The following is a 72,089-nucleotide window of genomic DNA, read 5'->3' as shown; positions in this document are numbered from 1 at the left end:
AATGTGGTAAAGTGTTTGTTCTTTACAGCAGGGTCATATGGTTGTATGGCCACAAAGCAGATTCTCCATTCAACGGGTTTTTTGTGCATATGGGACTTCACATGCACCTTACTGAATAACGGATGTTTGGAATGTGATAAATCTTCTTGGTTAGGTATCTCCTTCATTTGCTTTATATTTTTAAAAATCGTATTCCAGTGGTCACTAAAATAATCAATGTGCTTCACAAATTGTGGTACATGTTTCTTCCCTCTCAGCAGGGAGATTCCGTTTGATGACTGCTATGTTTGTTCTACCATGGAGTGTGATTTTGTTGGATGGGAACCACCACTCCCAGCATTCTGACTATTGTAGTTATTAGCAAAGACTTCTTTCTTTTGCTAGGTGCTTCTCTTGATTGATACCGTTATCACTTATATTCATCAATTTCACAGTGGAGTAATGTATTTGAATCGTGAAATGTGGTAAAGTGTTTGTTCTTTACAGCAGGGTCATCTGGTTGTATGGCCACAAAGCAGATTCTCCATTCAACGGGTTTTTTGTGCATATGGGACTTCACATGCACCTTACTGAATAACGGATGTTTGGAATCTGATAAATCTTCTTGTTTAGCTATCTCCTTCATTTGCTTTATATTTTTAAAAATCGTATTCTAGTGGTCACTAAAATAATCAATGTGCTTCACAAATTGTGGTACATGTTTCTTCCCTCTCAGCAGGGAGATTCCGTTTGATGACTGCTATGTTTGTTCTACCATGGAGTGTGATTTTGTTGGATGGGAACCACCACTCCCAGCATTCTGACTATTGTAGTTATTAGCAAAGACTTCTTTCTTTTGCTAGGTGCTTCTCTTGATTGATACCGTTATCACTTATATTCATCAATTTCACAGTGGAGTAATGTATTTGAATCGTGAAATGTGGTAAAGTGTTTGTTCTTTACAGCAGGGTCATCTGGTTGTATGGCCACAAAGCAGATTCTCCATTCAACAGGTTTTTTGTGCATATGGGACTTCACATGCACCTTACTGAATAACGGATGTTTGGAATGTGATAAATCTTCTTGGTTAGGTATCTCCTTCATTTGCTTTATATTTTTAAAAATCGTATTCCAGTGGTCACTAAAATAATCAATGTGCTTCACAAATTGTGGTACATGTTTCTTCCCTCTCAGCAGGGAGATTCCGTTTGATGACTGCTATGTTTGTTCTACCATGGAGTGTGATTTTGTTGGATTGGAACCACCGCTCCCAGCATTCTGACTATTGTAGTTATTAGCAAAGACTTCTTTCTTTTGCTAGGTGCTTCTCTTGATTGATACCGTTATCACTTATATTCATAAATTTCACAGTGGAGTAATGTATTTGAATCGTGAAATGTGGTAAAGTGTTTGTTCTTTACAGCAGGGTCATCTGGTTGTATGGCCACAAAGCAGATTCTCCATTCAACGGGTTTTTTGTGCATATGGGACTTCACATGCACCTTACTGAATAACGGATGTTTGGAATGTGATAAATCTTCTTGGTTAGGTATCTCCTTCATTTGTTTTATATTTTTAAAAATCGTATTCCAGTGGTCACTAAAATTATCAATGTGCTTCACAAATTGTGGTACATGTTTCTTCCCTCTCAGCAGGGAGATTCCATTTGATGACTGCTATGTTTGTTCTACCATGGAGTGTGATTTTGTTGGATGGGAACCACCACTCCCAGCATTCTGACTATTGTAGTTATTAGCAAAGACTTCTTTCTTTTGCTAGGTGCTTCTCTTGATTGATACCGTTATCACTTATATTCATCAATTTCACAGTGGAGTAATGTATTTGAATCGTGAAATGTGGTAAAGTGTTTGTTCTTTACAGCAGGGTCATCTGGTTGTATGGCCACAAAGCAGATTCTCCATTCAACGGGTTTTTTGTGCATATGGGACTTCACATGCACCTTACTGAATAACGGATGTTTGGAATGTGATAAATCTTCTTGGTTAGGTATCTCCTTCATTTGCTTTATATATTTAAAAATCGTATTCCAGTGGTCACTAAAATAATCAATGTGCTTCACAAATTGTGGTACATGTTTCTTCCCTCTCAGCAGGGAGATTCCGTTTGATGACTGCTATGTTTGTTCTACCATGGAGTGTGATTTTGTTGGATGGGAACCACCACTCCCAGCATTCTGACTCTTGTAGTTATTAGCAAAGACTTCTTTCTTTTGCTAGGTGCTTCTCTTGATTGATACCGTTATCACTTATATTCATCAATTTCACAGTGGAGTAATGTATTTGAATCGTGAAATGTGGTAAAGTGTTTGTTCTTTACAGCAGGGTCATCTGGTTGTATGGCCACAAAGCAGATTCTCCATTCAACGGGTTTTTTGTGCATATGGGACTTCACATGCACCTTACTGAGTAACGGATGTTTGGAATGTGATAAATCTTCTTGTTTAGCTATCTCCTTCATTTGCTTTATATTTTTAAAAATCGTATTCCAGTGGTCACTAAAATAAACAATGTGCTTCACAAATTGTGGTACATGTTTCTTCCCTCTCAGCAGGGAGATTCCGTTTGATGACTGCTATGTTTGTTCTACCATGGAGTGTGATTTTGTTGGATGGGAACCACCACTCCCAGCATTCTGACTATTGTAGTTATTAGCAAAGACTTCTTTCTTTTGCTAGGTGCTTCTCTTGATTGATACCGTTATCACTTATATTCATCAATTTCACAGTGGAGTAATGTATTTGAATCGTGAAATGTTGTAAAGTGTTTGTTCTTTACAGCAGGGTCATCTGGTTGTATGGCCACAAAGCAGATTCTCCATTCAACGGGTTTTTTGTGCATATGGGACTTCACATGCACCTTACTGAATAACGGATGTTTGGAATGTGATAAATCTTCTTGGTTAGGTATCTCCTTCATTTGCTTTATATTTTTAAAAATCGTATTCCAGTGGTCACTAAAATAATCAATGTGCTTCACAAATTGTGGTACATGTTTCTTCCCTCTCAGCAGGGAGATTCCGTTTGATGACTGCTATGTTTGTTCTACCATGGAGTGTGATTTTGTTGGATGGGAACCACCACTCCCAGCATTCTGACTATTGTAGTTATTAGCAAAGACTTCTTTCTTTTGCTAGGTGCTTCTCTTGATTGATACCGTTAACACTTATATTCATCAATTTCACAGTGGAGTAATGTATTTGAATCGTGAAATGTTGTAAAGTGTTTGTTCTTTACAGCAGGGTCATCTGGTTGTATGGCCACAAAGCAGATTCTCCATTCAACGGGTTTTTTGTGCATATGGGACTTCACATGCACCTTACTGAATAACGGATGTTTGGAATGTGATAAATCTTCTTGTTTAGCTATCTCCTTCATTTGCTTTATATTTTTAAAAATCGTATACCAGTGGTCACTAAAATAATCAATGTGCTTCACAAATTGTGGTACATGTTTCTTCCCTCTCAGCAGGGAGATTCCGTTTGATGACTGCTATGTTTGTTCTACCATGGAGTGTGATTTTGTTGGATGGGAACCACCACTCCCAGCATTCTGACTATTGTAGTTATTAGCAAAGACTTCTTTCTTTTGCTAGGTGCTTCTCTTGATTGATACCGTTATCACTTATATTCATCAATTTCACAGTGGAGTAATGTATTTGAATCGTGAAATGTGGTAAAGTGTTTGTTCTTTACAGCAGGGTCATCTGGTTGTATGGCCACAAAGCAGATTCTCCATTCAACGGGTTTTTTGTGCATATGGGACTTCACATGCACCTTACTGAATAACGGATGTTTGGAATGTGATAAATCTTCTTGGTTAGGTATCTCCTTCATTTGCTTTATATTTTATAAATCGTATTCCAGTGGTCACTAAAATAATCAATGTGCTTCACAAATTGTGGTACATGTTTCTTCCCTCTCAGCAGGGAGATTCCGTTTGGTGACTGCTATGTTTGTTCTACCATGGAGTGTGATTTTGTTGGATGGGAACCACCACTCCCAGCATTCTGACTATTGTAGTTATTAGCAAAGACTTCTTTCTTTTGCTAGGTGCTTCTCTTGATTGATACCGTTATCACTTATATTCATCAATTTCACAGTGGAGTAATGTAATTGAATCGTGAAATGTGGTAAAGTGTTTGTTCTTTACAGCAGGGTCATCTGGTTGTATGGCCACAAAGCAGATTCTCCATTCAACGGGTTTTTTGTGCATATGGGACTTCACATGCACCTTACTGAATAACGGATGTTTGGAATGTGATAAATCTTCTTGGTTACGTATCTCCTTCATTTGCTTTATATTTTTAAAAATCGTATTCCAGTGGTCACTAAAATAATCAATGTGCTTCACAAATTGTGGTACATGTTTCTTCCCTCTCAGCAGGGAGATTCCGTTTGATGACTGCTATGTTTGTTCTACCATGGAGTGTGATTTTGTTGGATGGGAACCACCACTCCCAGCATTCTGACTATTGTAGTTATTAGCAAAGACTTCTTTCTTTTGCTAGGTGCTTCTCTTGATTGATACCGTTATCACTTATATTCATCAATTTCACAGTGGAGTAATGTATTTGAATCGTGAAATGTAGTAAAGTGTTTGTTCTTTACAGCAGGGTCATCTGGTTGTATGGCCACAAAGCAGATTCTCCATTCAACGGGTTTTTTGTGCATATGGGACTTCACATGCACCTTACTGAATAACGGATGTTTGGAATGTGATAAATCTTCTTGGTTAGGTATCTCCTTCATTTGCTTTATATTTTTAAAAATCGTATTCCAGGGGTCACTAAAATAATCAATGTGCTTCACAAATTGTGGTACATGTTTCGTCCCTCTCAGCAGGGAGATTCCGTTTGATGACTGCTATGTTTGTTCTACCATGGAGTGTGATTTTGTTGGATGGGAACCACCACTCCCAGCATTCTGACTATTGTAGTTATTAGCAAAGACTTCTTTCTTTTGCTAGGTGCTTCTCTTGATTGATACCGTTATCACTTATATTCATCAATTTCACAGTGGAGTAATGTATTTGAATCGTGAAATGTGGTAAAGTGTTTGTTCTTTACAGCAGGGTCATCTGGTTGTATGGCCACAAAGCAGATTCTCCATTCAACGGGTTTTTTGTGCATATGGGACTTCACATGCACCTTACTGAATAACGGATGTTTGGAATGTGATAAATCTTCTTGGTTAGGTATCTCCTTCATTTGCTTTATATTTTTAAAAATCGTATTCCAGTGGTCACTAAAATAATCAATGTGCTTCACAAATTGTGGTACATGTTTCTTCCCTCTCAGCAGGGAGATTCCGTTTGATGACTGCTATGTTTGTTCTACCATGGAGTGTGATTTTGTTGGATGGGAACCACCACTCCCAGCATTCTGACTATTGTAGTTATTAGCAAAGACTTCTTTCTTTTGCTAGGTGCTTCTCTTGATTGATACCGTTATCACTTATATTCATCAATTTCACAGTGGAGTAATGTATTTGAATCGTGAAATGTGGTAAAGTGTTTGTTCTTTACAGCAGGGTCATCTGGTTGTATGGCCACAAAGCAGATTCTCCATTCAACGGGTTTTTTGTGCATATGGGACTTCACATGCACCTTACTGAATAACGGATGTTTGGAATGTGATAAATCTTCTTGGTTAGGTATCTCCTTCATTTGCTTTATATTTTTAAAAATCGTATTCCAGTGGTCACTAAAATAATCAATGTGCTTCACAAATTGTGGTACATGTTTCTTCCCTCTCAGCAGGGAGATTCCGTTTGATGACTGCTATGTTTGTTCTACCATGGAGTGTGATTTTGTTGGATGGGAACCACCACTCCCAGCATTCTGACTCTTGTAGTTATTAGCAAAGACTTCTTTCTTTTGCTAGGTGCTTCTCTTGATTGATACTGTTATCACTTATATTCATCAATTTCACAGTGGAGTAATGTATTTGAATCGTGAAATGTGGTAAAGTGTTTGTTCTTTACAGCAGGGTCATCTGGTTGTATGGCCACAAAGCAGATTCTCCATTCAACGGGTTTTTTGCGCTTATGGGACTTCACATGCACCTTACTGAATAACGGATGTTTGGAATGTGATAAATCTTCTTGTTTAGCTATCTCCTTCATTTGCTTTATATTTTTAAAAATCGTATACCAGTGGTCACTAAAATAATCAATGTGCTTCACAAATTGTGGTACATGTTTCTTCCCTCTCAGCAGGGAGATTCCGTTTGATGACTGCTATGTTTGTTCTACCATGGAGTGTGATTTTGTTGGATGGGAACCACCACTCCCAGCATTCTGACTATTGTAGTTATTAGCAAAGACTTCTTTCTTTTGCTAGGTGCTTCTCTTGATTGATACCGTTATCACTTATAGTCATCAATTTCACAGTGGAGTAATGTATTTGAATCGTGAAATGTGGTAAAGTGTTTGTTCTTTACAGCAGGGTCATCTGGTTGTATGGCCACAAAGCAGATTCTCCATTCAACGGGTTTTTTGTGCATATGGGACTTCACATGCACCTTACTGAGTAACGGAAGTTTGGAATGTGATAAATCTTCTTGTTTAGCTATCTCCTTCATTTGCTTTATATTTTTAAAAATCGTATTCCAGTGGTCACTAAAATAATCAATGTGCTTCACAAATTGTGGTACATGTTTCTTCCCTCTCAGCAGGGAGATTCCGTTTGATGACTGCTATGTTTGTTCTACCATGGAGTGTGATTTTGTTGGATGGGAACCACCACTCCCAGCATTCTGACTATTGTAGTTATTAGCAAAGACTTCTTTCTTTTGCTAGGTGCTTCTCTTGATTGATACCGTTATCACTTATATTCATCAATTTCACAGTGGAGTAATGTATTTGAATCGTGAAATGTGGTAAAGTGTTTGTTCTTTACAGCAGGGTCATCTGGTTGTATGGCCACAAAGCAGATTCTCCATTCAACGGGTTTTTTGTGCATATGGGACTTCACATGCACCTTACTGAATAACGGATGTTTGGAATGTGATAAATCTTCTTGTTTAGCTATCTCCTTCATTTGCTTTATATTTTTAAAAATCGTATTCCAGTGGTCACTAAAATAATCAATGTGCTTCACAAATTGTGGTACATGTTTCTTCCCTCTCAGCAGGGAGATTCCGTTTGATGATTGCTATGTTTGTTCTACCATGGAGTGTGATTTTGTTGGATGGGAACCACCACTCCCAGCATTCTGACTATTGTAGTTATTAGCAAAGACTTCTTTCTTTTGCTAGGTGCTTCTCTTGATTGATACCGTTATCACTTATATTCATCAATTTCACAGTGGAGTAATGTATTTGAATCGTGAAATGTGGTAAAGTGTTTGTTCTTTACAGCAGGGTCATCTGGTTGTATGGCCACAAAGCAGATTCTCCATTCAACGGGTTTTTTGTGCATAAGGGACTTCACATGCACCTTACTGAGTAACGGATGTTTGGAATGTGATAAATCTTCTTGTTTAGCTATCTCCTTCATTTGCTTTATATTTTTAAAAATCGTATTCCAGTGGTCACTAAAATAATCAATGTGCTTCACAAATTGTGGTACATGTTTCTTCCCTCTCAGCAGGGAGATTCCGTTTGATGACTGCTATGTTTGTTCTACCATGGAGTGTGATTTTGTTGGATGGGAACCACCACTCCCAGCATTCTGACTATTGTAGTTATTAGCAAAGACTTCTTTCTTTTGCTAGGTGCTTCTCTTGATTGATACCGTTATCACTTATATTCATCAATTTCACAGTGGAGTAATGTATTTGAATCGTGAAATGTGGTAAAGTGTTTGTTCTTTACAGCAGGGTCATCTGGTTGTATGGCCACAAAGCAGATTCTCCATTCAACGGGTTTTTTGTGCATATGGGACTTCACATGCACCTTACTGAATAACGGATGTTTGGAATGTGATAAATCTTCTTGGTTAGGTATCTCCTTCATTTGCTTTATATTTTTAAAAATCGTATTCCAGTGGTCACTAAAATAATCAATGTGCTTCACAAATTGTGGTACATGTTTCTTCCCTCTCAGCAGGGAGATTCCGTTTGATGACTGCTATGTTTGTTCTACCATGGAGTGTGATTTTGTTGGATGGGAACCACCACTCCCAGCATTCTGACTATTGTAGTTATTAGCAAAGACTTCTTTCTTTTGCTAGGTGCTTCTCTTGATTGATACCGTTATTACTTATATTCATCAATTTCACAGTGGAGTAATGTATTTGAATCGTGATATGTGGTTCAGTGTTTGTTCGTTACAGCAGGGTCATCTGGTTGTATGGCCACAAAGCAGATTCTCCATTCAACGGGTTTTTTGTGCATATGGGACTTCACATGCACCTTACTGAATAACGGATGTTTGGAATGTGATAAATCTTCTTGTTTAGCTATCTCCTTCATTTGCTTTATATTTTTAAAAATCTTATTCCAGTGGTCACTAAAATAATCAATGTGCTTCACAAATTGTGGTACATGTTTCTTCCCTCTCAGCAGGGAGATTCCGTTTGATGACTGCTATGTTTGTTCTACCATGGAGTGTGATTTTGTTGGATGGGAACCACCACTCCCAGCATTCTGACTATTGTAGTTATTAGCAAAGACTTCTTTCTTTTGCTAGGTGCTTCTCTTGATTGATACCGTTATCACTTATATTCATCAATTTCACAGTGGAGTAATGTATTTGAATCGTGAAATGTGGTAAAGTGTTTGTTCTTTACAGCAGGGTCATCTGGTTGTATGGCCACAAAGCAGATTCTCCATTCAAAGGGTTTTTTGTGCATATGGGACTTCACATGCACCTTACTGAGTAACGGATGTTTGGAATGTGATAAATCTTCTTGTTTAGCTATCTCCTTCATTTGCTTTATATTTTTAAAAATCGTATACCAGTGGTCACTAAAATAATCAATGTGCTTCACAAATTGTGGTACATGTTTCTTCCCTCTCAGCAGGGAGATTCCGTTTGATGACTGCTATGTTTGTTCTACCATGGAGTGTGATTTTGTTGGATGGGAACCACCACTCCCAGCATTCTGACTATTGTAGTTATTAGCAAAGACTTCTTTCTTTTGCTAGGTGCTTCTCTTGATTGATACCGTTATCACTTATATTCATCAATTTCACAGTGGATTAATGTATTTGAATCGTGAAATGTGGTAAAGTGTTTGTTCTTTACAGCAGGGTCATCTGGTTGTATGGCCGCAAAGCAGATTCTCCATTCAACGGGTTTTTTGTGCATATGGGACTTCACATGCACCTTACTGAATAACGGATGTTTGGAATGTGATAAATCTTCTTGTTTAGCTATCTCCTTCATTTGCTTTATATTTTTAAAAATCGTATTCCAGTGGTCACTAAAATAATCAATGTGCTTCACAAATTGTGGTACATGTTTCTTCCCTCTCAGCAGGGAGATTCCGTTTGATGACTGCTATGTTTGTTCTACCATGGAGTGTGATTTTGTTGGATGGGAACCACCATTCCCAGCATTCTGACTATTGTAGTTATTAGCAAAGACTTCTTTCTTTTGCTAGGTACTTCTCTTGATTGATACCGTTATCACTTATATTCATCAATTTCACAGTGGAGTAATGTATTTGAATCGTGAAATGTGGTAAAGTGTTTGTTCTTTACAGCAGGGTCATCTGGTTGTATGGCCACAAAGCAGATTCTCCATTCAACGGGTTTTTTGTGCATATGGGACTTCACATGCACCTTACTGAATAACGGATGTTTGGAATGTGATAAATCTTCTTGTTTAGCTATCTCCTTCATTTGCTTTATATTTTTAAAAATCGTATTCCAGTGGTCACTAAAATAATCAATGTGCTTCACAAATTGTGGTACATGTTTCTTCCCTCTCAGCAGGGAGATTCCGTTTGATGACTGCTATGTTTGTTCTACCATGGAGTGTGATTTTGTTGGATGGGAACCACCACTCCCAGCATTCTGACTATTGTAGTTATTAGCAAAGACTTCTTTCTTTTGCTAGGTGCTTCTCTTGATTGATACCGTTATCACTTATATTCATCAATTTCACAGTGGAGTAATGTATTTGAATCGTGAAATGTGGTAAAGTGTTTGTTCTTTACAGCAGGGTCATCTGGTTGTATGGCCACAAAGCAGATTCTCCATTCAACGGGTTTTTTGTGCATATGGGACTTCACATGCACCTTACTGAATAACGGATGTTTGGAATGTGATAAATCTTCTTGTTTAGCTATCTCCTTCATTTGCTTTATATTATTAAAAATCGTATTCCAGTGGTCACTAAAATAATCAATGTGCTTCACAAATTGTGGTACATGTTTCTTCCCTCTCAGCAGGGAGATTCCGTTTGATGACTGCTATGTTTGTTCTACCATGGAGTGTGATTTTGTTGGATGGGAACCACCACTCCCAGCATTCTGACTATTGTAGTTATTAGCAAAGACTTCTTTCTTTTGCTAGGTGCTTCTCTTGATTGATACCGTTATCACTTATATTCATCAATTTCACAGTGGAGTAATGTATTTGAATCGTGAAATGTGGTAAAGTGTTTGTTCTTTACAGCAGGGTCATCTGGTTGTATGGCCACAAAGCAGATTCTCCATTCAATGGGTTTTTTGTGCATATGGGACTTCACATGCACCTTACTGAATAACGGATGTTTGGAATGTGATAAATCTTCTTGTTTAGCTATCTCCTTCATTTGCTTTATATTTTTAAAAATCGTATTCCAGTGGTCACTAAAATAATCAATGTGCTTCACAAATTGTGGTACATGTTTCTTCCCTCTCAGCAGGGAGATTCCGTTTGATGACTGCTATGTTTGTTCTACCATGGAGTGTGATTTTGTTGGATGGGAACCACCACTCCCAGCATTCTGACTATTGTAGTTATTAGCAAAGACTTCTATCTTTTGCTACGTGCTTCTCTTGATTGATACCGTTATCACTTATATTCATCAATTTCACAGTGGAGTAATGTATTTGAATCGTGAAATGTGGTAAAGTGTTTGTTCTTTACAGCAGGGTCATCTGGTTGTATGGCCACAAAGCAGATTCTCCATTCAACGGGTTTTTTGTGCATATGGGACTTCACATGCACCTTACTGAATAACGGATGTTTGGAATGTGATAAATCTTCTTGTTTAGCTATCTCCTTCATTTGCTTTATATTTTTAAAAATCGTATTCCAGTGGTCACTAAAATAATCAATGTGCTTCACAAATTGTGGTACATGTTTCTTCCGTCCCAGCAGGGAGATTCCGTTTGATGACTGCTATGTTTGTTCTACCATGGAGTGTGATTTTGTTGGATGGGAACCACCACTCCCAGCATTCTGACTATTGTAGTTATTAGCAAAGACTTCTTTCTTTTGCTAGGTGCTTCTCTTGATTGATACCGTTATCACTTATATTCATCAATTTCACAGTGGAGTAATGTATTTGAATCGTGAAATGTGGTAAAGTGTTTGTTCTTTACAGCAGGGTCATCTGGTTGTATGGCCACAAAGCAGATTCTCCATTCAACGGGTTTTTTGTGCATATGGGGCTTCACATGCACCTTACTGAATAACGGATGTTTGGAATGTGATAAATCTTCTTGTTTAGCTATCTCCTTCATTTGCTTTATATTTTTAAAAATCGTATTCCAGTGGTCACTAAAATAATCAATGTGCTTCACAAATTGTGGTACATGTTTCTTCCCTCTCAGCAGGGAGATTCCGTTTGATGACTGCTATGTTTGTTCTACCATGGAGTGTGATTTTGTTGGATGGGAACCACCACTCCCAGCATTCTGACTCTTGTAGTTATTAGCAAAGACTTCTTTCTTTTGCTAGGTGCTTCTCTTGATTGATACCGTTATCACTTATATTCATCAATTTCACAGTGGAGTAATGTATTTGAATCGTGAAATGTGGTAAAGTGTTTGTTCTTTACAGCAGGGTCATCTGGTTGTATGGCCACAAAGCAGATTCTCCATTCAACGGGTTTTTTGTGCATATGGGACTTCACATGCACCTTACTGAATAACGGATGTTTGGAATGTGATAAATCTTCTTGTTTAGGTATCTCCTTCATTTGCTTTATATTTTTAAAAATCGTATTCCAGTGGTCACTAAAATAATCAATGTGCTTCACAAATTGTGGTACATGTTTCTTCCCTCTCAGCAGGGAGATTCCGTTTGATGACTGCTATGTTTGTTCTACCATGGAGTGTGATTTTGTTGGATGGGAACCACCACTCCCAGCATTCTGACTATTGTAGTTATTAGCAAAGACTTCTTTCTTTTGCTAGGTGCTTCTCTTGATTGATACCGTTATCACTTATATTCATCAATTTCACAGTGGAGTAATGTATTTGAATCGTGAAATGTGGTAAAGTGTTTGTTCTTTACAGGAGGGTCATGTGGTTGTATGGCCACAAAGCAGATTCTCCATTCAACGGGTTTTTTGTGCATATGGGGCTTCACATGCACCTTACTGAATAACGGATGTTTGGAATGTGATAAATCTTCTTGTTTAGCTATCTCCTTCATTTGCTTTATATTTTTAAAAATCGTATTCCAGTGGTCACTAAAATAATCAATGTGCTTCACAAATTGTGGTACATGTTTCTTCCCTCTCAGCAGGGAGATTCCGTTTGATGACTGCTATGTTTGTTCTACCATGGAGTGTGATTTTGTTGGATGGGAACCACCACTCCCAGCATTCTGACTATTGTAGTTATTAGCAAAGACTTCTTTCTTTTGCTAGGTGCTTCTCTTGATTGATACCGTTATCACTTATATTCATCAATTTCACAGTGGAGTAATGTATTTGAATCGTGAAATGTGGTAAAGTGTTTGTTCTTTACAGCAGGGTCATCTGGTTGTATGGCCACAAAGCAGATTCTCCATTCAACGGGTTTTTTGTGCATATGGGACTTCACATGCACCTTACTGAATAACGGATGTTTGGAATGTGATAAATCTTCTTGTTTAGGTATCTCCTTCATTTGCTTTATATTTTTAAAAATCGTATTCCAGTGGTCACTAAAATAATCAATGTGCTTCACAAATTGTGGTACATGTTTCTTCCCTCTCAGCAGGGAGATTCCGTTTGATGACTGCTATGTTTGTTCTACCATGGAGTGTGATTTTGTTGGATGGGAACCACCACTCCCAGCATTCTGACTATTGTAGTTATTAGCAAAGACTTCTTTCTTTTGCTAGGTGCTTCTCTTGATTGATACCGTTAACACTTATATTCATCAATTTCACAGTGGAGTAATGTATTTGAATCGTGAAATGTTGTAAAGTGTTTGTTCTTTACAGCAGGGTCATCTGGTTGTATGGCCACAAAGCAGATTCTCCATTCAACGGGTTTTTTGTGCATATGGGACTTCACATGCACCTTACTGAATAACGGATGTTTGGAATGTGATAAATCTTCTTGTTTAGCTATCTCCTTCATTTGCTTTATATTTTTAAAAATCGTATTCCAGTGGTCACTAAAATAATCAATGTGCTTCACAAATTGTGGTACATGTTTCTTCCGTCCCAGCAGGGAGATTCCGTTTGATGACTGCTATGTTTGTTCTACCATGGAGTGTGATTTTGTTGGATGGGAACCACCACTCCCAGCATTCTGACTATTGTAGTTATTAGCAAAGACTTCTTTCTTTTGCTAGGTGCTTCTCTTGATTGATACCGTTATCACTTATATTCATCAATTTCACAGTGGAGTAATGTATTTGAATCGTGAAATGTGGTAAAGTGTTTGTTCTTTACAGCAGGGTCATCTGGTTGTATGGCCACAAAGCAGATTCTCCATTCAACGGGTTTTTTGTGCATATGGGGCTTCACATGCACCTTACTGAATAACGGATGTTTGGAATGTGATAAATCTTCTTGTTTAGCTATCTCCTTCATTTGCTTTATATTTTTAAAAATCGTATTCCAGTGGTCACTAAAATAATCAATGTGCTTCACAAATTGTGGTACATGTTTCTTCCCTCTCAGCAGGGAGATTCCGTTTGATGACTGCTATGTTTGTTCTACCATGGAGTGTGATTTTGTTGGATGGGAACCACCACTCCCAGCATTCTGACTCTTGTAGTTATTAGCAAAGACTTCTTTCTTTTGCTAGGTGCTTCTCTTGATTGATACCGTTATCACTTATATTCATCAATTTCACAGTGGAGTAATGTATTTGAATCGTGAAATGTGGTAAAGTGTTTGTTCTTTACAGCAGGGTCATCTGGTTGTATGGCCACAAAGCAGATTCTCCATTCAACGGGGTTTGTGCGCATATGGGACTTCACATGCACCTTACTGAATAACGGATGTTTGGAATGTGATAAATCTTCTTGTTTAGGTATCTCCTTCATTTGCTTTATATTTTTAAAAATCGTATTCCAGTGGTCACTAAAATAATCAATGTGCTTCACAAATTGTGGTACATGTTTCTTCCCTCTCAGCAGGGAGATTCCGTTTGATGACTGCTATGTTTGTTCTACCATGGAGTGTGATTTTGTTGGATGGGAACCACCACTCCCAGCATTCTGACTATTGTAGTTATTAGCAAAGACTTCTTTCTTTTGCTAGGTGCTTCTCTTGATTGATACCGTTATCACTTATATTCATCAATTTCACAGTGGAGTAATGTATTTGAATCGTGAAATGTGGTAAAGTGTTTGTTCTTTACAGGAGGGTCATGTGGTTGTATGGCCACAAAGCAGATTCTCCATTCAACGGGTTTTTTGTGCATATGGGGCTTCACATGCACCTTACTGAATAACGGATGTTTGGAATGTGATAAATCTTCTTGTTTAGCTATCTCCTTCATTTGCTTTATATTTTTAAAAATCGTATTCCAGTGGTCACTAAAATAATCAATGTGCTTCACAAATTGTGGTACATGTTTCTTCCCTCTCAGCAGGGAGATTCCGTTTGATGACTGCTATGTTTGTTCTACCATGGAGTGTGATTTTGTTGGATGGGAACCACCACTCCCAGCATTCTGACTATTGTAGTTATTAGCAAAGACTTCTTTCTTTTGCTAGGTGCTTCTCTTGATTGATACCGTTATCACTTATATTCATCAATTTCACAGTGGAGTAATGTATTTGAATCGTGAAATGTGGTAAAGTGTTTGTTCTTTACAGCAGGGTCATCTGGTTGTATGGCCACAAAGCAGATTCTCCATTCAACGGGTTTTTTGTGCATATGGGACTTCACATGCACCTTACTGAATAACGGATGTTTGGAATGTGATAAATCTTCTTGGTTAGGTATCTCCTTCATTTGCTTTATATTTTATAAATCGTATTCCAGTGGTCACTAAAATAATCAATGTGCTTCACAAATTGTGGTACATGTTTCTTCCCTCTCAGCAGGGAGATTCCGTTTGATGACTGCTATGTTTGTTCTACCATGGAGTGTGATTTTGTTGGAAGGGAACCACCACTCCCAGCATTCTGACTATTGTAGTTATTAGCAAAGACTTCTTTCTTTTGCTAGGTGCTTCTCTTGATTGATACCGTGATCACTTATATTCATCAATTTCACAGTGGAGTAATGTATTTGAATCGTGAAATGTGGTAAAGTGTTTGTTCTTTACAGCAGGCTCATCTGGTTGTATGGCCACAAAGCAGATTCTCCATTCAACGGGTTTTTTGTGCATATGGGACTTCACATGCACCTTACTGAATAACGGATGTTTGGAATGTGATAAATCTTCTTGTTTAGCTATCTCCTTCATTTGCTTTATATTTTTAAAAATCGTATTCCAGTGGTCACTAAAATAATCAATGTGCTTCACAAATTGTGGTACATGTTTCTTCCCTCTCAGCAGGGAGATTCCGTTTGATGACTGCTATGTTTGTTCTACCATGGAGTGTGATTTTGTTGGATGGGAACCACCACTCCCAGCATTCTGACTATTGTAGTTATTAGCAAAGACTTCTTTCTTTTGCTAGGTGCTTCTCTTGATTGATACCGTTATCACTTATATTCATCAATTTCACAGTGGAGTAATGTATTTGAATCGTGAAATGTGGTAAAGTGTTTGTTCTTTACAGCAGGGTCATCTGGTTGTATGGCCACAAAGCAGATTCTCCATTCAACGGGTTTTTTGTGCATATGGGACTTCACATGCACCTTACTGAATAACGGATGTTTGGAATGTGATAAATCTTCTTGGTTAGGTATCTCCTTCATTTGCTTTATATTTTTAAAAATCGTATTCCAGTGGTCACTAAAATAATCAATGTGCTTCACAAATTGTGGTACATGTTTCTTCCCTCTCAGCAGGGAGATTCCGTTTGATGACTGCTATGTTTGTTCTACCATGGAGTGTGATTTTGTTGGATGGGAACCACCACTCCCAGCATTCTGACTATTGTAGTTATTAGCAAAGACTTCTTTCTTTTGCTAGGTGCTTCTCTTGATTGATACCGTTAACACTTATAGTCATCAATTTCACAGTGGAGTAATGTATTTGAATCGTGAAATGTGGTAAAGTGTTTGTTCTTTACAGCAGGGTCATCTGGTTGTATGGCCACAAAGCAGATTCTCCATTCAACGGGTTTTTTGTGCATATGGGACTTCACATGCACCTTACTGAATAACGGATGTTTGGAATGTGATAAATCTTCTTGGTTAGGTATCTCCTTCATTTGCTTTATATTTTTAAAAATCGTATTCCAGTGGTCACTAAAATAATCAATGTGCTTCACAAATTGTGGTACATGTTTCTTCCCTCTCAGCAGGGAGATTCCGTTTGATGACTGCTATGTTTGTTCTACCATGGAGTGTGATTTTGTTGGATGGGAACCACCACTCCCAGCATTCTGACTATTGTAGTTATTAGCAAAGACTTCTTTCTTTTGCTAGGTGCTTCTCTTGATTGATACCGTTATCACTTATATTCATCAATTTCACAGTGGAGTAATGTATTTGAATCGTGAAATGTGGTAAAGTGTTTGTTCTTTACAGCAGGGTCATCTGGTTGTATGGCCACAAAGCAGATTCTCCATTCAACGGGTTTTTTGTGCATATGGGACTTCACATGCACCTTACTGAATAACGGATGTTTGGAATGTGATAAATCTTCTTGGTTAGGTATCTCCTTCATTTGCTTTATATTTTATAAATCGTATTCCAGTGGTCACTAAAATAATCAATGTGCTTCACAAATTGTGGTACATGTTTCTTCCCTCTCAGCAGGGAGATTCCGTTTGATGACTGCTATGTTTGTTCTACCATGGAGTGTGATTTTGTTGGATGGGAACCACCACTCCCAGCATTCTGACTATTGTAGTTATTAGCAAAGACTTCTTTCTTTTGCTAGGTGCTTCTCTTGATTGATACCGTTATCACTTATATTCATCAATTTCACAGTGGAGTAATGTATTTGAATCGTGAAATGTGGTAAAGTGTTTGTTCTTTACAGCAGGGTCATCTGGTTGTATGGCCACAAAGCAGATTCTCCATTCAACGGGTTTTTTGTGCATATGGGACTTCACATGCACCTTACTGAATAACGGATGTTTGGAATGTGATAAATCTTCTTGGTTAGGTATCTCCTTCATTTGCTTTATATTTTTAAAAATCGTATTCCAGTGGTCACTAAAATAATCAATGTGCTTCACAAATTGTGGTACATGTTTCTTCCCTCTCAGCAGGGAGATTCCGTTTGATGACTGCTATGTTTGTTCTACCATGGAGTGTGATTTTGTTGGATGGGAACCACCACTCCCAGCATTCTGACTATTGTAGTTATTAGCAAAGACTTCTTTCTTTTGCTAGGTGCTTCTCTTGATTGATACCGTTATCACTTATATTCATCAATTTCACAGTGGAGTAATGTATTTGAATCGTGAAATGTGGTAAAGTGTTTGTTCTTTACAGCAGGGTCATCTGGTTGTATGGCCACAAAGCAGATTCTCCATTCAACGGGTTTTTTGTGCATATGGGACTTCACATGCACCTTACTGAATAACGGATGTTTGGAATGTGATAAATCTTCTTGGTTAGGTATCTCCTTCATTTGCTTTATATTTTTAAAAATCGTATTCCAGTGGTCACTAAAATAATCAATGTGCTTCACAAATTGTGGTACATGTTTCTTCCCTCTCAGCAGGGAGATTCCGTTTGATGACTGCTATGTTTGTTCTACCATGGAGTGTGATTTTGTTGGATGGGAACCACCACTCCCAGCATTCTGACTATTGTAGTTATTAGCAAAGACTTCTTTCTTTTGCTAGGTGCTTCTCTTGATTGATACCGTTATCACTTATATTCATCAATTTCACAGTGGAGTAATGTATTTGAATCGTGAAATGTGGTAAAGTGTTTGTTCTTTACAGCAGGCTCATCTGGTTGTATGGCCACAAAGCAGATTCTCCATTCAACGGGTTTTTTGTGCATATGGGACTTCACATGCACCTTACTGAATAACGGATGTTTGGAATGTGATAAATCTTCTTGGTTAGGTATCTCCTTCATTTGCTTTATATTTTTAAAAATCGTATTCCAGTGGTCACTAAAATAATCAATGTGCTTCACAAATTGTGGTACATGTTTCTTCCCTCTCAGCAGGGAGATTCCGTTTGATGACTGCTATGTTTGTTCTACCATGGAGTGTGATTTTGTTGGATGGGAACCACCACTCCCAGCATTCTGACTATTGTAGTTATTAGCAAAGACTTCTTTCTTTTGCTAGGTGCTTCTCTTGATTGATACCGTTATCACTTATATTCATCAATTTCACAGTGGAGTAATGTATTTGAATCGTGAAATGTGGTAAAGTGTTTGTTCTTTACAGCAGGCTCATCTGGTTGTATGGCCACAAAGCAGATTCTCCATTCAACGGGTTTTTTGTGCATATGGGACTTCACATGCACCTTACTGAATAACGGATGTTTGGAATGTGATAAATCTTCTTGGTTAGGTATCTCCTTCATTTGCTTTATATTTTATAAATCGTATTCCAGTGGTCACTAAAATAATCAATGTGCTTCACAAATTGTGGTACATGTTTCTTCCCTCTCAGCAGGGAGATTCCGTTTGATGACTGCTATGTTTGTTCTACCATGGAGTGTGATTTTGTTGGATGGGAACCACCACTCCCAGCATTCTGACTATTGTAGTTATTAGCAAAGACTTCTTTCTTTTGCTAGGTGCTTCTCTTGATTGATACCGTTATCACTTATATTCATCAATTTCACAGTGGAGTAATGTATTTGAATCGTGAAATGTGGTAAAGTGTTTGTTCTTTACAGCAGGGTCATCTGGTTGTATGGCCACAAAGCAGATTCTCCATTCAACGGGTTTTTTGCGCATATGGGACTTCACATGCACCTTACTGAATAACGGATGTTTGGAATGTGATAAATCTTCTTGTTTAGCTATCTCCTTCATTTGCTTTATATTTTTAAAAATCGTATACCAGTGGTCACTAAAATAATCAATGTGCTTCACAAATTGTGGTACATGTTTCTTCCCTCTCAGCAGGGAGATTCCGTTTGATGACTGCTATGTTTGTTCTACCATGGAGTGTGATTTTGTTGGATGGGAACCACCACTCCCAGCATTCTGACTATTGTAGTTATTAGCAAAGACTTCTTTCTTTTGCTAGGTGCTTCTCTTGATTGATACCGTTATCACTTATATTCATCAATTTCACAGTGGAGTAATGTATTTGAATCATGAAATGTGGTAAAGTGTTTGTTCTTTACAGCAGGGTCATCTGGTTGTATGGCCACAAAGCAGATTCTCCATTCAACGGGTTTTTTGTGCATATGGGACTTCACATGCACCTTACTGAATAACGGATGTTTGGAATGTGATAAATCTTCTTGTTTAGCTATCTCCTTCATTTGCTTTATATTTTTAAAAATCGTATTCCAGTGGTCACTAAAATAATCAATGTGCTTCACAAATTGTGGTACATGTTTCTTCCCTCTCAGCAGGGAGATTCCGTTTGATGACTGCTATGTTTGTTCTACCATGGAGTGTGATTTTGTTGGATGGGAACCACCACTCCCAGCATTCTGACTATTGTAGTTATTAGCAAAGACTTCTTTCTTTTGCTAGGTGCTTCTCTTGATTGATACCGTTATCACTTATATTCATCAATTTCACAGTGGAGTAATGTATTTGAATCGTGAAATGTGGTAAAGTGTTTGTTCTTTACAGCAGGGTCATCTGGTTGTATGGCCACAAAGCAGATTCTCCATTCAATGGGTTTTTTGTGCATATGGGACTTCACATGCACCTTACTGAATAACGGATGTTTGGAATGTGATAAATCTTCTTGGTTAGGTATCTCCTTCATTTGCTTTATATTTTTAAAAATCGTATTCCAGTGGTCACTAAAATAATCAATGTGCTTCACAAATTGTGGTACATGTTTCTTCCCTCTCAGCAGGGAGATTCCGTTTGATGACTGCTATGTTTGTTCTACCATGGAGTGTGATTTTGTTGGATGGGAACCACCACTCCCAGCATTCTGACTATTGTAGTTATTAGCAAAGACTTCTTTCTTTTGCTAGGTGCTTCTCTTGATTGATACCGTTATCACTTATATTCATCAATTTCACAGTGGAGTAATGTATTTGAATCGTGATATGTGGTTCAGTGTTTGTTCTTTACAGCAGTGTCATCTGGTTGTATGGCCACAAAGCAGATTCTCCATTCAACGGGTTTTTTGTGCATATGGGACTTCACATGCACCTTACTGAATAACGGATGTTTGGAATGTGATAAATCTTCTTGTTTAGCTATCTCCTTCATTTGCTTTATATTTTTAAAAATCGTATTCCAGTGGTCACTAAAATAATCAATGTGCTTCACAAATTGTGGTACATGTTTCTTCCCTCTCAGCAGGGAGATTCCGTTTGATGACTGCTATGTTTGTTCTACCATGGAGTGTGATTTTGTTGGATGGGAACCACCACTCCCAGCATTCTGACTATTGTAGTTATTAGCAAAGACTTCTTTCTTTTGCTAGGTGCTTCTCTTGATTGATACCGTTATCACTTATATTCATCAATTTCACAGTGGAGTAATGTATTTGAATCGTGAAATGTGGTAAAGTGTTTGTTCTTTACAGCAGGCTCATCTGGTTGTATGGCCACAAAGCAGATTCTCCATTCAACGGGTTTTTTGTGCATATGGGACTTCACATGCACCTTACTGAATAACGGATGTTTGGAATGTGATAAATCTTCTTGGTTAGGTATCTCCTTCATTTGCTTTATATTTTATAAATCGTATTCCAGTGGTCACTAAAATAATCAATGTGCTTCACAAATTGTGGTACATGTTTCTTCCCTCTCAGCAGGGAGATTCCGTTTGATGACTGCTATGTTTGTTCTACCATGGAGTGTGATTTTGTTGGATGGGAACCACCACTCCCAGCATTCTGACTATTGTAGTTATTAGCAAAGACTTCTTTCTTTTGCTAGGTGCTTCTCTTGATTGATACCGTTATCACTTATATTCATCAATTTCACAGTGGAGTAATGTATTTGAATCGTGAAATGTGGTAAAGTGTTTGTTCTTTACAGCAGGGTCATCTGGTTGTATGGCCACAAAGCAGATTCTCCATTCAACGGGTTTTTTGTGCATATGGGACTTCACATGCACCTTACTGAATAACGGATGTTTGGAATGTGATAAATCTTCTTGTTTAGCTATCTCCTTCATTTGCTTTATAATTTTAAAAATCGTATTCCAGTGGTCACTAAAATAATCAATGTGCTTCACAAATTGTGGTACATGTTTCTTCCCTCTCAGCAGGGAGATTCCGTTTGATGACTGCTATGTTTGTTCTACCATGGAGTGTGATTTTGTTGGATGGGAACCACCACTCCCAGCATTCTGACTCTTGTAGTTATTAGCAAAGACTTCTTTCTTTTGCTAGGTGCTTCTCTTGATTGATACCGTTATCACTTATATTCATCAATTTCACAGTGGAGTAATGTATTTGAATCGTGAAATGTGGTAAAGTGTTTGTTCTTTACAGCAGGGTCATCTGGTTGTATGGCCACAAAGCAGATTCTCCATTCAACGGGTTTTTTGCGCATATGGGACTTCACATGCACCTTACTGAATAACGGATGTTTGGAATGTGATAAATCTTCTTGTTTAGCTATCTCCTTCATTTGCTTTATATTTTTAAAAATCGTATACCAGTGGTCACTAAAATAATCAATGTGCTTCACAAATTGTGGTACATGTTTCTTCCCTCTCAGCAGGGAGATTCCATTTGATGACTGCTATGTTTGTTCTACCATGGAGTGTGATTTTGTTGGATGGGAACCACCACTCCCAGCATTCTGACTATTGTAGTTATTAGCAAAGACTTCTTTCTTTTGCTAGGTGCTTCTCTTGATTGATACCGTTATCACTTATATTCATCAATTTCACAGTGGAGTAATGTATTTGAATCGTGAAATGTGGTAAAGTGTTTGTTCTTTACAGCAGGGTCATCTGGTTGTATGGCCACAAAGCAGATTCTCCATTCAACGGGTTTTTTGTGCATATGGGACTTCACATGCACCTTACTGAATAACGGATGTTTGGAATGTGATAAATCTTCTTGTTTAGCTATCTCCTTCATTTGCTTTATATTTTTAAAAATCGTATTCCAGTGGTCACTAAAATAATCAATGTGCTTCACAAATTGTGGTACATGTTTCTTCCCTCTCAGCAGGGAGATTCCGTTTGATGACTGCTATGTTTGTTCTACCATGGAGTGTGATTTTGTTGGATGGGAACCACCACTCCCAGCATTCTGACTCTTGTAGTTATTAGCAAAGACTTCTTTCTTTTGCTAGGTGCTTCTCTTGATTGATACCGTTATCACTTATATTCATCAATTTCACAGTGGAGTAATGTATTTGAATCGTGAAATGTGGTAAAGTGTTTGTTCTTTACAGCAGGGTCATCTGGTTGTATGGCCACAAAGCAGATTCTCCATTCAACGGGTTTTTTGCGCATATGGGACTTCACATGCACCTTACTGAATAACGGATGTTTGGAATGTGATAAATCTTCTTGTTTAGCTATCTCCTTCATTTGCTTTATATTTTTAAAAATCGTATACCAGTGGTCACTAAAATAATCAATGTGCTTCACAAATTGTGGTACATGTTTCTTCCCTCTCAGCAGGGAGATTCCATTTGATGACTGCTATGTTTGTTCTACCATGGAGTGTGATTTTGTTGGATGGGAACCACCACTCCCAGCATTCTGACTATTGTAGTTATTAGCAAAGACTTCTTTCTTTTGCTAGGTGCTTCTCTTGATTGATACCGTTATCACTTATATTCATCAATTTCACAGTGGAGTAATGTATTTGAATCGTGAAATGTGGTAAAGTGTTTGTTCTTTACAGCAGGGTCATCTGGTTGTATGGCCACAAAGCAGATTCTCCATTCAACGGGTTTTTTGTGCATATGGGACTTCACATGCACCTTACTGAGTAACGGAAGTTTGGAATGTGATAAATCTTCTTGTTTAGCTATCTCCTTCATTTGCTTTATATTTTTAAAAATCGTATTCCAGTGGTCACTAAAATAATCAATGTGCTTCACAAATTGTGGTACATGTTTCTTCCCTCTCAGCAGGGAGATTCCGTTTGATGACTGCTATGTTTGTTCTACCATGGAGTGTGATTTTGTTGGATGGGAACCACCACTCCCAGCATTCTGACTATTGTAGTTATTAGCAAAGACTTCTTTCTTTTGCTAGGTGCTTCTCTTGATTGATACCGTTATCACTTATATTCATCAATTTCACAGTGGAGTAATGTATTTGAATCGTGAAATGTGGTAAAGTGTTTGTTCTTTACAGCAGGGTCATCTGGTTGTATGGCCACAAAGCAGATTCTCCATTCAACGGGTTTTTTGTGCATATGGGACTTCACATGCACCTTACTGAATAACGGATGTTTGGAATGTGATAAATCTTCTTGTTTAGCTATCTCCTTCATTTGCTTTATATTTTTAAAAATCGTATTCCAGTGGTCACTAAAATAATCAATGTGCTTCACAAATTGTGGTACATGTTTCTTCCCTCTCAGCAGGGAGATTCCGTTTGATGATTGCTATGTTTGTTCTACCATGGAGTGTGATTTTGTTGGATGGGAACCACCACTCCCAGCATTCTGACTATTGTAGTTATTAGCAAAGACTTCTTTCTTTTGCTAGGTGCTTCTCTTGATTGATACCGTTATCACTTATATTCATCAATTTCACAGTGGAGTAATGTATTTGAATCGTGAAATGTGGTAAAGTGTTTGTTCTTTACAGCAGGGTCATCTGGTTGTATGGCCACAAAGCAGATTCTCAATTCAACGGGTTTTTTGTGCATATGGGACTTCACATGCACCTTACTGAGTAACGGATGTTTGGAATGTGATAAATCTTCTTGTTTAGCTATCTCCTTCATTTGCTTTATATTTTTAAAAATCGTATTCCAGTGGTCACTAAAATAATCAATGTGCTTCACAAATTGTGGTACATGTTTCTTCCCTCTCAGCAGGGAGATTCCGTTTGATGACTGCTATGTTTGTTCTACCATGGAGTGTGATTTTGTTGGATGGGAACCACCACTCCCAGCATTCTGACTATTGTAGTTATTAGCAAAGACTTCTTTCTTTTGCTAGGTGCTTCTCTTGATTGATACCGTTATCACTTATATTCATCAATTTCACAGTGGAGTAATGTATTTGAATCGTGAAATGTGGTAAAGTGTTTGTTCTTTACAGCAGGGTCATCTGGTTGTATGGCCACAAAGCAGATTCTCCATTCAACGGGTTTTTTGTGCATATGGGACTTCACATGCACCTTACTGAATAACGGATGTTTGGAATGTGATAAATCTTCTTGTTTAGCTATCTCCTTCATTTGCTTTATATTTTTAAAAATCGTATTCCAGTGGTCACTAAAATAATCAATGTGCTTCACAAATTGTGGTACATGTTTCTTCCCTCTCAGCAGGGAGATTCCGTTTGATGATTGCTATGTTTGTTCTACCATGGAGTGTGATTTTGTTGGATGGGAACCACCACTCCCAGCATTCTGACTATTGTAGTTATTAGCAAAGACTTCTTTCTTTTGCTAGGTGCTTCTCTTGATTGATACCGTTATCACTTATATTCATCAATTTCACAGTGGAGTAATGTATTTGAATCGTGAAATGTGGTAAAGTGTTTGTTCTTTACAGCAGGGTCATCTGGTTGTATGGCCACAAAGCAGATTCTCCATTCAACGGGTTTTTTGTGCATATGGGACTTCACATGCACCTTACTGAATAACGGATGTTTGGAATGTGATAAATCTTCTTGGTTAGGTATCTCCTTCATTTGCTTTATATTTTTAAAAATTGTATTCCAGTGGTCACTAAAATAATCAATGTGCTTCACAAATTGTGGTACATGTTTCTTCCCTCTCAGCAGGGAGATTCCGTTTGATGACTGCTATGTTTGTTCTACCATGGAGTGTGATTTTGTTGGATGGGAACCACCACTCCCAGCATTCTGACTATTGTAGTTATTAGCAAAGACTTCTTTCTTTTGCTAGGTGCTTCTCTTGATTGATACCGTTATCACTTATATTCATCAATTTCACAGTGGAGTAATGTATTTGAATCGTGATATGTGGTTCAGTGTTTGTTCTTTACAGCAGGGTCATCTGGTTGTATGGCCACAAAGCAGATTCTCCATTCAACGGGTTTTTTGTGCATATGGGACTTCACATGCACCTTACTGAATAACGGATGTTTGGAATGTGATAAATCTTCTTGTTTAGCTATCTCCTTCATTTGCTTTATATTTTTAAAAATCGTATTCCAGTGGTCACTAAAATAATCAATGTGCTTCACAAATTGTGGTACATGTTTCTTCCCTCTCAGCAGGGAGATTCCGTTTGATGACTGCTATGTTTGTTCTACCATGGAGTGTGATTTTGTTGGATGGGAACCACCACTCCCAGCATTCTGACTATTGTAGTTATTAGCAAAGACTTCTTTCTTTTGCTAGGTGCTTCTCTTGATTGATACCGTTATCACTTATATTCATCAATTTCACAGTGGAGTAATGTATTTGAATCGTGAAATGTGGTAAAGTGTTTGTTCTTTACAGCAGGGTCATCTGGCTGTATGGCCACAAAGCAGATTCTCCATTCAACGGCTTTTTTGTGCATATGGGACTTCACATGCACCTTACTGAATAACGGATGTTTGGAATGTGATAAATCTTCTTGGTTAGGTATCTCCTTCATTTGCTTTATATTTTTAAAAATCGTATTCCAGTGGTCACTAAAATAATCAATGTGCTTCACAAATTGTGGTACATGTTTCTTCCCTCTCAGCAGGGAGATTCCGTTTGATGACTGCTATGTTTGTTCTACCATGGAGTGTGATTTTGTTGGATGGGAACCACCACTCCCAGCATTCTGACTCTTGTAGTTATTAGCAAAGACTTCTTTCTTTTCCTAGGTGCTTCTCTTGATTGATACCGTTATCACTTATATTCATCAATTTCACAGTGGAGTAATGTATTTGAATCGTGAAATGTGGTAAAGTGTTTGTTCTTTACAGCAGGGTCATCTGGTTGTATGGCCACAAAGCAGATTCTCCATTCAACGGGTTTTTTGTGCATATGGGACTTCACATGCACCTTACTGAATAACGGATGTTTGGAATGTGATAAATCTTCTTGGTTAGGTATCTCCTTCATTTGCTTTATATTTTTAAAAATCGTATTCCAGTGGTCACTAAAATAATCAATGTGCTTCACAAATTGTGGTACATGTTTCTTCCCTCTCAGCAGGGAGATTCCGTTTGATGACTGCTATGTTTGTTCTACCATGGAGTGTGATTTTGTTGGATGGGAACCACCACTCCCAGCATTCTGACTATTGTAGTTATTAGCAAAGACTTCTTTCTTTTGCTAGGTGCTTCTCTTGATTGATACCGTTATCACTTATATTCATCAATTTCACAGTGGAGTAATGTATTTGAATCGTGAAATGTGGTAAAGTGTTTGTTCTTTACAGCAGGGTCATCTGGTTGTATGGCCACAAAGCAGATTCTCCATTCAACGGGTTTTTTGTGCATATGGGACTTCACATGCACCTTACTGAATAACGGATGTTTGGAATGTGATAAATCTTCTTGGTTAGGTATCTCCTTCATTTGCTTTATATTTTTAAAAATCGTATTCCAGTGGTCACTAAAATAATCAATGTGCTTCACAAATTGTGGTACATGTTTCTTCCCTCTCAGCAGGGAGATTCCGTTTGATGACTGCTATGTTTGTTCTACCATGGAGTGTGATTTTGTTGGATGGGAACCACCACTCCCAGCATTCTGACTATTGTAGTTATTAGCAAAGACTTCTTTCTTTTGCTAGGTGCTTCTCTTGATTGATACCGTTATCACTTATATTCATCAATTTCACAGTGGAGTAATGTATTTGAATCGTGAAATGTGGTAAAGTGTTTGTTCTTTACAGCAGGGTCATCTGGTTGTATGGCCACAAAGCAGATTCTCCATTCAACGGGTTTTTTGTGCATATGGGACTTCACATGCACCTTACTGAATAACGGATGTTTGGAATGTGATAAATCTTCTTGTTTAGCTATCTCCTTCATTTGCTTTATATTTTTAAAAATCGTATTCCAGTGGTCACTAAAATAATCAATGTGCTTCACAAATTGTGGTACATGTTTCTTCCCTCTCAGCAGGGAGATTCCGTTTGATGACTGCTATGTTTGTTCTACCATGGAGTGTGATTTTGTTGGATGGGAACCACCACTCCCAGCATTCTGACTCTTGTAGTTATTAGCAAAGACTTCTTTCTTTTGCTAGGTGCTTCTCTTGATTGATACCGTTATCACTTATATTCATCAATTTCACAGTGGAGTAATGTATTTGAATCGTGAAATGTGGTAAAGTGTTTGTTCTTTACAGCAGGGTCATCTGGTTGTATGGCCACAAAGCAGATTCTCCATTCAACGGGTTTTTTGCGCATATGGGACTTCACATGCACCTTACTGAATAACGGATGTTTGGAATGTGATAAATCTTCTTGTTTAGCTATCTCCTTCATTTGCTTTATATTTTTAAAAATCGTATACCAGTGGTCACTAAAATAATCAATGTGCTTCACAAATTGTGGTACATGTTTCTTCCCTCTCAGCAGGGAGATTCCGTTTGATGACTGCTATGTTTGTTCTACCATGGAGTGTGATTTTGTTGGATGGGAACCACCACTCCCAGCATTCTGACTATTGTAGTTATTAGCAAAGACTTCTTTCTTTTGCTAGGTGCTTCTCTTGATTGATACCGTTATCACTTATATTCATCAATTTCACAGTGGAGTAATGTATTTGAATCGTGAAATGTGGTAAAGTGTTTGTTCTTTACAGCAGGGTCATCTGGTTGTATGGCCACAAAGCAGATTCTCCATTCAACGGGTTTTTTGTGCATATGGGACTTCACATGCACCTTACTGAGTAACGGAAGTTTGGAATGTGATAAATCTTCTTGTTTAGCTATCTCCTTCATTTGCTTTATATTTTTAAAAATCGTATTCCAGTGGTCACTAAAATAATCAATGTGCTTCACAAATTGTGGTACATGTTTCTTCCCTCTCAGCAGGGAGATTCCGTTTGATGACTGCTATGTTTGTTCTACCATGGAGTGTGATTTTGTTGGATGGGAACCACCACTCCCAGCATTCTGACTATTGTAGTTATTAGCAAAGACTTCTTTCTTTTGCTAGGTGCTTCTCTTGATTGATACCGTTATCACTTATATTCATCAATTTCACAGTGGAGTAATGTATTTGAATCGTGAAATGTGGTAAAGTGTTTGTTCTTTACAGCAGGGTCATCTGGTTGTATGGCCACAAAGCAGATTCTCCATTCAACGGGTTTTTTGTGCATATGGGACTTCACATGCACCTTACTGAATAACGGATGTTTGGAATGTGATAAATCTTCTTGTTTAGCTATCTCCTTCATTTGCTTTATATTTTTAAAAATCGTATTCCAGTGGTCACTAAAATAATCAATGTGCTTCACAAATTGTGGTACATGTTTCTTCCCTCTCAGCAGGGAGATTCCGTTTGATGATTGCTATGTTTGTTCTACCATGGAGTGTGATTTTGTTGGATGGGAACCACCACTCCCAGCATTCTGACTATTGTAGTTATTAGCAAAGACTTCTTTCTTTTGCTAGGTGCTTCTCTTGATTGATACCGTTATCACTTATATTCATCAATTTCACAGTGGAGTAATGTATTTGAATCGTGAAATGTGGTAAAGTGTTTGTTCTTTACAGCAGGGTCATCTGGTTGTATGGCCACAAAGCAGATTCTCCATTCAACGGGTTTTTTGTGCATATGGGACTTCACATGCACCTTACTGAATAACGGATGTTTGGAATGTGATAAATCTTCTTGGTTAGGTATCTCCTTCATTTGCTTTATATTTTTAAAAATCGTATTCCAGTGGTCACTAAAATAATCAATGTGCTTCACAAATTGTGGTACATGTTTCTTCCCTCTCAGCAGGGAGATTCCGTTTGATGACTGCTATGTTTGTTCTACCATGGAGTGTGATTTTGTTGGATGGGAACCACCACTCCCAGCATTCTGACTATTGTAGTTATTAGCAAAGACTTCTTTCTTTTGCTAGGTGCTTCTCTTGATTGATACCGTTATCACTTATATTTATCAATTTCACAGTGGAGTAATGTATTTGAATCGTGATATGTGGTTCAGTGTTTGTTCTTTACAGCAGGGTCATCTGGTTGTATGGCCACAAAGCAGATTCTCCATTCAACGGGTTTTTTGTGCATATGGGACTTCACATGCACCTTACTGAATAACGGATGTTTGGAATGTGATAAATCTTCTTGTTTAGCTATCTCCTTCATTTGCTTTATATTTTTAAAAATCGTATTCCAGTGGTCACTAAAATAATCAATGTGCTTCACAAATTGTGGTACATGTTTCTTCCCTCTCAGCAGGGAGATTCCGTTTGATGACTGCTATGTTTGTTCTACCATGGAGTGTGATTTTGTTGGATGGGAACCACCACTCCCAGCATTCTGACTATTGTAGTTATTAGCAAAGACTTCTTTCTTTTGCTAGGTGCTTCTCTTGATTGATACCGTTATCACTTATATTCATCAATTTCACAGTGGAGTAATGTATTTGAATCGTGAAATGTGGTAAAGTGTTTGTTCTTTACAGCAGGGTCATCTGGTTGTATGGCCACAAAGCAGATTCTCCATTCAACGAGTTTTTTGTGCATATGGGACTTCACATGCACCTTACTGAATAACGGATGTTTGGAATGTGATAAATCTTCTTGGTTAGGTATCTCCTTCATTTGCTTTATATTTTATAAATCGTATTCCAGTGGTCACTAAAATAATCAATGTGCTTCACAAATTGTGGTACATGTTTCTTCCCTCTCAGCAGGGAGATTCCGTTTGATGACTGCTATGTTTGTTCTACCATGGAGTGTGATTTTGTTGGATGGGAACCACCACTCCCAGCATTCTGACTATTGTAGTTATTAGCAAAGACTTCTTTCTTTTGCTAGGTGCTTCTCTTGATTGATACCGTTATCACTTATATTCATCAATTTCACAGTGGAGTAATGTATTTGAATCGTGAAATGTGGTAAAGTGTTTGTTCTTTACAGCAGGGTCATCTGGTTGTATGGCCACAAAGCAGATTCTCCATTCAACGGGTTTTTTGTGCATATGGGACTTCACATGCACCTTACTGAATAACGGATGTTTGGAATGTGATAAATCTTCTTGTTTAGCTATCTCCTTCATTTGCTTTATATTTTTAAAAATCGTATTCCAGTGGTCACTAAAATAATCAATGTGCTTCACAAATTGTGGTACATGTTTCTTCCCTCTCAGCAGGGAGATTCCGTTTGATGACTGCTATGTTTGTTCTACCATGGAGTGTGATTTTGTTGGATGGGAACCACCACTCCCAGCATTCTGACTCTTGTAGTTATTAGCAAAGACTTCTTTCTTTTGCTAGGTGCTTCTCTTGATTGATACCGTTATCACTTATATTCATCAATTTCACAGTGGAGTAATGTATTTGAATCGTGAAATGTGGTAAAGTGTTTGTTCTTTACAGCAGGGTCATCTGGTTGTATGGCCACAAAGCAGATTCTCCATTCAACGGGTTTTTTGCGCATATGGGACTTCACATGCACCTTACTGAATAACGGATGTTTGGAATGTGATAAATCTTCTTGTTTAGCTATCTCCTTCATTTGCTTTATATTTTTAAAAATCGTATACCAGTGGTCACTAAAATAATCAATGTGCTTCACAAATTGTGGTACATGTTTCTTCCCTCTCAGCAGGGAGATTCCATTTGATGACTGCTATGTTTGTTCTACCATGGAGTGTGATTTTGTTGGATGGGAACCACCACTCCCAGCATTCTGACTATTGTAGTTATTAGCAAAGACTTCTTTCTTTTGCTAGGTGCTTCTCTTGATTGATACCGTTATCACTTATATTCATCAATTTCACAGTGGAGTAATGTATTTGAATCGTGAAATGTGGTAAAGTGTTTGTTCTTTACAGCAGGGTCATCTGGTTGTATGGCCACAAAGCAGATTCTCCATTCAACGGGTTTTTTGTGCATATGGGACTTCACATGCACCTTACTGAGTAACGGAAGTTTGGAATGTGATAAATCTTCTTGTTTAGCTATCTCCTTCATTTGCTTTATATTTTTAAAAATCGTATTCCAGTGGTCACTAAAATAATCAATGTGCTTCACAAATTGTGGTACATGTTTCTTCCCTCTCAGCAGGGAGATTCCGTTTGATGACTGCTATGTTTGTTCTACCATGGAGTGTGATTTTGTTGGATGGGAACCACCACTCCCAGCATTCTGACTATTGTAGTTATTAGCAAAGACTTCTTTCTTTTGCTAGGTGCTTCTCTTGATTGATACCGTTATCACTTATATTCATCAATTTCACAGTGGAGTAATGTATTTGAATCGTGAAATGTGGTAAAGTGTTTGTTCTTTACAGCAGGGTCATCTGGTTGTATGGCCACAAAGCAGATTCTCCATTCAACGGGTTTTTTGTGCATATGGGACTTCACATGCACCTTACTGAGTAACGGATGTTTGGAATGTGATAAATCTTCTTGTTTAGCTATCTCCTTCATTTGCTTTATATTTTTAAAAATCGTATTCCAGTGGTCACTAAAATAATCAATGTGCTTCACAAATTGTGGTACATGTTTCTTCCCTCTCAGCAGGGAGATTCCGTTTGATGACTGCTATGTTTGTTCTACCATGGAGTGTGATTTTGTTGGATGGGAACCACCACTCCCAGCATTCTGACTATTGTAGTTATTAGCAAAGACTTCTTTCTTTTGCTAGGTGCTTCTCTTGATTGATACCGTTATCACTTATATTCATCAATTTCACAGTGGAGTAATGTATTTGAATCGTGAAATGTGGTAAAGTGTTTGTTCTTTACAGCAGGGTCATCTGGTTGTATGGCCACAAAGCAGATTCTCCATTCAACGGGTTTTTTGTGCATATGGGACTTCACATGCACCTTACTGAATAACGGATGTTTGGAATGTGATAAATCTTCTTGTTTAGCTATCTCCTTCATTTGCTTTATATTTTTAAAAATCGTATTCCAGTGGTCACTAAAATAATCAATGTGCTTCACAAATTGTGGTACATGTTTCTTCCCTCTCAGCAGGGAGATTCCGTTTGATAACTGCTATGTTTGTTCTACCATGGAGTGTGATTTTGTTGGATGGGAACCACCACTCCCAGCATTCTGACTATTGTAGTTATTAGCAAAGACTTCTTTCTTTTGCTAGGTGCTTCTCTTGATTGATACCGTTATCACTTATATTCATCAATTTCACAGTGGAGTAATGTATTTGAATCGTGATATGTGGTTCAGTGTTTGTTCTTTACAGCAGGGTCATCTGGTTGTATGGCCACAAAGCAGATTCTCCATTCAACGGGTTTTTTGTGCATATGGGACTTCACATGCACCTTACTGAATAACGGATGTTTGGAATGTGATAAATCTTCTTGTTTAGCTATCTCCTTCATTTGCTTTATATTTTTAAAAATCGTATTCCAGTGGTCACTAAAATAATCAATGTGCTTCACAAATTGTGGTACATGTTTCTTCCCTCTCAGCAGGGAGATTCCGTTTGATGACTGCTATGTTTGTTCTACCATGGAGTGTGATTTTGTTGGATGGGAACCACCACTCCCAGCATTCTGACTATTGTAGTTATTAGCAAAGACTTCTTTCTTTTGCTAGGTGCTTCTCTTGATTGATACCGTTATCACTTATATTCATCAATTTCACAGTGGAGTAATGTATTTGAATCATGAAATGTGGTAAAGTGTTTGTTCTTTACAGCAGGGTCATCTGGTTGTATGGCCACAAAGCAGATTCTCCATTCAACGGGTTTTTTGTGCATATGGGACTTCACATGCACCTTACTGAATAACGGATGTTTGGAATGTGATAAATCTTCTTGGTTAGGTATCTCCTTCATTTGCTTTATATTTTTAAAAATCGTATTCCAGTGGTCACTAAAATAATCAATGTGCTTCACAAATTGTGGTACATGTTTCTTCCCTCTCAGCAGGGAGATTCCGTTTGATGACTGCTATGTTTGTTCTACCATGGAGTGTGATTTTGTTGGATGGGAACCACCACTCCCAGCATTCTGACTATTGTAGTTATTAGCAAAGACTTCTTTCTTTTGCTAGGTGCTTCTCTTGATTGATACCGTTATCACTTATATTCATCAATTTCACAGTGGAGTAATGTATTTGAATCGTGAAATGTGGTAAAGTGTTTGTTCTTTACAGCAGGGTCATCTGGTTGTATGGCCACAAAGCAGATTCTCCATTCAACGGGTTTTTTGTGCATATGGGACTTCACATGCACCTTACTGAATAACGGATGTTTGGAATGTGATAAATCTTCTTGGTTAGGTATCTCCTTCATTTGCTTTATATTTTTAAAAATCGTATTCCAGTGGTCACTAAAATAATCAATGTGCTTCACAAATTGTGGTACATGTTTCTTCCCTCTCAGCAGGGAGATTCCGTTTGATGACTGCTATGTTTGTTCTACCATGGAGTGTGATTTTGTTGGATGGGAACCACCACTCCCAGCATTCTGACTATTGTAGTTATTAGCAAAGACTCCTTTCTTTTGCTAGGTGCTTCTCTTGATTGATACCGTTATCACTTATATTCATCAATTTCACAGTGGAGTAATGTATTTGAATCGTGAAATGTGGTAAAGTGTTTGTTCTTTACAGCAGGGTCATCTGGTTGTATGGCCACAAAGCAGATTCTCCATTCAACGGGTTTTTTGTGCATATGGGACTTCACATGCACCTTACTGAATAACGGATGTTTGGAATGTGATAAATCTTCTTGGTTAGGTATCTCCTTCATTTGCTTTATATTTTTAAAAATCGTATTCCAGTGGTCACTAAAATAATCAATGTGCTTCACAAATTGTGGTACATGTTTCTTCCCTCTCAGCAGGGAGATTCCGTTTGATGACTGCTATGTTTGTTCTACCATGGAGTGTGATTTTGTTGGATGGGAACCACCACTCCCAGCATTCTGACTATTGTAGTTATTAGCAAAGACTTCTTTCTTTTGCTAGGTGCTTCTCTTGATTGATACCGTTATCACTTATATTCATCAATTTCACAGTGGAGTAATGTATTTGAATCGTGAAATGTGGTAAAGTGTTTGTTCTTTACAGCAGGGTCATCTGGTTGTATGGCCACAAAGCAGATTCTCCATTCAACGGGTTTTTTGTGCATATGGGACTTCACATGCACCTTACTGAATAACGGATGTTTGGAATGTGATAAATCTTCTTGGTTAGGTATCTCCTTCATTTGCTTTATATTTTTAAAAATCGTATTCCAGTGGTCACTAAAATAATCAATGTGCTTCACAAATTGTGGTACATGTTTCTTCCCTCTCAGCAGGGAGATTCCGTTTGATGACTGCTATGTTTGTTCTACCATGGAGTGTGATTTTGTTGGATGGGAACCACCACTCCCAGCATTCTGACTATTGTAGTTATTAGCAAAGACTTCTTTCTTTTGCTAGGTGCTTCTCTTGATTGATACCGTTATCACTTATATTCATCAATTTCACAGTGGAGTAATGTATTTGAATCGTGAAATGTGGTAAAGTGTTTGTTCTTTACAGCAGGGTCATCTGGTTGTATGGCCACAAAGCAGATTCTCCATTCAACGGGTTTTTTGTGCATATGGGACTTCACATGCACCTTACTGAATAACGGATGTTTGGAATGTGATAAATCTTCTTGGTTAGGTATCTCCTTCATTTGCTTTATATTTTTAAAAATCGTATTCCAGTGGTCACTAAAATAATCAATGTGCTTCACAAATTGTGGTACATGTTTCTTCCCTCTCAGCAGGGAGATTCCGTTTGATGACTGCTATGTTTGTTCTACCATTGAGTGTGATTTTGTTGGATGGGAACCACCACTCCCAGCATTCTGACTATTGTAGTTATTAGCAAAGACTTCTTTCTTTTGCTAGGTGCTTCTCTTGATTGATACCGTTATCACTTATATTCATCAATTTCACAGTGGAGTAATGTATTTGAATCGTGAAATGTGGTAAAGTGTTTGTTCTTTACAGCAGGGTCATCTGGTTGTATGGCCACAAAGCAGATTCTCCATTCAACGGGTTTTTTGTGCATATGGGACTTCACATGCACCTTACTGAATAACGGATGTTTGGAATGTGATAAATCTTCTTGTTTAGCTATCTCCTTCATTTGCTTTATATTTTTAAAAATCGTATTCCAGTGGTCACTAAAATAATCAATGTGCTTCACAAATTGTGGTACATGTTTCTTCCCTCTCAGCAGGGAGATTCCGTTTGATAACTGCTATGTTTGTTCTACCATGGAGTGTGATTTTGTTGGATGGGAACCACCACTCCCAGCATTCTGACTATTGTAGTTATTAGCAAAGACTTCTTTCTTTTGCTAGGTGCTTCTCTTGATTGATACCGTTATCACTTATATTCATCAATTTCACAGTGGAGTAATGTATTTGAATCGTGAAATGTGGTAAAGTGTTTGTTCTTTACAGCAGGGTCATCTGGTTGTATGGCCACAAAGCAGATTCTCCATTCAACGGGTTTTTTGTGCATATGGGACTTCACATGCACCTTACTGAATAACGGATGTTTGGAATGTGATAAATCTTCTTGGTTAGGTATCTCCTTCATTTGCTTTATATTTTTAAAAATCGTATTCCAGTGGTCACTAAAATAATCAATGTGCTTCACAAATTGTGGTACATGTTTCTTCCCTCTCAGCAGGGAGATTCCGTTTGATGACTGCTATGTTTGTTCTACCATGGAGTGTGATTTTGTTGGATGGGAACCGTCACTCCCAGCATTCTGACTATTGTAGTTATTAGCAAAGACTTCTTTCTTTTGCTAGGTGCTTCTCTTGATTGATACCGTTATCACTTATATTCATCAATTTCACAGTGGAGTAATGTATTTGAATCGTGAAATGTGGTAAAGTGTTTGTTCTTTACAGCAGGGTCATCTGGTTGTATGGCCACAAAGCAGATTCTCCATTCAACGGGTTTTTTGTGCATATGGGACTTCACATGCACCTTACTGAATAACGGATGTTTGGAATGTGATAAATCTTCTTGGTTAGGTATCTCCTTCATTTGCTTTATATTTTTAAAAATCGTATTCCAGTGGTCACTAAAATTATCAATGTGCTTCACAAATTGTGGTACATGTTTCTTCCCTCTCAGCAGGGAGATTCCGTTTGATGACTGCTATGTTTGTTCTACCATGGAGTGTGATTTTGTTGGATGGGAACCACCACTCCCAGCATTCTGACTATTGTAGTTATTAGCAAAGACTTCTTTCTTTTGCTAGGTGCTTCTCTTGATTGATACCGTTATCACTTATATTCATCAATTTCACAGTGGAGTAATGTATTTGAATCGTGAAATGTGGTAAAGTGTTTGTTCTTTACAGCAGGGTCATCTGGTTGTATGGCCACAAAGCAGATTCTCCATTCAACGGGTTTTTTGTGCATATGGGACTTCACATGCACCTTACTGAATAACGGATGTTTGGAATGTGATAAATCTTCTTGGTTAGGTATCTCCTTCATTTGCTTTATATTTTTAAAAATCGTATTCCAGTGGTCACTAAAATAATCAATGTGCTTCACAAATTGTGGTACATGTTTCTTCCCTCTCAGCAGGGAGATTCCGTTTGATGACTGCTATGTTTGTTCTACCATGGAGTGTGATTTTGTTGGATGGGAACCACCGCTCCCAGCATTCTGACTATTGTAGTTATTAGCAAAGACTTCTTTCTTTTGCTAGGTGCTTCTCTTGATTGATACCGTTATCACTTATATTCATCAATTTCACAGTGGAGTAATGTATTTGAATCGTGAAATGTGGTAAAGTGTTTGTTCTTTACAGCAGGGTCATCTGGTTGTATGGCCACAAAGCAGATTCTCCATTCAACGGGTTTTTTGTGCATATGGGACTTCACATGCACCTTACTGAATAACGGATGTTTGGAATGTGATAAATCTTCTTGGTTAGGTATCTCCTTCATTTGCTTTATATTTTTAAAAATCGTATTCCAGTGGTCACTAAAATTATCAATGTGCTTCACAAATTGTGGTACATGTTTCTTCCCTCTCAGCAGGGAGATTCCGTTTGATGACTGCTATGTTTGTTCTACCATGGAGTGTGATTTTGTTGGATGGGAACCACCACTCCCAGCATTCTGACTATTGTAGTTATTAGCAAAGACTTCTTTCTTTTGCTAGGTGCTTCTCTTGATTGATACCGTTATCACTTATATTCATCAATTTCACAGTGGAGTAATGTATTTGAATCGTGAAATGTGGTAAAGTGTTTGTTCTTTACAGCAGGGTCATCTGGTTGTATGGCCACAAAGCAGATTCTCCATTCAACGGGTTTTTTGTGCATATGGGACTTCACATGCACCTTACTGAATAACGGATGTTTGGAATGTGATAAATCTTCTTGGTTAGGTATCTCCTTCATTTGCTTTATATTTTTAAAAATCGTATTCCAGTGGTCACTAAAATAATCAATGTGCTTCACAAATTGTGGTACATGTTTCTTCCCTCTCAGCAGGGAGATTCCGTTTGATGACTGCTATGTTTGTTCTACCATGGAGTGTGATTTTGTTGGATGGGAACCACCGCTCCCAGCATTCTGACTATTGTAGTTATTAGCAAAGACTTCTTTCTTTTGCTAGGTGCTTCTCTTGATTGATACCGTTATCACTTATATTCATCAATTTCACAGTGGAGTAATGTATTTGAATCGTGAAATGTGGTAAAGTGTTTGTTCTTTACAGCAGGGTCATCTGGTTGTATGGCCACAAAGCAGATTCTCCATTCAACGGGTTTTTTGTGCATATGGGACTTCACATGCACCTTACTGAATAACGGATGTTTGGAATGTGATAAATCTTCTTGGTTAGGTATCTCCTTCATTTGCTTTATATTTTTAAAAATCGTATTCCAGTGGTCACTAAAATTATCAATGTGCTTCACAAATTGTGGTACATGTTTCTTCCCTCTCAGCAGGGAGATTCCGTTTGATGACTGCTATGTTTGTTCTACCATGGAGTGTGATTTTGTTGGATGGGAACCACCACTCCCAGCATTCTGACTATTGTAGTTATTAGCAAAGACTTCTTTCTTTTGCTAGGTGCTTCTCTTGATTGATACCGTTATCACTTATATTCATCAATTTCACAGTGGAGTAATGTATTTGAATCGTGAAATGTGGTAAAGTGTTTGTTCTTTACAGCAGGGTCATCTGGTTGTATGGCCACAAAGCAGATTCTCCATTCAACGGGTTTTTTGTGCATATGGGACTTCACATGCACCTTACTGAATAACGGATGTTTGGAATGTGATAAATCTTCTTGGTTAGGTATCTCCTTCATTTGCTTTATATTTTTAAAAATCGTATTCCAGTGGTCACTAAAATAATCAATGTGCTTCACAAATTGTGGTACATGTTTCTTCCCTCTCAGCAGGGAGATTCCGTTTGATGACTGCTATGTTTGTTCTACCATGGAGTGTGATTTTGTTGGATGGGAACCACCATTCCCAGCATTCTGACTCTTGTAGTTATTAGCAAAGACTTCTTTCTTTTGCTAGGTGCTTCTCTTGATTGATACCGTTATCACTTATATTCATCAATTTCACAGTGGAGTAATGTATTTGAATCGTGAAATGTGGTAAAGTGTTTGTTCTTTACAGCAGGGTCATCTGGTTGTATGGCCACAAAGCAGATTCTCCATTCAACGGGTTTTTTGTGCATATGGGACTTCACATGCACCTTACTGAATAACGGATGTTTGGAATGTGATAAATCTTCTTGGTTAGGTATCTCCTTCATTTGCTTTATATTTTATAAATCGTATTCCAGTGGTCACTAAAATAATCAATGTGCTTCACAAATTGTGGTACATGTTTCTTCCCTCTCAGCAGGGAGATTCCGTTTGATGACTGCTATGTTTGTTCTACCATGGAGTGTGATTTTGTTGGATGGGAACCACCACTCCCAGCATTCTGACTCTTGTAGTTATTAGCAAAGACTTCTTTCTTTTGCTAGGTGCTTCTCTTGATTGATACCGTTATCACTTATATTCATCAATTTCACAGTGGAGTAATGTATTTGAATCGTGAAATGTGGTAAAGTGTTTGTTCTTTACAGCAGGGTCATCTGGTTGTATGGCCACAAAGCAGATTCTCCATTCAACGGGTTTTTTGTGCATATGGGACTTCACATGCACCTTACTGAATAACGGATGTTTGGAATGTGATAAATCTTCTTGGTTAGGTATCTCCTTCATTTGCTTTATATTTTATAAATCGTATTCCAGTGGTCACTAAAATAATCAATGTGCTTCACAAATTGTGGTACATGTTTCTTCCCTCTCAGCAGGGAGATTCCGTTTGATGACTGCTATGTTTGTTCTACCATGGAGTGTGATTTTGTTGGATGGGAACCACCACTCCCAGCATTCTGACTATTGTAGTTATTAGCAAAGACTTCTTTCTTTTGCTAGGTGCTTCTCTTGATTGATACCGTTATCACTTATATTCATCAATTTCACAGTGGAGTAATGTATTTGAATCGTGAAATGTGGTAAAGTGTTTGTTCTTTACAGCAGGGTCATCTGGTTGTATGGCCACAAAGCAGATTCTCCATTCAACGGGTTTTTTGCGCATATGGGACTTCACATGCACCTTACTGAATAACGGATGTTTGGAATGTGATAAATCTTCTTGTTTAGCTATCTCCTTCATTTGCTTTATATTTTTAAAAATCGTATACCAGTGGTCACTAAAATAATCAATGTGCTTCACAAATTGTGGTACATGTTTCTTCCCTCTCAGCAGGGAGATTCCATTTGATGACTGCTATGTTTGTTCTACCATGGAGTGTGATTTTGTTGGATGGGAACCACCACTCCCAGCATTCTGACTATTGTAGTTATTAGCAAAGACTTCTTTCTTTTGCTAGGTGCTTCTCTTGATTGATACCGTTATCACTTATATTCATCAATTTCACAGTGGAGTAATGTATTTGAATCGTGAAATGTGGTAAAGTGTTTGTTCTTTACAGCAGGGTCATCTGGTTGTATGGCCACAAAGCAGATTCTCCATTCAACGGGTTTTTTGTGCATATGGGACTTCACATGCACCTTACTGAGTAACGGAAGTTTGGAATGTGATAAATCTTCTTGTTTAGCTATCTCCTTCATTTGCTTTATATTTTTAAAAATCGTATTCCAGTGGTCACTAAAATAATCAATGTGCTTCACAAATTGTGGTACATGTTTCTTCCCTCTCAGCAGGGAGATTCCGTTTGATGACTGCTATGTTTGTTCTACCATGGAGTGTGATTTTGTTGGATGGGAACCACCACTCCCAGCATTCTGACTATTGTAGTTATTAGCAAAGACTTCTTTCTTTTGCTAGGTGCTTCTCTTGATTGATACCGTTATCACTTATATTCATCAATTTCACAGTGGAGTAATGTATTTGAATCGTGAAATGTGGTAAAGTGTTTGTTCTTTACAGCAGGGTCATCTGGTTGTATGGCCACAAAGCAGATTCTCCATTCAACGGGTTTTTTGTGCATATGGGACTTCACATGCACCTTACTGAGTAACGGATGTTTGGAATGTGATAAATCTTCTTGTTTAGCTATCTCCTTCATTTGCTTTATATTTTTAAAAATCGTATTCCAGTGGTCACTAAAATAATCAATGTGCTTCACAAATTGTGGTACATGTTTCTTCCCTCTCAGCAGGGAGATTCCGTTTGATGACTGCTATGTTTGTTCTACCATGGAGTGTGATTTTGTTGGATGGGAACCACCACTCCCAGCATTCTGACTATTGTAGTTATTAGCAAAGACTTCTTTCTTTTGCTAGGTGCTTCTCTTGATTGATACCGTTATCACTTATATTCATCAATTTCACAGTGGAGTAATGTATTTGAATCGTGAAATGTGGTAAAGTGTTTGTTCTTTACAGCAGGGTCATCTGGTTGTATGGCCACAAAGCAGATTCTCCATTCAACGGGTTTTTTGTGCATATGGGACTTCACATGCACCTTACTGAATAACGGATGTTTGGAATGTGATAAATCTTCTTGTTTAGCTATCTCCTTCATTTGCTTTATATTTTTAAAAATCGTATTCCAGTGGTCACTAAAATAATCAATGTGCTTCACAAATTGTGGTACATGTTTCTTCCCTCTCAGCAGGGAGATTCCGTTTGATGATTGCTATGTTTGTTCTACCATGGAGTGTGATTTTGTTGGATGGGAACCACCACTCCCAGCATTCTGACTATTGTAGTTATTAGCAAAGACTTCTTTCTTTTGCTAGGTGCTTCTCTTGATTGATACCGTTATCACTTATATTCATCAATTTCACAGTGGAGTAATGTATTTGAATCGTGAAATGTGGTAAAGTGTTTGTTCTTTACAGCAGGGTCATCTGGTTGTATGGCCACAAAGCAGATTCTCCATTCAACGGGTTTTTTGTGCATATGGGACTTCACATGCACGTTACTGAGTAACGGATGTTTGGAATGTGATAAATCTTCTTGTTTAGCTATCTCCTTCATTTGCTTTATATTTTTAAAAATCGTATTCCAGTGGTCACTAAAATAATCAATGTGCTTCACAAATTGTGGTACATGTTCCTTCCCTCTCAGCAGGGAGATTCCGTTTGATGACTGCTATGTTTGTTCTACCATGGAGTGTGATTTTGTTGGATGGGAACCACCACTCCCAGCATTCTGACTATTGTAGTTATTAGCAAAGACTTCTTTCTTTTGCTAGGTGCTTCTCTTGATTGATACTGTTATCACTTATATTCATCAATTTCACAGTGGAGTAATGTATTTGAATCGTGAAATGTGGTAAAGTGTTTGTTCTTTACAGCAGGGTCATCTGGTTGTATGGCCACAAAGCAGATTCTCCATTCAACGGGTTTTTTGTGCATATGGGACTTCACATGCACCTTACTGAATAACGTATGTTTGGAATGTGATAAATCTTCTTGGTTAGGTATCTCCTTCATTTGCTTTATATTTTTAAAAATCGTATTCCAGTGGTCACTAAAATAATCAATGTGCTTCACAAATTGTGGTACATGTTTCTTCCCTCTCAGCAGGGAGATTCCGTTTGATGACTGCTATGTTTGTTCTACCATGGAGTGTGATTTTGTTGGATGGGAACCACCACTCCCAGCATTCTGACTATTGTAGTTATTAGCAAAGACTTCTTTCTTTTGCTAGGTGCTTCTCTTGATTGATACCGTTATCACTTATATTCATCAATTTCACAGTGGAGTAATGTATTTGAATCGTGATATGTGGTTCAGTGTTTGTTCTTTACAGCAGGGTCATCTGGTTGTATGGCCACAAAGCAGATTCTCCATTCAACGGGTTTTTTGTGCATATGGGACTTCACATGCACCTTACTGAATAACGGATGTTTGGAATGTGATAAATCTTCTTGTTTAGCTATCTCCTTCATTTGCTTTATATTTTTAAAAATCGTATTCCAGTGGTCACTAAAATAATCAATGTGCTTCACAAATTGTGGTACATGTTTCTTCCCTCTCAGCAGGGAGATTCCGTTTGATGACTGCTATGTTTGTTCTACCATGGAGTGTGATTTTGTTGGATGGGAACCACCACTCCCAGCATTCTGACTATTGTAGTTATTAGCAAAGACTTCTTTCTTTTGCTAGGTGCTTCTCTTGATTGATACCGTTATCACTTATATTCATCAATTTCACAGTGGAGTAATGTATTTGAATCATGAAATGTGGTAAAGTGTTTGTTCTTTACAGCAGGGTCATCTGGTTGTATGGCCACAAAGCAGATTCTCCATTCAACGGGTTTTTTGTGCATATGGGACTTCACATGCACCTTACTGAATAACGGATGTTTGGAATGTGATAAATCTTCTTGGTTAGGTATCTCCTTCATTTGCTTTATATTTTTAAAAATCGTATTCCAGTGGTCACTAAAATAATCAATGTGCTTCACAAATTGTGGTACATGTTTCTTCCCTCTCAGCAGGGAGATTCCGTTTGATGACTGCTATGTTTGTTCTACCATGGAGTGTGATTTTGTTGGATGGGAACCACCACTCCCAGCATTCTGACTATTGTAGTTATTAGCAAAGACTTCTTTCTTTTGCTAGGTGCTTCTCTTGATTGATACCGTGATCACTTATATTCATCAATTTCACAGTGGAGTAATGTATTTGAATCGTGAAATGTGGTAAAGTGTTTGTTCTTTACAGCAGGGTCATCTGGTTGTATGGCCACAAAGCAGATTCTCCATTCAACGGGTTTTTTGTGCATATGGGACTTCACATGCACCTTACTGAATAACGGATGTTTGGAATGTGATAAATCTTCTTGGTTAGGTATCTCCTTCATTTGCTTTATATTTTTAAAAATCGTATTCCAGTGGTCACTAAAATAATCAATGTGCTTCACAAATTGTGGTACATGTTTCTTCCCTCTCAGCAGGGAGATTCCGTTTGATGACTGCTATGTTTGTTCTACCATGGAGTGTGATTTTGTTGGATGGGAACCACCACTCCCAGCATTCTGACTATTGTAGTTATTAGCAAAGACTTCTTTCTTTTGCTAGGTGCTTCTCTTGATTGATACCGTTATCACTTATATTCATCAATTTCACAGTGGAGTAATGTATTTGAATCGTGAAATGTGGTAAAGTGTTTGTTCTTTACAGCAGGGTCATCTGGTTGTATGGCCACAAAGCAGATTCTCCATTCAACGGGTTTTTTGTGCATATGGGACTTCACATGCACCTTACTGAATAACGGATGTTTGGAATGTGATAAATCTTCTTGGTTAGGTATCTCCTTCATTTGCTTTATATTTTTAAAAATCGTATTCCAGTGGTCACTAAAATAATCAATGTGCTTCACAAATTGTGGTACATGTTTCTTCCCTCTCAGCAGGGAGATTCCGTTTGATGACTGCTATGTTTGTTCTACCATGGAGTGTGATTTTGTTGGATGGGAACCACCACTCCCAGCATTCTGACTATTGTAGTTATTAGCAAAGACTTCTTTCTTTTGCTAGGTGCTTCTCTTGATTGATACCGTTATCACTTATATTCATCAATTTCACAGTGGAGTAATGTATTTGAATCGTGAAATGTGGTAAAGTGTTTGTTCTTTACAGCAGGGTCATCTGGTTGTATGGCCACAAAGCAGATTCTCCATTCAACGGGTTTTTTGTGCATATGGGACTTCACATGCACCTTACTGAATAACGGATGTTTGGAATGTGATAAATCTTCTTGGTTAGGTATCTCCTTCATTTGCTTTATATTTTTAAAAATCGTATTCCAGTGGTCACTAAAATAATCAATGTGCTTCACAAATTGTGGTACATGTTTCTTCCCTCTCAGCAGGGAGATTCCGTTTGATGACTGCTATGTTTGTTCTACCATGGAGTGTGATTTTGTTGGATGGGAACCACCACTCCCAGCATTCTGACTATTGTAGTTATTAGCAAAGACTTCTTTCTTTTGCTAGGTGCTTCTCTTGATTGATACCGTTAACACTTATATTCATCAATTTCACAGTGGAGTAATGTATTTGAATCGTGAAATGTTGTAAAGTGTTTGTTCTTTACAGCAGGGTCATCTGGTTGTATGGCCACAAAGCAGATTCTCCATTCAACAGGTTTTTTGTGCATATGGGACTTCACATGCACCTTACTGAATAACGGATGTTTGGAATGTGATAAATCTTCTTGGTTAGGTATCTCCTTCATTTGCTTTATATTTTTAAAAATCGTATTCCAGTGGTCACTAAAATAATCAATGTGCTTCACAAATTGTGGTACATGTTTCTTCCCTCTCAGCAGGGAGATTCCGTTTGATGACTGCTATGTTTGTTCTACCATGGAGTGTGATTTTGTTGGATGGGAACCACCACTCCCAGCATTCTGACTATTGTAGTTATTAGCAAAGACTTCTTTCTTTTGCTAGGTGCTTCTCTTGATTGATACCGTTATCACTTATATTCATCAATTTCACAGTGGAGTAATGTATTTGAATCGTGAAATGTGGTAAAGTGTTTGTTCTTTACAGCAGGGTCATCTGGTTGTATGGCCACAAAGCAGATTCTCCATTCAACGGGTTTTTTGTGCATATGGGACTTCACATGCACCTTACTGAATAACGGATGTTTGGAATGTGATAAATCTTCTTGGTTAGGTATCTCCTTCATTTGCTTTATATTTTATAAATCGTATTCCAGTGGTCACTAAAATAATCAATGTGCTTCACAAATTGTGGTACATGTTTCTTCCCTCTCAGCAGGGAGATTCCGTTTGATGACTGCTATGTTTGTTCTACCATGGAGTGTGATTTTGTTGGATGGGAACCACCACTCCCAGCATTCTGATTATTGTAGTTATTAGCAAAGACTTCTTTCTTTTGCTAGGTGCTTCTCTTGATTGATACCGTTAACACTTATATTCATCAATTTCACAGTGGAGTAATGTATTTGAATCGTGAAATGTTGTAAAGTGTTTGTTCTTTACAGCAGGGTCATCTGGTTGTATGGCCACAAAGCAGATTCTCCATTCAACGGGTTTTTTGTGCATATGGGACTTCACATGCACCTTACTGAATAACGGATGTTTGGAATGTGATAAATCTTCTTGGTTAGGTATCTCCTTCATTTGCTTTATATTTTTAAAAATCGTATTCCAGTGGTCACTAAAATAATCAATGTGCTTCACAAATTGTGGTACATGTTTCTTCCCTCTCAGCAGGGAGATTCCGTTTGATGACTGCTATGTTTGTTCTACCATGGAGTGTGATTTTGTTGGATGGGAACCACCACTCCCAGCATTCTGACTATTGTAGTTATTAGCAAAGACTTCTTTCTTTTGCTAGGTGCTTCTCTTGATTGATACCGTTATCACTTATATTCATCAATTTCACAGTGGAGTAATGTATTTGAATCGTGAAATGTGGTAAAGTGTTTGTTCTTTACAGCAGGGTCATCTGGTTGTATGGCCACAAAGCAGATTCTCCATTCAACGGGTTTTTTGTGCATATGGGACTTCACATGCACCTTACTGAATAACGGATGTTTGGAATGTGATAAATCTTCTTGGTTAGGTATCTCCTTCATTTGCTTTATATTTTATAAATCGTATTCCAGTGGTCACTAAAATAATCAATGTGCTTCACAAATTGTTTTACATGTTTCTTCCCTCTCAGCAGGGAGATTCCGTTTGATGACTGCTATATTTGTTCTACCATGGAGTGTGATTTTGTTGGATGGGAACCACCACTCCCAGCATTCTGACTATTGTAGTTATTAGCACAGACTTCTTTCTTTTGCTAGGTGCTTCTCTTGATTGATACCGTTATCACTTATATTCATCAATTTCACAGTGGAGTAATGTATTTGAATCGTGAAATGTGGTAAAGTGTTTGTTCTTTACAGCAGGGTCATCTGGTTGTATGGCCACAAAGCAGATTCTCCATTCAACGGGTTTTTTGTGCATATGGGACTTCACATGCACCTTACTGAATAACGGATGTTTGGAATGTGATAAATCTTCTTGGTTAGGTATCTCCTTCATTTGTTTTATATTTTTAAAAATCGTATTCCAGTGGTCACTAAAATAATCAATGTGCTTCACAAATTGTGGTACATATTTCTTCCCTCTCAGCAGGGAGATTCCGTTTGATGACTGCTATGTTTGTTCTACCATGGAGTGTGATTTTGTTGGATGGGAACCACCACTCCCAGCATTCAGACTATTGTAGTTATTAGCAAAGACTTCTTTCTTTTGCTAGGTGCTTCTCTTGATTGATACCGTTATCACTTATATTCATCAATTTCACAGTGGAGTAATGTATTTGAATCGTGAAATGTGGTAAAGTGTTTGTTCTTTACAGCAGGGTCATCTGGTTGTATGGCCACAAAGCAGATTCTCCATTCAATGGGTTTTTTGTGCATATGGGACTTCACATGCACCTTACTGAATAACGGATGTTTGGAATGTGATAAATCTTCTTGGTTAGGTATCTCCTTCATTTGCTTTATATTTTTAAAAATCGTATTCCAGTGGTCACTAAAATAATCAATGTGCTTCACAAATTGTGGTACATGTTTCTTCCCTCTCAGCAGGGAGATTCCGTTTGATGACTGCTATGTTTGTTCTACCATGGAGTGTGATTTTGTTGGATGGGAACCACCACTCCCAGCATTCTGACTCTTGTAGTTATTAGCAAAGACTTCTTTCTTTTGCTAGGTGCTTCTCTTGATTGATACCGTTATCACTTATATTCATCAATTTCACAGTGGAGTAATGTATTTGAATCGTGAAATGTGGTAAAGTGTTTGTTCTTTACAGCAGGGTCATCTGGTTGTATGGCCACAAAGCAGATTCTCCATTCAACGGGTTTTTTGTGCATATGGGACTTCACATGCACCTTACTGAGTAACGGATGTTTGGAATGTGATAAATCTTCTTGTTTAGCTATCTCCTTCATTTGCTTTATATTTTTAAAAATCGTATTCCAGTGGTCACTAAAATAATCAATGTGCTTCACAAATTGTGGTACATGTTTCTTCCCTCTCAGCAGGGAGATTCCGTTTGATGACTGCTATGTTTGTTCTACCATGGAGTGTGATTTTGTTGGATGGGAACCACCACTCCCAGCATTCTGACTATTGTAGTTATTAGCAAAGACTTCTTTCTTTTGCTAGGTGCTTCTCTTGATTGATACCGTTATCACTTATATTCATCAATTTCACAGTGGAGTAATGTATTTGAATCGTGAAATGTGGTAAAGTGTTTGTTCTTTACAGCAGGGTCATCTGGTTGTATGGCCACAAAGCAGATTCTCCATTCAACGGGTTTTTTGTGCATATGGGACTTCACATGCACCTTACTGAATAACGGATGTTTGGAATGTGATAAATCTTCTTGGTTAGGTATCTCCTTCATTTGCTTTATATTTTTAAAAATCGTATTCCAGTGGTCACTAAAATAATCAATGTGCTTCACAAATTGTGGTACATGTTTCTTCCCTCTCAGCAGGGAGATTCCGTTTGATGACTGCTATGTTTGTTCTACCATGGAGTGTGATTTTGTTGGATGGGAACCACCACTCCCAGCATTCTGACTATTGTAGTTATTAGCAAAGACTTCTTTCTTTTGCTAGGTGCTTCTCTTGATTGATACCGTTATCACTTATATTCATCAATTTCACAGTGGAGTAATGTATTTGAATCGTGAAATGTGGTAAAGTGTTTGTTCTTTACAGCAGGGTCATCTGGTTGTATGGCCACAAAGCAGATTCTCCATTCAACGGGTTTTTTGTGCATATGGGACTTCACATGCACCTTACTGAATAACGGATGTTTGGAATGTGATAAATCTTCTTGTTTAGCTATCTCCTTCATTTGCTTTATATTTTTAAAAATCGTATTCCAGTGGTCACTAAAATAATCAATGTGCTTCACAAATTGTGGTACATGTTTCTTCCCTCTCAGCAGGGAGATTCCGTTTGATAACTGCTATGTTTGTTCTACCATGGAGTGTGATTTTGTTGGATGGGAACCACCACTCCCAGCATTCTGACTATTGTAGTTATTAGCAAAGACTTCTTTCTTTTGCTAGGTGCTTCTCTTGATTGATACCGTTATCACTTATATTCATCAATTTCACAGTGGAGTAATGTATTTGAATCGTGAAATGTGGTAAAGTGTTTGTTCTTTACAGCAGGGTCATCTGGTTGTATGGCCACAAAGCAGATTCTCCATTCAACGGGTTTTTTGTGCATATGGGACTTCACATGCACCTTACTGAATAACGGATGTTTGGAATGTGATAAATCTTCTTGGTTAGGTATCTCCTTCATTTGCTTTATATTTTTAAAAATCGTATTCCAGTGGTCACTAAAATAATCAATGTGCTTCACAAATTGTGGTACATGTTTCTTCCCTCTCAGCAGGGAGATTCCGTTTGATGACTGCTATGTTTGTTCTACCATGGAGTGTGATTTTGTTGGATGGGAACCACCACTCCCAGCATTCTGACTATTGTAGTTATTAGCAAAGACTTTTTTCTTTTGCTAGGTGCTTCTCTTGATTGATACCGTTATCACTTATATTCATCAATTTCACAGTGGAGTAATGTATTTGAATCGTGAAATGTGGTAAAGTGTTTGTTCTTTACAGCAGGGTCATCTGGTTGTATGGCCACAAAGCAGATTCTCCATTCAACGGGTTTTTTGTGCATATGGGACTTCACATGCACCTTACTGAATAACGGATGTTTGGAATGTGATAAATCTTCTTGGTTAGGTATCTCCTTCATTTGCTTTATATTTTTAAAAATCGTATTCCAGTGGTCACTAAAATTATCAATGTGCTTCACAAATTGTGGTACATGTTTCTTCCCTCTCAGCAGGGAGATTCCGTTTGATGACTGCTATGTTTGTTCTACCATGGAGTGTGATTTTGTTGGATGGGAACCACCACTCCCAGCATTCTGACTATTGTAGTTATTAGCAAAGACTTCTTTCTTTTGCTAGGTGCTTCTCTTGATTGATACTGTTATCACTTATATTCATCAATTTCACAGTGGAGTAATGTATTTGAATCGTGAAATGTGGTAAAGTGTTTGTTCTTTACAGCAGGGTCATCTGGTTGTATGGCCACAAAGCAGATTCTCCATTCAACGGGTTTTTTGTGCATATGGGACTTCACATGCACCTTACTGAATAACGGATGTTTGGAATGTGATAAATCTTCTTGGTTAGGTATCTCCTTCATTTGCTTTATATTTTTAAAAATCGTATTCCAGTGGTCACTAAAATAATCAATGTGCTTCACAAATTGTGGTACATGTTTCTTCCCTCTCAGCAGGGAGATTCCGTTTGATGACTGCTATGTTTGTTCTACCATGGAGTGTGATTTTGTTGGATGGGAACCACCGCTCCCAGCATTCTGACTATTGTAGTTATTAGCAAAGACTTCTTTCTTTTGCTAGGTGCTTCTCTTGATTGATACCGTTATCACTTATATTCATCAATTTCACAGTGGAGTAATGTATTTGAATCGTGAAATGTGGTAAAGTGTTTGTTCTTTACAGCAGGGTCATCTGGTTGTATGGCCACAAAGCAGATTCTCCATTCAACGGGTTTTTTGTGCATATGGGACTTCACATGCACCTTACTGAATAACGGATGTTTGGAATGTGATAAATCTTCTTGGTTAGGTATCTCCTTCATTTGCTTTATATTTTTAAAAATCGTATTCCAGTGGTCACTAAAATTATCAATGTGCTTCACAAATTGTGGTACATGTTTCTTCCCTCTCAGCAGGGAGATTCCGTTTGATGACTGCTATGTTTGTTCTACCATGGAGTGTGATTTTGTTGGATGGGAACCACCACTCCCAGCATTCTGACTATTGTAGTTATTAGCAAAGACTTCTTTCTTTTGCTAGGTGCTTCTCTTGATTGATACCGTTATCACTTATATTCATCAATTTCACAGTGGAGTAATGTATTTGAATCGTGAAATGTGGTAAAGTGTTTGTTCTTTACAGCAGGGTCATCTGGTTGTATGGCCACAAAGCAGATTCTCCATTCAACGGGTTTTTTGTGCATATGGGACTTCACATGCACCTTACTGAATAACGGATGTTTGGAATGTGATAAATCTTCTTGGTTAGGTATCTCCTTCATTTGCTTTATATTTTTAAAAATCGTATTCCAGTGGTCACTAAAATAATCAATGTGCTTCACAAATTGTGGTACATGTTTCTTCCCTCTCAGCAGGGAGATTCCGTTTGATGACTGCTATGTTTGTTCTACCATGGAGTGTGATTTTGTTGGATGGGAACCACCACTCCCAGCATTCTGACTCTTGTAGTTATTAGCAAAGACTTCTTTCTTTTGCTAGGTGCTTCTCTTGATTGATACCGTTATCACTTATATTCATCAATTTCACAGTGGAGTAATGTATTTGAATCGTGAAATGTGGTAAAGTGTTTGTTCTTTACAGCAGGGTCATCTGGTTGTATGGCCACAAAGCAGATTGAGAATCTGCTTTGTGGCCATACAACCAGATGACCCTGCTGTAAAGAAAAGTGTAAAGTGTTTGTTCTTTACAGCAGGGTCATCTGGTTGTATGGCCACAAAGCAGATTCTCCATTCAACGGGTTTTTTGTGCATATGGGACTTCACATGCACCTTACTAAATAACGGATGTTTGGAATGTGATAAATCTTCTTGGTTTTCATTCAACGGGTTTTTTGTGCATATGGGACTTCACATGCACCTTACTGAATAACGGATGTTTGGAATGTGATAAATCTTCTTGGTTAGGTATCTCCTTCATTTGCTTTATATTTTATAAATCGTATTCCAGTGGTCACTAAAATAATCAATGTGCTTCACAAATTGTGGTACATGTTTCTTCCCTCTCAGCAGGGAGATTCCGTTTGATGACTGCTATGTTTGTTCTACCATGGAGTGTGATTTTGTTGGATGGGAACCACCACTCCCAGCATTCTGACTATTGTAGTTATTAGCAAAGACTTCTTTCTTTTGCTAGGTGCTTCTCTTGATTGATACCGTTATCACTTATATTCATCAATTTCACAGTGGAGTAATGTATTTGAATCGTGAAATGTGGTAAAGTGTTTGTTCTTTACAGCAGGGTCATCTGGTTGTATGGCCACAAAGCAGATTCTCCATTCAACGGGTTTTTTGTGCATATGGGACTTCACATGCACCTTACTGAATAACGGATGTTTGGAATGTGATAAATCTTCTTGGTTAGGTATCTCCTTCATTTGCTTTATATTTTTAAAAATCGTATTCCAGTGGTCACTAAAATAATCAATGTGCTTCACAAATTGTGGTACATGTTTCTTCCCTCTCAGCAGGGAGATTCCGTTTGATGACTGCTATGTTTGTTCTACCATGGAGTGTGATTTTGTTGGATGGGAACCACCACTCCCAGCATTCTGACTATTGTAGTTATTAGCAAAGACTTCTTTCTTTTGCTAGGTGCTTCTCTTGATTGATACCGTTAACACTTATATTCATCAATTTCACAGTGGAGTAATGTATTTGAATCGTGAAATGTTGTAAAGTGTTTGTTCTTTACAGCAGGGTCATCTGGTTGTATGGCCACAAAGCAGATTCTCCATTCAACAGGTTTTTTGTGCATATGGGACTTCACATGCACCTTACTGAATAACGGATGTTTGGAATGTGATAAATCTTCTTGGTTAGGTATCTCCTTCATTTGCTTTATATTTTTAAAAATCGTATTCCAGTGGTCACTAAAATAATCAATGTGCTTCACAAATTGTGGTACATGTTTCTTCCCTCTCAGCAGGGAGATTCCGTTTGATGACTGCTATGTTTGTTCTACCATGGAGTGTGATTTTGTTGGATGGGAACCACCACTCCCAGCATTCTGACTATTGTAGTTATTAGCAAAGACTTCTTTCTTTTGCTAGGTGCTTCTCTTGATTGATACCGTTATCACTTATATTCATCAATTTCACAGTGGAGTAATGTATTTGAATCGTGAAATGTGGTAAAGTGTTTGTTCTTTACAGCAGGGTCATCTGGTTGTATGGCCACAAAGCAGATTCTCCATTCAACGGGTTTTTTGTGCATATGGGACTTCACATGCACCTTACTGAATAACGGATGTTTGGAATGTGATAAATCTTCTTGGTTAGGTATCTCCTTCATTTGCTTTATATTTTATAAATCGTATTCCAGTGGTCACTAAAATAATCAATGTGCTTCACAAATTGTGGTACATGTTTCTTCCCTCTCAGCAGGGAGATTCCGTTTGATGACTGCTATGTTTGTTCTACCATGGAGTGTGATTTTGTTGGATGGGAACCACCACTCCCAGCATTCTGACTATTGTAGTTATTAGCAAAGACTTCTTTCTTTTGCTAGGTGCTTCTCTTGATTGATACCGTTAACACTTATATTCATCAATTTCACAGTGGAGTAATGTATTTGAATCGTGAAATGTTGTAAAGTGTTTGTTCTTTACAGCAGGGTCATCTGGTTGTATGGCCACAAAGCAGATTCTCCATTCAACGGGTTTTTTGTGCATATGGGACTTCACATGCACCTTACTGAATAACGGATGTTTGGAATGTGATAAATCTTCTTGGTTAGGTATCTCCTTCATTTGCTTTATATTTTTAAAAATCGTATTCCAGTGGTCACTAAAATAATCAATGTGCTTCACAAATTGTGGTACATGTTTCTTCCCTCTCAGCAGGGAGATTCCGTTTGATGACTGCTATGTTTGTTCTACCATGGAGTGTGATTTTGTTGGATGGGAACCACCACTCCCAGCATTCTGACTATTGTAGTTATTAGCAAAGACTTCTTTCTTTTGCTAGGTGCTTCTCTTGATTGATACCGTTATCACTTATATTCATCAATTTCACAGTGGAGTAATGTATTTGAATCGTGAAATGTGGTAAAGTGTTTGTTCTTTACAGCAGGGTCATCTGGTTGTATGGCCACAAAGCAGATTCTCCATTCAACGGGTTTTTTGTGCATATGGGACTTCACATGCACCTTACTGAATAACGGATGTTTGGAATGTGATAAATCTTCTTGGTTAGGTATCTCCTTCATTTGCTTTATATTTTATAAATCGTATTCCAGTGGTCACTAAAATAATCAATGTGCTTCACAAATTGTTTTACATGTTTCTTCCCTCTCAGCAGGGAGATTCCGTTTGATGACTGCTATATTTGTTCTACCATGGAGTGTGATTTTGTTGGATGGGAACCACCACTCCCAGCATTCTGACTATTGTAGTTATTAGCACAGACTTCTTTCTTTTGCTAGGTGCTTCTCTTGATTGATACCGTTATCACTTATATTCATCAATTTCACAGTGGAGTAATGTATTTGAATCGTGAAATGTGGTAAAGTGTTTGTTCTTTACAGCAGGGTCATCTGGTTGTATGGCCACAAAGCAGATTCTCCATTCAACGGGTTTTTTGTGCATATGGGACTTCACATGCACCTTACTGAATAACGGATGTTTGGAATGTGATAAATCTTCTTGGTTAGGTATCTCCTTCATTTGTTTTATATTTTTAAAAATCGTATTCCAGTGGTCACTAAAATAATCAATGTGCTTCACAAATTGTGGTACATATTTCTTCCCTCTCAGCAGGGAGATTCCGTTTGATGACTGCTATGTTTGTTCTACCATGGAGTGTGATTTTGTTGGATGGGAACCACCACTCCCAGCATTCAGACTATTGTAGTTATTAGCAAAGACTTCTTTCTTTTGCTAGGTGCTTCTCTTGATTGATACCGTTATCACTTATATTCATCAATTTCACAGTGGAGTAATGTATTTGAATCGTGAAATGTGGTAAAGTGTTTGTTCTTTACAGCAGGGTCATCTGGTTGTATGGCCACAAAGCAGATTCTCCATTCAATGGGTTTTTTGTGCATATGGGACTTCACATGCACCTTACTGAATAACGGATGTTTGGAATGTGATAAATCTTCTTGGTTAGGTATCTCCTTCATTTGCTTTATATTTTTAAAAATCGTATTCCAGTGGTCACTAAAATAATCAATGTGCTTCACAAATTGTGGTACATGTTTCTTCCCTCTCAGCAGGGAGATTCCGTTTGATGACTGCTATGTTTGTTCTACCATGGAGTGTGATTTTGTTGGATGGGAACCACCACTCCCAGCATTCTGACTCTTGTAGTTATTAGCAAAGACTTCTTTCTTTTGCTAGGTGCTTCTCTTGATTGATACCGTTATCACTTATATTCATCAATTTCACAGTGGAGTAATGTATTTGAATCGTGAAATGTGGTAAAGTGTTTGTTCTTTACAGCAGGGTCATCTGGTTGTATGGCCACAAAGCAGATTCTCCATTCAACGGGTTTTTTGTGCATATGGGACTTCACATGCACCTTACTGAGTAACGGATGTTTGGAATGTGATAAATCTTCTTGTTTAGCTATCTCCTTCATTTGCTTTATATTTTTAAAAATCGTATTCCAGTGGTCACTAAAATAATCAATGTGCTTCACAAATTGTGGTACATGTTTCTTCCCTCTCAGCAGGGAGATTCCGTTTGATGACTGCTATGTTTGTTCTACCATGGAGTGTGATTTTGTTGGATGGGAACCACCACTCCCAGCATTCTGACTATTGTAGTTATTAGCAAAGACTTCTTTCTTTTGCTAGGTGCTTCTCTTGATTGATACCGTTATCACTTATATTCATCAATTTCACAGTGGAGTAATGTATTTGAATCGTGAAATGTGGTAAAGTGTTTGTTCTTTACAGCAGGGTCATCTGGTTGTATGGCCACAAAGCAGATTCTCCATTCAACGGGTTTTTTGTGCATATGGGACTTCACATGCACCTTACTGAATAACGGATGTTTGGAATGTGATAAATCTTCTTGGTTAGGTATCTCCTTCATTTGCTTTATATTTTTAAAAATCGTATTCCAGTGGTCACTAAAATAATCAATGTGCTTCACAAATTGTGGTACATGTTTCTTCCCTCTCAGCAGGGAGATTCCGTTTGATGACTGCTATGTTTGTTCTACCATGGAGTGTGATTTTGTTGGATGGGAACCACCACTCCCAGCATTCTGACTATTGTAGTTATTAGCAAAGACTTCTTTCTTTTGCTAGGTGCTTCTCTTGATTGATACCGTTAACACTTATATTCATCAATTTCACAGTGGAGTAATGTATTTGAATCGTGAAATGTTGTAAAGTGTTTGTTCTTTACAGCAGGGTCATCTGGTTGTATGGCCACAAAGCAGATTCTCCATTCAACAGGTTTTTTGTGCATATGGGACTTCACATGCACCTTACTGAATAACGGATGTTTGGAATGTGATAAATCTTCTTGGTTAGGTATCTCCTTCATTTGCTTTATATTTTTAAAAATCGTATTCCAGTGGTCACTAAAATAATCAATGTGCTTCACAAATTGTGGTACATGTTTCTTCCCTCTCAGCAGGGAGATTCCGTTTGATGACTGCTATGTTTGTTCTACCATGGAGTGTGATTTTGTTGGATGGGAACCACCACTCCCAGCATTCTGACTATTGTAGTTATTAGCAAAGACTTCTTTCTTTTGCTAGGTGCTTCTCTTGATTGATACCGTTATCACTTATATTCATCAATTTCACAGTGGAGTAATGTATTTGAATCGTGAAATGTGGTAAAGTGTTTGTTCTTTACAGCAGGGTCATCTGGTTGTATGGCCACAAAGCAGATTCTCCATTCAACGGGTTTTTTGTGCATATGGGACTTCACATGCACCTTACTGAATAACGGATGTTTGGAATGTGATAAATCTTCTTGGTTAGGTATCTCCTTCATTTGCTTTATATTTTATAAATCGTATTCCAGTGGTCACTAAAATAATCAATGTGCTTCACAAATTGTGGTACATGTTTCTTCCCTCTCAGCAGGGAGATTCCGTTTGATGACTGCTATGTTTGTTCTACCATGGAGTGTGATTTTGTTGGATGGGAACCACCACTCCCAGCATTCTGACTATTGTAGTTATTAGCAAAGACTTCTTTCTTTTGCTAGGTGCTTCTCTTGATTGATACCGTTAACACTTATATTCATCAATTTCACAGTGGAGTAATGTATTTGAATCGTGAAATGTTGTAAAGTGTTTGTTCTTTACAGCAGGGTCATCTGGTTGTATGGCCACAAAGCAGATTCTCCATTCAACGGGTTTTTTGTGCATATGGGACTTCACATGCACCTTACTGAATAACGGATGTTTGGAATGTGATAAATCTTCTTGGTTAGGTATCTCCTTCATTTGCTTTATATTTTTAAAAATCGTATTCCAGTGGTCACTAAAATAATCAATGTGCTTCACAAATTGTGGTACATGTTTCTTCCCTCTCAGCAGGGAGATTCCGTTTGATGACTGCTATGTTTGTTCTACCATGGAGTGTGATTTTGTTGGATGGGAACCACCACTCCCAGCATTCTGACTATTGTAGTTATTAGCAAAGACTTCTTTCTTTTGCTAGGTGCTTCTCTTGATTGATACCGTTATCACTTATATTCATCAATTTCACAGTGGAGTAATGTATTTGAATCGTGAAATGTGGTAAAGTGTTTGTTCTTTACAGCAGGGTCATCTGGTTGTATGGCCACAAAGCAGATTCTCCATTCAACGGGTTTTTTGTGCATATGGGACTTCACATGCACCTTACTGAATAACGGATGTTTGGAATGTGATAAATCTTCTTGGTTAGGTATCTCCTTCATTTGCTTTATATTTTATAAATCGTATTCCAGTGGTCACTAAAATAATCAATGTGCTTCACAAATTGTTTTACATGTTTCTTCCCTCTCAGCAGGGAGATTCCGTTTGATGACTGCTATATTTGTTCTACCATGGAGTGTGATTTTGTTGGATGGGAACCACCACTCCCAGCATTCTGACTATTGTAGTTATTAGCACAGACTTCTTTCTTTTGCTAGGTGCTTCTCTTGATTGATACCGTTATCACTTATATTCATCAATTTCACAGTGGAGTAATGTATTTGAATCGTGAAATGTGGTAAAGTGTTTGTTCTTTACAGCAGGGTCATCTGGTTGTATGGCCACAAAGCAGATTCTCCATTCAACGGGTTTTTTGTGCATATGGGACTTCACATGCACCTTACTGAATAACGGATGTTTGGAATGTGATAAATCTTCTTGGTTAGGTATCTCCTTCATTTGTTTTATATTTTTAAAAATCGTATTCCAGTGGTCACTAAAATAATCAATGTGCTTCACAAATTGTGGTACATATTTCTTCCCTCTCAGCAGGGAGATTCCGTTTGATGACTGCTATGTTTGTTCTACCATGGAGTGTGATTTTGTTGGATGGGAACCACCACTCCCAGCATTCAGACTATTGTAGTTATTAGCAAAGACTTCTTTCTTTTGCTAGGTGCTTCTCTTGATTGATACCGTTATCACTTATATTCATCAATTTCACAGTGGAGTAATGTATTTGAATCGTGAAATGTGGTAAAGTGTTTGTTCTTTACAGCAGGGTCATCTGGTTGTATGGCCACAAAGCAGATTCTCCATTCAATGGGTTTTTTGTGCATATGGGACTTCACATGCACCTTACTGAATAACGGATGTTTGGAATGTGATAAATCTTCTTGGTTAGGTATCTCCTTCATTTGCTTTATATTTTTAAAAATCGTATTCCAGTGGTCACTAAAATAATCAATGTGCTTCACAAATTGTGGTACATGTTTCTTCCCTCTCAGCAGGGAGATTCCGTTTGATGACTGCTATGTTTGTTCTACCATGGAGTGTGATTTTGTTGGATGGGAACCACCACTCCCAGCATTCTGACTCTTGTAGTTATTAGCAAAGACTTCTTTCTTTTGCTAGGTGCTTCTCTTGATTGATACCGTTATCACTTATATTCATCAATTTCACAGTGGAGTAATGTATTTGAATCGTGAAATGTGGTAAAGTGTTTGTTCTTTACAGCAGGGTCATCTGGTTGTATGGCCACAAAGCAGATTCTCCATTCAACGGGTTTTTTGTGCATATGGGACTTCACATGCACCTTACTGAGTAACGGATGTTTGGAATGTGATAAATCTTCTTGTTTAGCTATCTCCTTCATTTGCTTTATATTTTTAAAAATCGTATTCCAGTGGTCACTAAAATAATCAATGTGCTTCACAAATTGTGGTACATGTTTCTTCCCTCTCAGCAGGGAGATTCCGTTTGATGACTGCTATGTTTGTTCTACCATGGAGTGTGATTTTGTTGGATGGGAACCACCACTCCCAGCATTCTGACTATTGTAGTTATTAGCAAAGACTTCTTTCTTTTGCTAGGTGCTTCTCTTGATTGATACCGTTATCACTTATATTCATCAATTTCACAGTGGAGTAATGTATTTGAATCGTGAAATGTGGTAAAGTGTTTGTTCTTTACAGCAGGGTCATCTGGTTGTATGGCCACAAAGCAGATTCTCCATTCAACGGGTTTTTTGTGCATATGGGACTTCACATGCACCTTACTGAATAACGGATGTTTGGAATGTGATAAATCTTCTTGGTTAGGTATCTCCTTCATTTGCTTTATATTTTTAAAAATCGTATTCCAGTGGTCACTAAAATAATCAATGTGCTTCACAAATTGTGGTACATGTTTCTTCCCTCTCAGCAGGGAGATTCCGTTTGATGACTGCTATGTTTGTTCTACCATGGAGTGTGATTTTGTTGGATGGGAACCACCACTCCCAGCATTCTGACTATTGTAGTTATTAGCAAAGACTTCTTTCTTTTGCTAGGTGCTTCTCTTGATTGATACCGTTAACACTTATATTCATCAATTTCACAGTGGAGTAATGTATTTGAATCGTGAAATGTTGTAAAGTGTTTGTTCTTTACAGCAGGGTCATCTGGTTGTATGGCCACAAAGCAGATTCTCCATTCAACGGGTTTTTTGTGCATATGGGACTTCACATGCACCTTACTGAATAACGGATGTTTGGAATGTGATAAATCTTCTTGGTTAGGTATCTCCTTCATTTGCTTTATATTTTTAAAAATCGTATTCCAGTGGTCACTAAAATAATCAATGTGCTTCACAAATTGTGGTACATGTTTCTTCCCTCTCAGCAGGGAGATTCCGTTTGATGACTGCTATGTTTGTTCTACCATGGAGTGTGATTTTGTTGGATGGGAACCACCACTCCCAGCATTCTGACTATTGTAGTTATTAGCAAAGACTTCTTTCTTTTGCTAGGTGCTTCTCTTGATTGATACCGTTATCACTTATATTCATCAATTTCACAGTGGAGTAATGTATTTGAATCGTGAAATGTGGTAAAGTGTTTGTTCTTTACAGCAGGGTCATCTGGTTGTATGGCCACAAAGCAGATTCTCCATTCAACGGGTTTTTTGTGCATATGGGACTTCACATGCACCTTACTGAATAACGGATGTTTGGAATGTGATAAATCTTCTTGGTTAGGTATCTCCTTCATTTGCTTTATATTTTATAAATCGTATTCCAGTGGTCACTAAAATAATCAATGTGCTTCACAAATTGTGGTACATGTTTCTTCCCTCTCAGCAGGGAGATTCCGTTTGATGACTGCTATGTTTGTTCTACCATGGAGTGTGATTTTGTTGGATGGGAACCACCACTCCCAGCATTCTGACTATTGTAGTTATTAGCCAAGACTTCTTTCTTTTGCTAGGTGCTTCTCTTGATTGATACCGTTATCACTTATATTCATCAATTTCACAGTGGAGTAATGTATTTGAATCGTGAAATGTGGTAAAGTGTTTGTTCTTTACAGCAGGGTCATCTGGTTGTATGGCCACAAAGCAGATTCTCCATTCAACGGGTTTTTTGTGCATATGGGACTTCACATGCACCTTACTGAATAACGGATGTTTGGAATGTGATAAATCTTCTTGGTTAGGTATCTCCTTCATTTGCTTTATATTTTTAAAAATCGTATTCCAGTGGTCACTAAAATAATCAATGTGCTTCACAAATTGTGGTACATGTTTCTTCCCTCTCAGCAGGGAGATTCCGTTTGATGACTGCTATGTTTGTTCTACCATGGAGTGTGATTTTGTTGGATGGGAACCACCACTCCCAGCATTCTGACTATTGTAGTTATTAGCAAAGACTTCTTTCTTTTGCTAGGTGCTTCTCTTGATTGATACCGTTATCACTTATATTCATCAATTTCACAGTGGAGTAATGTATTTGAATCGTGAAATGTGGTAAAGTGTTTGTTCTTTACAGCAGGGTCATCTGGTTGTATGGCCACAAAGCAGATTCTCCATTCAACGGGTTTTTTGTGCATATGGGACTTCACATGCACCTTACTGAATAACGGATGTTTGGAATGTGATAAATTTTCTTGGTTAGGTATCTCCTTCATTTGCTTTATATTTTTAAAAATCGTATTCCAGGGGTCACTAAAATAATCAATGTGCTTCACAAATTGTGGTACATGTTTCTTCCCTCTCAGCAGGGAGATTCCGTTTGATGACTGCTATGTTTGTTCTACCATGGAGTGTGATTTTGTTGGATGGGAACCACCACTCCCAGCATTCTGACTATTGTAGTTATTAGCAAAGACTTCTTTCTTTTGCTAGGTGCTTCTCTTGATTGATACCGTTATCACTTATATTCATCAATTTCACAGTGGAGTAATGTATTTGAATCGTGAAATGTGGTAAAGTGTTTGTTCTTTACAGCAGGGTCATCTGGTTGTATGGCCACAAAGCAGATTCTCCATTCAACGGGTTTTTTGTGCATATGGGACTTCACATGCACCTTACTGAATAACGGAAGTTTGGAATGTGATAAATCTTCTTGTTTAGCTATCTCCTTCATTTGCTTTATATTTTTAAAAATCGTATTCCAGTGGTCACTAAAATAATCAATGTGCTTCACAAATTGTGGTACATGTTTCTTCCCTCTCAGCAGGGAGATTCCGTTTGATGACTGCTATGTTTGTTCTACCATGGAGTGTGATTTTGTTGGATGGGAACCACCACTCCCAGCATTCTGACTATTGTAGTTATTAGCAAAGACTTCTTTCTTTAGCTAGGTGCTTCTCTTGATTGATACCGTTATCACTTATATTCATCAATTTTACAGTGGAGTAATGTATTTGAATCGTGAAATGTGGTAAAGTGTTTGTTCTTTACAGCAGGGTCATGTGGTTGTATGGCCACAAAGCAGATTCTCCATTCAACGGGTTTTTTGTGCATATGGGACTTCACATGCACCTTACTGAATAACGGATGTTTGGAATGTGATAAATCTTCTTGGTTAGGTATCTCCTTCATTTGCTTTATATTTTATAAATCGTATTCCAGTGGTCACTAAAATAATCAATGTGCTTCACAAATTGTGGTACATGTTTCTTCCCTCTCAGCAGGGAGATTCCGTTTGATGACTGCTATGTTTGTTCTACCATGGAGTGTGATTTTGTTGGATGGGAACCACCACTCCCAGCATTCTGACTATTGTAGTTATTAGCAAAGACTTCTTTCTTTTGCTAGGTGCTTCTCTTGATTGATACCGTTATCACTTATATTCATCAATTTCACAGTGCAGTAATGTATTTGAATCGTGAAATGTGGTAAAGTGTTTGTTCTTTACAGCAGGGTCATCTGGTTGTATGGCCACAAAGCAGATTCTCCATTCAACGGGTTTTTTGTGCATATGGGACTTCACATGCACCTTACTGAGTAACGGAAGTTTGGAATGTGATAAATCTTCTTGTTTAGCTATCTCCTTCATTTGCTTTATATTTTTAAAAATCGTATTCCAGTGGTCACTAAAATAATCAATGTGCTTCACAAATTGTGGTACATGTTTCTTCCCTCTCAGCAGGGAGATTCCGTTTGATGACTGCTATGTTTGTTCTACCATGGAGTGTGATTTTGTTGGATGGGAACCACCACTCCCAGCATTCTGACTCTTGTAGTTATTAGCAAAGACTTCTTTCTTTTGCTAGGTGCTTCTCTTGATTGATACCGTTATCACTTATATTCATCAATTTCACAGTGGAGTAATGTATTTGAATCGTGAAATGTGGTAAAGTGTTTGTTCTTTACAGCAGGGTCATCTGGTTGTATGGCCACAAAGCAGATTCTCCATTCAACGGGTTTTTTGTGCATATGGGACTTCACATGCACCTTACTGAATAACGGATGTTTGGAATGTGATAAATCTTCTTGGTTAGGTATCTCCTTCATTTGCTTTATATTTTTAAAAATCGTATTCCAGTGGTCACTAAAATAATCAATGTGCTTCACAAATTGTGGTACATGTTTCTTCCCTCTCAGCAGGGAGATTCCGTTTGATGACTGCTATGTTTGTTCTACCATGGAGTGTGATTTTGTTGGATGGGAACCACCACTCCCAGCATTCTGACTATTGTAGTTATTAGCAAAGACTTCTTTCTTTTGCTAGGTGCTTCTCTTGATTGATACCGTTATCACTTATATTCATCAATTTCACAGTGGAGTAATGTATTTGAATCGTGAAATGTGGTAAAGTGTTTGTTCTTTACAGCAGGGTCATCTGGTTGTATGGCCACAAAGCAGATTCTCCATTCAACGGGTTTTTTGTGCATATGGGACTTCACATGCACCTTACTGAATAACGGATGTTTGGAATGTGATAAATCTTCTTGTTTAGCTATCTCCTTCATTTGCTTTATATTTTTAAAAATCGTATTCCAGTGGTCACTAAAATAATCAATGTGCTTCACAAATTGTGGTACATGTTTCTTCCCTCTCAGCAGGGAGATTCCGTTTGATGACTGCTATGTTTGTTCTACCATGGAGTGTGATTTTGTTGGATGGGAACCACCACTCCCAGCATTCTGACTATTGTAGTTATTAGCAAAGACTTCTTTCTTTTGCTAGGTGCTTCTCTTGATTGATACCGTTATCACTTATATTCATCAATTTCACAGTGGAGTAATGTATTTGAATCGTGAAATGTGGTAAAGTGTTTGTTCTTTACAGCAGGGTCATCTGGTTGTATGGCCACAAAGCAGATTCTCCATTCAACGGGTTTTTTGTGCATATGGGACTTCACATGCACCTTACTGAACAACGGATGTTTGGAATGTGATAAATCTTCTTGGTTAGGTATCTCCTTCATTTGCTTTATATTTTTAAAAATCGTATTCCAGTGGTCACTAAAATAATCAATGTGCTTCACAAATTGTGGTACATGTTTCTTCCCTCTCAGCAGGGAGATTCCGTTTGATGACTGCTATGTTTGTTCTACCATGGAGTGTGATTTTGTTGGATGGGAACCACCACTCCCAGCATTCTGACTCTTGTAGTTATTAGCAAAGACTTCTTTCTTTTGCTAGGTGCTTCTCTTGATTGATACCGTTATCACTTATATTCATCAATTTCACAGTGGAGTAATGTATTTGAATCGTGAAATGTGGTAAAGTGTTTGTTCTTTACAGCAGGGTCATCTGGTTGTATGGCCACAAAGCAGATTCTCCATTCAACGGGTTTTTTGTGCATATGGGACTTCACATGCACCTTACTGAATAACGGATGTTTGGAATGTGATAAATCTTCTTGGTTAGGTATCTCCTTCATTTGCTTTATATTTTTAAAAATCGTATTCCAGTGGTCACTAAAATAATCAATGTGCTTCACAAATTGTGGTACATGTTTCTTCCCTCTCAGCAGGGAGATTCCGTTTGATGACTGCTATGTTTGTTCTACCATGGAGTGTGATTTTGTTGGATGGGAACCACCACTCCCAGCATTCTGACTATTGTAGTTATTAGCAAAGACTTCTTTCTTTTGCTAGGTGCTTCTCTTGATTGATACCGTTATCACTTATATTCATCAATTTCACAGTGGAGTAATGTATTTGAATCGTGAAATGTGGTAAAGTGTTTGTTCTTTACAGCAGGGTCATCTGGTTGTATGGCCACAAAGCAGATTCTCCATTCAACGGGTTTTTTGTGCATATGGGACTTCACATGCACCTTACTGAGTAACGGAAGTTTGGAATGTGATAAATCTTCTTGTTTAGCTATCTCCTTCATTTGCTTTATATTTTTAAAAATCGTATTCCAGTGGTCACTAAAATAATCAATGTGCTTCACAAATTGTGGTACATGTTTCTTCCCTCTCAGCAGGGAGATTCCGTTTGATGACTGCTATGTTTGTTCTACCATGGAGTGTGATTTTGTTGGATGGGAACCACCACTCCCAGCATTCTGACTATTGTAGTTATTAGCAAAGACTTCTTTCTTTTGCTAGGTGCTTCTCTTGATTGATACCGTTATCACTTATATTCATCAATTTCACAGTGGAGTAATGTATTTGAATCGTGAAATGTGGTAAAGTGTTTGTTCTTTACAGCAGGGTCATCTGGTTGTATGGCCACAAAGCAGATTCTCCATTCAACGGGTTTTTTGTGCATATGGGACTTCACATGCACCTTACTGAATAACGGATGTTTGGAATGTGATAAATCTTCTTGGTTAGGTATCTCCTTCATTTGCTTTATATTTTTAAAAATCGTATTCCAGTGGTCACTAAAATAATCAATGTGCTTCACAAATTGTGGTACATGTTTCTTCCCTCTCAGCAGGGAGATTCCGTTTGATGACTGCTATGTTTGTTCTACCATGGAGTGTGATTTTGTTGGATGGGAACCACCACTCCCAGCATTCTGACTATTGTAGTTATTAGCAAAGACTTCTTTCTTTTGCTAGGTGCTTCTCTTGATTGATACCGTTATCACTTATATTCATCAATTTCACAGTGGAGTAATGTATTTGAATCGTGAAATGTGGTAAAGTGTTTGTTCTTTACAGCAGGGTCATGTGGTTGTATGGCCACAAAGCAGATTCTCCATTCAACGGGTTTTTTGTGCATATGGGACTTCACATGCACCTTACTGAATAACGGATGTTTGGAATGTGATAAATCTTCTTGGTTAGGTATCTCCTTCATTTGCTTTATATTTTATAAATCGTATTCCAGTGGTCACTAAAATAATCAATGTGCTTCACAAATTGTGGTACATGTTTCTTCCCTCTCAGCAGGGAGATTCCGTTTGATGACTGCTATGTTTGTTCTACCATGGAGTGTGATTTTGTTGGATGGGAACCACCACTCCCAGCATTCTGACTATTGTAGTTATTAGCAAAGACTTCTTTCTTTTGCTAGGTGCTTCTCTTGATTGATACCGTTATCACTTATATTCATCAATTTCACAGTGCAGTAATGTATTTGAATCGTGAAATGTGGTAAAGTGTTTGTTCTTTACAGCAGGGTCATCTGGTTGTATGGCCACAAAGCAGATTCTCCATTCAACGGGTTTTTTGTGCATATGGGACTTCACATGCACCTTACTGAATAACGGATGTTTGGAATGTGATAAATCTTCTTGGTTAGGTATCTCCTTCATTTGCTTTATATTTTTAAAAATCGTATTCCAGTGGTCACTAAAATAATCAATGTGCTTCACAAATTGTGGTACATGTTTCTTCCCTCTCAGCAGGGAGATTCCGTTTGATGACTGCTATGTTTGTTCTACCATGGAGTGTGATTTTGTTGGATGGGAACCACCACTCCCAGCATTCTGACTATTGTAGTTATTAGCAAAGACTTCTTTCTTTTGCTAGGTGCTTCTCTTGATTGATACCGTTATCACTTATATTCATCAATTTCACAGTGGAGTAATGTATTTGAATCGTGAAATGTGGTAAAGTGTTTGTTCTTTACAGCAGGGTCATCTGGTTGTATGGCCACAAAGCAGATTCTCCATTCAACGGGTTTTTTGTGCATATGGGACTTCACATGCACCTTACTGAATAACGGATGTTTGGAATGTGATAAATCTTCTTGGTTAGGTATCTCCTTCATTTGCTTTATATTTTTAAAAATCGTATTCCAGTGGTCACTAAAATAATCAATGTGCTTCACAAATTGTGGTACATGTTTCTTCCCTCTCAGCAGGGAGATTCCGTTTGATGACTGCTATGTTTGTTCTACCATGGAGTGTGATTTTGTTGGATGGGAACCACCACTCCCAGCATTCTGACTATTGTAGTTATTAGCAAAGACTTCTTTCTTTTGCTAGGTGCTTCTCTTGATTGATACCGTTATCACTTATATTCATCAATTTCACAGTGGAGTAATGTATTTGAATCGTGAAATGTGGTAAAGTGTTTGTTCTTTACAGCAGGGTCATCTGGTTGTATGGCCACAAAGCAGATTCTCCATTCAACGGGTTTTTTGTGCATATGGGACTTCACATGCACCTTACTGAATAACGGATGTTTGGAATGTGATAAATCTTCTTGTTTAGCTATCTCCTTCATTTGCTTTATATTTTTAAAAATCGTATTCCAGTGGTCACTAAAATAATCAATGTGCTTCACAAATTGTGGTACATGTTTCTTCCCTCTCAGCAGGGAGATTCCGTTTGATGACTGCTATGTTTGTTCTACCATGGAGTGTGATTTTGTTGGATGGGAACCACCACTCCCAGCATTCTGACTATTGTAGTTATTAGCAAAGACTTCTTTCTTTTGCTAGGTGCTTCTCTTGATTGATACCGTTATCACTTATATTCATCAATTTCACAGTGGAGTAATGTATTTGAATCGTGAAATGTGGTAAAGTGTTTGTTCTTTACAGCAGGGTCATCTGGTTGTATGGCCACAAAGCAGATTCTCCATTCAACGGGTTTTTTGTGCATATGGGACTTCACATGCACCTTACTGAATAACGGATGTTTGGAATGTGATAAATCTTCTTGGTTAGGTATCTCCTTCATTTGCTTTATATTTTTAAAAATCGTATTCCAGTGGTCACTAAAATAATCAATGTGCTTCACAAATTGTGGTACATGTTTCTTCCCTCTCAGCAGGGAGATTCCGTTTGATGACTGCTATGTTTGTTCTACCATGGAGTGTGATTTTGTTGGATGGGAACCACCACTCCCAGCATTCTGACTCTTGTAGTTATTAGCAAAGACTTCTTTCTTTTGCTAGGTGCTTCTCTTGATTGATACCGTTATCACTTATATTCATCAATTTCACAGTGGAGTAATGTATTTGAATCGTGAAATGTGGTAAAGTGTTTGTTCTTTACAGCAGGGTCATCTGGTTGTATGGCCACAAAGACGATTCTCCATTCAACGGGTTTTTTGTGCATATGGGACTTCACATGCACCTTACTGAATAACGGATGTTTGGAATGTGATAAATCTTCTTGGTTAGGTATCTCCTTCATTTGCTTTATATTTTTAAAAATCGTATTCCAGTGGTCACTAAAATAATCAATGTGCTTCACAAATTGTGGTACATGTTTCTTCCCTCTCAGCAGGGAGATTCCGTTTGATGACTGCTATGTTTGTTCTACCATGGAGTGTGATTTTGTTGGATGGGAACCACCACTCCCAGCATTCTGACTATTGTAGTTATTAGCAAAGACTTCTTTCTTTTGCTAGGTGCTTCTCTTGATTGATACCGTTATCACTTATATTCATCAATTTCACAGTGGAGTAATGTATTTGAATCGTGAAATGTGGTAAAGTGTTTGTTCTTTACAGCAGGGTCATCTGGTTGTATGGCCACAAAGCAGATTCTCCATTCAACGGGTTTTTTGTGCATATGGGACTTCACATGCACCTTACTGAGTAACGGAAGTTTGGAATGTGATAAATCTTCTTGTTTAGCTATCTCCTTCATTTGCTTTATATTTTTAAAAATCGTATTCCAGTGGTCACTAAAATAATCAATGTGCTTCACAAATTGTGGTACATGTTTCTTCCCTCTCAGCAGGGAGATTCCGTTTGATGACTGCTATGTTTGTTCTACCATGGAGTGTGATTTTGTTGGATGGGAACCACCACTCCCAGCATTCTGACTATTGTAGTTATTAGCAAAGACTTCTTTCTTTTGCTAGGTGCTTCTCTTGATTGATACCGTTATCACTTATATTCATCAATTTCACAGTGGAGTAATGTATTTGAATCGTGAAATGTGGTAAAGTGTTTGTTCTTTACAGCAGGGTCATCTGGTTGTATGGCCACAAAGCAGATTCTCCATTCAACGGGTTTTTTGTGCATATGGGACTTCACATGCACCTTACTGAATAACGGATGTTTGGAATGTGATAAATCTTCTTGGTTAGGTATCTCCTTCATTTGCTTTATATTTTTAAAAATCGTATTCCAGTGGTCACTAAAATAATCAATGTGCTTCACAAATTGTGGTACATGTTTCTTCCCTCTCAGCAGGGAGATTCCGTTTGATGACTGCTATGTTTGTTCTACCATGGAGTGTGATTTTGTTGGATGGGAACCACCGCTCCCAGCATTCTGACTATTGTAGTTATTAGCAAAGACTTCTTTCTTTTGCTAGGTGCTTCTCTTGATTGATACCGTTATCACTTATATTCATCAATTTCACAGTGGAGTAATGTATTTGAATCGTGAAATGTGGTAAAGTGTTTGTTCTTTACAGCAGGGTCATCTGGTTGTATGGCCACAAAGCAGATTCTCCATTCAACGGGTTTTTTGTGCATATGGGACTTCACATGCACCTTACTGAGTAACGGATGTTTGGAATGTGATAAATCTTCTTGTTTAGCTATCTCCTTCATTTGCTTTATATTTTTAAAAATCGTATTCCAGTGGTCACTAAAATAATCAATGTGCTTCACAAATTGTGGTACATGTTTCTTCCCTCTCAGCAGGGAGATTCCGTTTGATGACTGCTATGTTTGTTCTACCATGGAGTGTGATTTTGTTGGATGGGAACCACCACTCCCAGCATTCTGACTATTGTAGTTATTAGCAAAGACTTCTTTCTTTTGCTAGGTGCTTCTCTTGATTGATACCGTTATCACTTATATTCATCAATTTCACAGTGGAGTAATGTATTTGAATCGTGAAATGTGGTAAAGTGTTTGTTCTTTACAGCAGGGTCATCTGGTTGTATGGCCACAAAGCAGATTCTCCATTCAACGGGTTTTTTGTGCATATGGGACTTCACATGCACCTTACTGAGTAACGGAAGTTTGGAATGTGATAAATCTTCTTGTTTAGCTATCTCCTTCATTTGCTTTATATTTTTAAAAATCGTATTCCAGTGGTCACTAAAATAATCAATGTGCTTCACAAATTGTGGTACATGTTTCTTCCCTCTCAGCAGGGAGATTCCGTTTGATGACTGCTATGTTTGTTCTACCATGGAGTGTGATTTTGTTGGATGGGAACCACCACTCCCAGCATTCTGACTATTGTAGTTATTAGCAAAGACTTCTTTCTTTTGCTAGGTGCTTCTCTTGATTGATACCGTTATCACTTATATTCATCAATTTCACAGTGGAGTAATGTATTTGAATCGTGAAATGTGGTAAAGTGTTTGTTCTTCACAGCAGGGTCATGTGGTTGTATGGCCACAAAGCAGATTCTCCATTCAACGGGTTTTTTGTGCATATGGGACTTCACATGCACCTTACTGAATAACGGATGTTTGGAATGTGATAAATCTTCTTGGTTAGGTATCTCCTTCATTTGCTTTATATTTTTAAAAATCGTATTCCAGTGGTCACTAAAATAATCAATGTGCTTCACAAATTGTGGTACATGTTTCTTCCCTCTCAGCAGGGAGATTCCGTTTGATGACTGCTATGTTTGTTCTACCATGGAGTGTGATTTTGTTGGATGGGAACCACCGCTCCCAGCATTCTGACTATTGTAGTTATTAGCAAAGACTTCTTTCTTTTGCTAGGTGCTTCTCTTGATTGATACCGTTATCACTTATATTCATCAATTTCACAGTGGAGTAATGTATTTGAATCGTGAAATGTGGTAAAGTGTTTGTTCTTTACAGCAGGGTCATCTGGTTGTATGGCCACAAAGCAGATTCTCCATTCAACGGGTTTTTTGTGCATATGGGACTTCACATGCACCTTACTGAATAACGGATGTTTGGAATGTGATAAATCTTCTTGTTTAGCTATCTCCTTCATTTGTTTTATATTTTTAAAAATCGTATTCCAGTGGTCACTAAAATTATCAATGTGCTTCACAAATTGTGGTACATGTTTCTTCCCTCTCAGCAGGGAGATTCCGTTTGATGACTGCTATGTTTGTTCTACCATGGAGTGTGATTTTGTTGGATGGGAACCACCACTCCCAGCATTCTGACTATTGTAGTTATTAGCAAAGACTTCTTTCTTTTGCTAGGTGCTTCTCTTGATTGATACCGTTATCACTTATATTCATCAATTTCACAGTGGAGTAATGTATTTGAATCGTGAAATGTGGTAAAGTGTTTGTTCTTTACAGCAGGGTCATCTGGTTGTATGGCCACAAAGCAGATTCTCCATTCAACGGGTTTTTTGTGCATATGGGACTTCACATGCACCTTACTGAATAACGGATGTTTGGAATGTGATAAATCTTCTTGGTTAGGTATCTCCTTCATTTGCTTTATATTTTTAAAAATCGTATTCCAGTGGTCACTAAAATAATCAATGTGCTTCACAAATTGTGGTACATGTTTCTTCCCTCTCAGCAGGGAGATTCCGTTTGATGACTGCTATGTTTGTTCTACCATGGAGTGTGATTTTGTTGGATGGGAACCACCACTCCCAGCATTCTGACTCTTGTAGTTATTAGCAAAGACTTCTTTCTTTTGCTAGGTGCTTCTCTTGATTGATACCGTTATCACTTATATTCATCAATTTCACAGTGGAGTAATGTATTTGAATCGTGAAATG

Source organism: Schistocerca nitens, unplaced genomic scaffold (genome assembly GCF_023898315.1).
Source record: "Schistocerca nitens isolate TAMUIC-IGC-003100 unplaced genomic scaffold, iqSchNite1.1 HiC_scaffold_468, whole genome shotgun sequence".
Classification (NCBI taxonomy): Eukaryota; Metazoa; Arthropoda; class Insecta; order Orthoptera; family Acrididae; genus Schistocerca; species Schistocerca nitens.
The sequence above is the reverse complement of the archived record's forward strand: the minus strand, read 5'-3'. Positions refer to the sequence as shown.